Source organism: Bufo gargarizans, chromosome 1 (assembly GCF_014858855.1).
Source record: "Bufo gargarizans isolate SCDJY-AF-19 chromosome 1, ASM1485885v1, whole genome shotgun sequence".
Classification (NCBI taxonomy): domain Eukaryota; kingdom Metazoa; phylum Chordata; class Amphibia; order Anura; family Bufonidae; genus Bufo; species Bufo gargarizans.
In genome coordinates this window covers 744548830-744620918 of record NC_058080.1, presented here as the reverse complement: position 1 = coordinate 744620918, position 72089 = coordinate 744548830, and the positions used below count along the sequence as shown (strand labels likewise).

At 46.5% G+C, this 72089-nt stretch overlaps 2 long non-coding RNA genes across 2 annotated transcripts; both read left to right on the top strand.

Annotated features, from left to right (window-relative positions):
* The first annotated feature begins 5423 nt into the window (after positions 1-5423).
* On the top strand, positions 5424-14148 carry LOC122937879. The gene is made up of 3 exons (XR_006389939.1): positions 5424-5715; positions 13154-13185; positions 13937-14148. It is a non-coding gene; the product is annotated as an uncharacterized LOC122937879 (long non-coding RNA).
* Positions 14149-40202: 26054 nt separating this feature from the next.
* On the top strand, positions 40203-41959 carry LOC122937884. The gene is made up of 3 exons (XR_006389940.1): positions 40203-40263; positions 41223-41408; positions 41712-41959. It is a non-coding gene; the product is annotated as an uncharacterized LOC122937884 (long non-coding RNA).
* Positions 41960-72089: the final 30130 nt, after the last annotated feature.

Here is a 72089-nt window from a genome sequence, read left to right as displayed (position 1 = left end):
CTTCCGTGACACGTGGGGGAAAGTCATGGGGACCAGATTCGCGCCGAGTTTCGCCAATTTATATGTGGGAAGAGTCCACCATCTTCCCCAGTGGCGTGCTCCACACAGATCTAGTCCTCTGGCGGAGATTTATTGATGATATTGTTTTTATATGGAAAGGGGGTGAACCATCCCTACAGAATTTTTTAAAGGAAATCAATAAAAAATGAATTTTATCTACAATTTACGCCCACCTACAGTACTCAGGAAGTAAATTTCCTAGACTTAACCATTAAAATTCAGAATAATAAAATATTGACTCAGACGTACTCCAAGCCTACAGACAGTAACAGTTTTATCTCTTTGGATAGCTGCCACCTTCCGGTCTGGCTTACTAAAATTCCACGCAGCCGATACATTCGCTTGAGAAGGAACTGTACCCTGAGTGAGCAGTTTGAATATGAGGCAAACAACCTACATAAAACAATTTGAGGAAAAGGGGTATACTGTGACAACTTGAAGTCCTACAAATAGAGCGGAAATCACTTGTACAAAAATAAACATTGGGATATTTTAAAACATGACAAAGTTATTGGAGAAAAAATTGCCCAGGGTACCAAAATTTATTTTCAGGAAGTCAAAAAATCTGGGAAACATAATAGCTCCATCCATTAGAACTATAAATGGTGGAAACCGAAAGAAACTATCTCTGCCTGACGACAAAAACAGTTTTTTCCATGTAGAACATGTAAGGCCTGCCTAGCCTCAAGACAAAAAGAAACCATTAAGGAAATTACCACTGGAAACAACACATATAAAATAAAAAATCACCTCACATGTTATTCTAAGGGGGTCATCTATCATATAAAATGTCCCTGCGGAAAGATTATGTAGGGAGGACCAAACGTGTACTAAAAATCTGAATATGGGAACATCTAAAAAACATTAATAAGAAGTTTGATGGTCATCCATTGTCACGTCACTTTACTGAGAAACACAAGGGTAGATTTGAAGGTTCCTCCTTTGGAGGCATAGAACAAGTAAGGCAGGATCCTAGAGGAGGCGACTATATTAAAATGATGTCTCGTTAGGAGAGTGAATGGATATACAGGTCCTTCTCGAAAAATTAGCATATTGTGATAAAGCTCATTATTTTCTGTAATGTACTGATAAACATTAGACTTTCATATATTTTAGATTCATTACACACCAACTGAAGTAGTTCAAGCCTTTTATTGTTTTAATATTGATGATTTTGGCCACAGCTCATGAAAACCCCAATTTCCTATCTCTAAAAATTAGCATATCATGAAAAGGTTCTCTAATCGAGCTATTAACCTAATCATCTGAATCAACTAATTAACTCTAAACACCAGCAAAAGATTCCTGAGGCTTTTAAAAACTCCCAGCCGGGTTCATTACTCCAAACAGCAATCATGGGTAAGACTGCCGACCTGACTGCTGTCCAGAAGGCCATCATTGTCACACTCAGGCAAGAGGGTAAGACACAGAAAGAAATTTCTGAACGAATAGGCTGTTCCCAGAGTGCTGTATCAAGGCACCTCAGTGGGAAGTCTGTGGGAAGGAAAAAGTGTGGCAGAAAATGCTGCACAACGAGAAGAGGTGACCGGACCCTGAGTAAGATTGTGCAGAAGGACCGATTCCAGACCTTGGGGGACCTGCGGAAGCAGTGGACTGAGTCTGGAGTAGAAACATCCAGAGCCACCGTGTACAGGCGTGTGCAGGAAATGGGCTACAGGTGCCGCATTCCCCAGAAACAGCGGCAGAAGCGCCTGACCTGGGCTACAGAGAAGCAGCACTGGACTGTTGCTCAGTGGTCCAAAGTACTTTTTTCGGATGAAAGCAAATTTTGCATGTGATTCGGAAATGAAGGTGCCAGAGTCTGGAGGAAGACTGGGGAGAGGAAAATGCCAAAATGCCTGAAGTCCAGTGTCAAGTCCCCACAGTCAGTGATGGTCTGGGGTGCCATGTCAGCTGCTGGTGTTGGTCCACTGTGTTTTATCAAGGGCAGGGGCAATGCAGCCGCTATCAGGAGATTTTGGAGCACTTCATGCTTCCATCTGCTGAAAAGCTTTATGGAGATGAAGATTTCATTTTTCAGCACGACCTGGCACCTGCTCACAGCGCCAAAACCACTGGTAAATGGTTTACTGACCATGGTATTACTGGGCTCAATTGGCCTGCCAACTCTCCTGACCTGAACCCCATAGAGAATCTGTGGGATATTGGGAAGAGAAAGTTGAGAGACGCAAAACCCAACACTCTGGATGAGCTTAAGGCCGCTATCGAAGCATCCTGGGCCTCCATAACACCTCAGCAGTGCCACAGGCTGATCGCCTCCATGCCACGCCGCATTGAAGCATCCTGGGCCTCCATAACACCTCAGCAGTGCCACAGGCTGATTGCCTCCATGCCACGCCGCATTGAAGCCTCCTGGGCCTCCATAACACCTCAGCAGTGCCACAGGCTGATCGCCTCCATGCCACGCCGCAGTGAAGCCTCCTGGGCCTCCATAACACCTCAGCAGTGCCACAGGCTGATTGCCTCCATGCCACGCCGCATTGAAGCAGTCATTTCTGCAAAAGGATTCCCGACCAAGTATTGAGGGCAGAACTGAACATCATTATTTGAAGGTTGACTTTTATTGGTCGGATGAAATATGCTAATTTTTTTAGATAGGAAATTTGGGTTTTCATGAGCTGTATGCCAAAATCATCAATTTTAAAACAATAAAAGGCTCGAACTACTTCAGTTGTGTGTAATGAATCTAAAATATATGAAAGTCTAATGTTTATCAGCACATTACAGAAAATAATGAACTTTATCACAATATGCTAATTTTTTGAGAAGGACCTGTATAATCTAAATACCCTGGCTCCCATTGGCCTCAATCAGGAAATTGAATTATTCGCTTTTTTATAACTCGCACTCCCTGGTAACCCAAGCTGTCTCCATGGGAACCAACACGCTTAAAAACAGGATCTACATTCATCCCTGAGGAAGGAATACGCTTATTCTGAAACGCGTCGGAGCTATTGTGGACCCTAGAGGCTTCCATAGCTTCGGGTGTGACGTCACACAAAAGGTTTCCAGGACGATGAGTAAACATCGCTTCCTTGCACGCGCGCGCAAGCTACCGGCCGGAGCTACGCGCGTGCCACAAGGTGAGCAGAAGATAGGACTGGGAGAGACACCAACAGGAGAATTGGAACAAGAGACTATAGCACCACGCGTGCCTGGCAGTGCACATACCAGTAAGTGTCCGTGGCCTAGGCACACACTGTATCCGACTACACTGGATTCTTATCTGCCATAGACTATTGATACTGCAATATTTAGAGGAGTCAGGGTACATTTATTCAGTTATTATTGGGTATTCAAATAAATTTCACATATTGCGGTATTACCCCATTTCACAAAACCACTTAAGTCAGCGCGGGTTTTATCTTTCTTCTCTTATTATTAAGTCATAAAAATTACTTCTGTGGCCCTATTACCCAGCGTTTGGTGTCCCTAACAGCCTGTCCCTGCTCCGCACAGCAACCTCTCCCTACACTGGGAAAGGCTGAATGTAAAATGGCGGCCAGATCAGGTTTATTTATAAGGTAGGCGGTACGTCCATGTGCTGAAACGTCTCACTTGGCTGTCCTGGCCAGCGGACATCGTCATATGTTCGGCGAACCACGAAGGAGCAAAGTTCGCCGCAAAACAACCCCCGGGCGAACCACAAGGCCAAGAAAGATTCCCTGGATACAGATAAATGCAGAGTCAGACTACAGAAAGATAAGTTGCCGTCTACAGCAGAAGAGAAAGGAAAAGTTTCTATTTAACCCTGATAGAACAGCAGAGCTTGAAATAGACGGATGTAGCAGAGCCGAGAGCGTTTGCCTGACAGAATTTTATGCCAAAGCCGCTGGTAACCAAGATGAAGTTGGAAGATTGTTCCCTGATGAAAGTTTATGCAAAGTAAAGCTGTTTCTACTTCAATACAAGTCTGGACTCAATTTATTCTACAAATCCCTCAACTGTTCACCCTATTTGCACTTCTTCGGACGACTACGCCTGGGGTTCCAGGATATCCAGGTAGGAGCACCGTGACACGTGCACAGCCACACCTAAAGCAACACTATAAGCAACTCTTATACCACACTGGCATTCAAACCCCCGGGTCCCACCATCACCATCTACTTAGGGGGACTCCATCCCTCATTGCTGAAATGCATTTGGTGTCACGGCAAAAACGTATTCCATCTTAACAGGACCCCAGGCTCAATGTCCTTGTCCGCGGCACATGCAGACCCCACAGATATCTGAGGTAGAAGTAAACAGAGCACAGCAGCTGCTCCACATCTGATCTGACTTATGTAGCAGAGGTATACAGCGTGATGAGAGAGCCCCGATCACCCCATACTACACCCTCTAACCATACAGCACCCTCGCTGTCAGTCCCATGCAAATTTTCTAGCTCTTTCTAACAGTGGAGCCGCTGACATCAGAGATTAATCCTCAGCCCTGATCTGATCCCTGAGACGCCGAGTGATCGCCCTGAGAAGGACGGCCCGGCCTGCAGCAACCCTACAGCTCCCAGTACAACCAGCAACTTCTCCCTGCACCAGCCCTACAGCTCTCAGTCCAACCACCTACCTTTCCCAGCACCAGCCCTACAGCTCCCAGTACAACCAGCAACCTCTCCCAGCACCAGCCCTACAGCTCCCAGTACAACCAGAAACCTCTCCCTGCACCAGCCCTACAGCTCCCAGTACAACCACCAACCTCTCCCTGCACCAGCCCTACAGCTCCCAGTAAAACCAGCAACCTCTCCCTGCACCAGCCCTACAGCTCCCAGTACAACCACCAACCTCTCCCTGCACCAGCCCTACAGCTCCCAGTACAACCAGCAACCTCTCCCAGCACCAGCCCTACAGCTCCCAGTACAACCACCAACCTCTCCCAGCACCAGCTCTACAGCTTCCAGTACAACCAGAACAACCACCCCATTCCCAACCAACAGCAAGAACAACTGAGCTCATCCCGAGCTTATATAGCTGCAGGCCACGCCCACAATGTTCAGCCACCAATCAGAGCCCGGCTGAGCTGACAGTCCACAGTCAAGACCTCATGTGGAGTCAGTATATTATATACAGGTACAGGCCGAGGTCTCATGTGGATAGGGTTGCCACCCGTCCGGGATTCACCCGGACAGTCCGGGTTTGTAATCCTGTGCCCGGGTACAAGCCTTTCTTAGACCCGGGCACAGGATTATTCATTCAAACTGCAGTGTGGTCCGACCGAGACTCCGATCGCATATTTAAGCTGTCACTCCGGGTGATCAGCTGAGCGCAGCGCTCCCGAGCCTCCCCCCCTCCCTCCTCCCTCCTCCCTCCCTCCTCCCTCCTCCTCCATCCTCCTCCATCCTCCAGTGATGCCAGGCAGCGCTGTGTGTTCACTCACTGTTCAGGCTCCTCCTCTGCCTCCCAGTCCCTCCCTCCCTCTCTCTCTGATAAGGAACAGGAAGTGATGACATCAGAGAGAGAGGCAGAGGGAGCTCCGTGGGAGAAATCATTCTACTTCTCCTCTCCAGCCCAGCTCCAGCAGCCTGCCCATGTAGTGGCCAGCCAAGTGCCTACTGTGCCCTACATGCAGACAACCTGACCAAGACAGTCCTAACTCCTGAGTCCTGACACCTGTCCTAGTCTGTCACTCACTTCTAAAAAGGTATACATAGAAACTGTTACATACAATTACACAATTCAAATGTTTTATGTCCCCCCACTAAACTCTTTTTTTTGCCTTCTTATAATCCCTATACTGCGATATATGAATACATAATGTTATTAGTCATTTTGGTTTAGTAGATAATGAATAAAACAGACTTTTATAATATGTAAATTACCTGTCTACCAGCAGGTAGGGCGGTTACTTGCTGGTAGCAGCCGCATGCTCTTTTCATAATGACGCCCCCTCCTCATGTCGATTGACAGGGCCAGCGAACGCGATCGTTCTCTGGCTGGCCCTGTCTGGTATCAAGATCTCGCGCCTGCGCCGTAACGGTCTTCAGTTGGTGCAGGTGCACTGAGAGGAGGACACTCGATCGGCCGCTCCATCCTCAGTGCGCCTGCGCTGGGTGTAGATGTGACGTCATCGGCGCAGGCGCACTGAGGATGGAGCGGCCGAGCGAGTGTCCTCCTCTCAGTGCACCTGCACCAACTGAAGACCGTTACGGCGCAGGCGCGAGATCTTGATACCAGACAGGGCCAGCCAGAGAACGATCGCGTTCGCTGGCCCTGTCAATCGACATGAGGAGGGGGCGTCATTATGAAAAGAGCATGCGGCTGCTACCAGCAAGTAACCGCCCTACCTGCTGGTAGACAGGTAATTTACATATTATAAAAGTCTGTTTTATTCATTATCTACTAAACCAAAATGACTAATAACATTATGTATTCATATATCGCAGTATAGGGATTATAAGAAGCCAAAAAAAAGAGTTTAGTGGGGGGACAGAAGCCCTTTAAACAGGTTTCTGAATCTGTCAATCATCAGAAAAAACGTTATGTTATGTAGCTGACTGATATAGCGATGTGCTAATACTACATAACAGTGTGTTTTATAACTCCCTGCCGCCGCCGCCGTTCTCTTAAAATAAAGACTTATAATATGCTAATGAGCCTATAGGTGCTATGAGGGCGTTCCTGCAGCACCTAGAGGCTCAGTCTATTCACCCTTTGTCAGTGGCACGCCCATGTCCAGTTGATTGACGTCCAAGTTCTCCTCTTCGTCCCGTAAATCCCGCGCCTGCAGCGAATACTAAAAGGGACAGCGCAGGCATGGGATCAGGGGCGTAACGATTGCGGTGCGACAGCGACCAGGGGTGGAGACGGGACATGGTTGGAGGCGGGACATGGGCGTGGCTGGAGGCGGGGCCTGGAAGGGGGCCCTCCCTCCCTTCTGTTCGGGTTTGGCTTGAAGAAAAGGTGGCAACCCTACATGTGGAGTCAGTATATTATATACAGGTACAGGCCGAGGCCTCATGTGGAGTCAGTATATTATATACAGGTACAGGCTGAGGCCTCATGTGGAGTCAGTATATTATATACAGGTACAGGCCGAGGTCTCATGTGGAGTCAGTATATTATATACAGGTACAGGCCGAGGCCTCATGTGGAGTCAGTATATTATATACAGGCCGAGGCCTCATGTGGAGTCAGTATATTATATACAGGTACAGGCCGAGGTCTCATGTGGAGTCAGTATATTATATACAGGTACAGGCCGAGGTCTCATGTGGAGTCAGTATATTATATACAGGTACAGGCCGAGGTCTCATGTGGAGTCAGTATATTATATACAGGTACAGGCCGAGGCCTCATGTGGAGTCAGTATATTATATACAGGTACAGGCCGAGGTCTCATGTGGAGTCAGTATATTATATACAGGTACAGGCCGAGGCCTCATGTGGAGTCAGTATATTATATACAGGTACAGGCCGAGGCCTCATGTGGAGTCAGTATATTATATACAGGTACAGGCCGAGGCCTCATGTGGAGTCAGTATATTATATACAGGTACAGGCCGAGGTCTCATGTGGAGTCAGTATATTATATACAGGTACAGGCCGAGGCCTCATGTGGAGTCAGTATATTGTATACAGGTACAGGCCGAGGCCTCATGTGGAGTCAGTATATTATATACAGGTACAGGCCGAGGTCTCATGTGGAGTCAGTATATTATATACAGGTACAGGCCGAGGTCTCATGTGGAGTCAGTATATTATATACAGGTACAGGCCGAGGTCTCATGTGGAGTCAGTATATTATATACAGGTACAGGCCGAGGTCTCATGTGCAGTCAGTATATTATATACAGGTACAGGCCGAGGTCTCACGTGGAGTCAGTATATTATATACAGGTACAGGCCGAGGCCTCATGTGGAGTCAGTGTATTATATACAGGTACAGGCCGAGGTCTCATGTGGAGTCAGTATATTATATACAGGTACAGGCCGAGGTCTCATGTGGAGTCAGTATATTATATACAGGTACAGGCCGAGGTCTCATGTGGAGTCAGTATATTATATACAGGTACAGGCCGAGGTCTCATGTGGAGTCAGTATATTATATACAGGTACAGGCTGAGGTCTCATGTGGAGTCAGTATATTATATACAGGTACAGGCCGAGGTCTCATGTGGAGTCAGTATATTATATACAGGTACAGGCCGAGGTCTCATGTGGAGTCAGTATATTATATACAGGTACAGGCTGAGGTCTCATGTGGAGTCAGTATATTATATACAGGTACAGGCCGAGGTCTCATGTGGAGTCAGTATATTATATACAGGTACAGGCCGAGGTCTCATGTGGAGTCAGTATATTATATACAGGTACAGGCCGAGGTCTCATGTGGAGTCAGTATATTATATACAGGTACAGGCCGAGGTCTCATGTGGAGTCAGTATATTATATACAGGTACAGGCCGAGGCCTCATGTGGAGTCAGTATATTATATACAGGTACAGGCCGAGGCCTCATGTGGAGTCAGTATATTATATACAGGTACAGGCCGAGGTCTCATGTGGAGTCAGTATATTATATACAGGTACAGGCCGAGGCCTCATGTGGAGTCAGTATATTATATACAGGTACAGGCCGAGGCCTCATGTGGAGTCAGTATATTATATACAGGTACAGGCCGAGGTCTCATGTGGAGTCAGTATATTATATACAGGTACAGGCCGAGGCCTCATGTGCAGTCAGTATATTATATACAGGTACAGGCCGAGGTCTCATGTGGAGTCAGTATATTATATACAGGTACAGGCCGAGGCCTCATGTGGAGTCAGTATATTATATACAGGTACAGGCCGAGGTCTCATGTGGAGTCAGTATATTATATACAGGTACAGGCCGAGGTCTCATGTGGAGTCAGTATATTATATACAGGTACAGGCCGAGGTCTCATGTGGAGTCAGTATATTATATACAGGTACAGGCCGAGGCCTCATGTGCAGTCAGTATATTATATACAGGTACAGGCCGAGGTCTCATGTGGAGTCAGTATATTATATACAGGTACAGGCCGAGGTCTCATGTGGAGTCAGTATATTATATACAGGTACAGGCCGAGGTCTCATGTGGAGTCAGTATATTATATACAGGTACAGGCCGAGGCGTCATGTGGAGTCAGTATATTATATACAGGTACAGGCCGAGGTCTCATGTGGAGTCAGTATATTATATACAGGTACAGGCCGAGGCCTCATGTGGAGTCAGTATATTATATACAGGTACAGGCCGAGGTCTCATGTGGAGTCAGTATATTATATACAGGTACAGGCCGAGGTCTCATGTGGAGTCAGTATATTATATACAGGTACAGGCCGAGGTCTCATGTGGAGTCAGTATATTATATACAGGTACAGGCGGAGGTCTCATGTGGAGTCAGTATATTATATACAGGTACAGGCCGAGGTCTCATGTGGAGTCAGTATATTATATACAGGTACAGGCCGAGGCCTCATGTGCAGTCAGTATATTATATACAGGTACAGGCCGAGGTCTCATGTGGAGTCAGTATATTATATACAGGTACAGGCCGAGGTCTCATGTGGAGTCAGTATATTATATACAGGTACAGGCCGAGGCCTCATGTGGAGTCAGTATATTATATACAGGTACAGGCCGAGGCCTCATGTGGAGTCAGTATATTATATACAGGTACAGGCCGAGGTCTCATGTGGAGTCAGTATATTAGGTACAGGCCGAGGTCTCATGTGGAGTCAGTATATTATATACAGGTACAGGCCGAGGTCTCATGTGGAGTCAGTATATTATATACAGGTACAGGCCGAGGCCTCATGTGGAGTCAGTATATTATATACAGGTACAGGCCGAGGTCTCATGTGGAGTCAGTATATTATATACAGGTACAGGCCGAGGTCTCATGTGGAGTCAGTATATTATATACAGGTACAGGCCGAGGCCTCAGGTGGTGTCAGTATATTATATACAGGTAGGCCGAGGTCTCACGTGGAGTCAGTATATTATATACAGGTACAGGCCGAGGTCTCACGTGGAGTCAGTATATTATATACAGGTACAGGCCGAGGTCTCATGTGGAGTCAGTATATTATATACAGGTACAGGCCGAGGCCTCATGTGGAGTCAGTATATTATATACAGGTACAGGCCGAGGTCTCATGTGGAGTCAGTATATTATATACAGGTACAGGCCGAGGTCTCACGTGGAGTCAGTATATTATATACAGGTACAGGCCGAGGCCTCACGTGGAGTCAGTATATTATATACAGGTACAGGCCGAGGCCTCATGTGGAGTCAGTATATTATATACAGGTACAGGCCGAGGTCTCATGTGGAGTCAGTATATTATATACAGGTACAGGCCGAGGCCTCATGTGCAGTCAGTATATTATATACAGGTACAGGCCGAGGTCTCATGTGGAGTCAGTATATTATATACAGGTACAGGCCGAGGCCTCATGTGGAGTCAGTATATTATATACAGGTACAGGCCGAGGTCTCATGTGGAGTCAGTATATTATATACAGGTACAGGCCGAGGTCTCATGTGGAGTCAGTATATTATATACAGGTACAGGCCGAGGCCTCATGTGGAGTCAGTATATTATATACAGGTACAGGCCGAGGTCTCATGTGGAGTCAGTATATTATATACAGGTACAGGCCGAGGTCTCATGTGGAGTCAGTATATTATATACAGGTACAGGCCGAGGCCTCACGTGGTGTCAGTATATTATATACAGGTAGGCCGAGGTCTCACGTGGAGTCAGTATATTATATACAGGTACAGGCCGAGGTCTCACGTGGAGTCAGTATATTATATACAGGTACAGGCCGAGGTCTCATGTGGAGTCAGTATATTATATACAGGTACAGGCCGAGGCCTCATGTGGAGTCAGTATATTATATACAGGTACAGGCCGAGGTCTCATGTGGAGTCAGTATATTATATACAGGTACAGGCCGAGGTCTCACGTGGAGTCAGTATATTATATACAGGTACAGGCCGAGGCCTCACGTGGAGTCAGTATATTATATACAGGTACAGGCCGAGGCCTCATGTGGAGTCAGTATATTATATACAGGTACAGGCCGAGGCCTCATGTGGAGTCAGTATATTATATACAGGTACAGGCCGAGGCCTCATGTGGAGTCAGTATATTATATACAGGTACAGGCCGAGGTCTCATGTGGAGTCAGTATATTATATACAGGTACAGGCCGAGGCCTCATGTGGAGTCAGTATATTATATACAGGTACAGGCCGAGGCCTCACGTGGAGTCAGTATATTATATACAGGTACAGGCCGAGGTCTCATGTGGAGTCAGTATATTATATACAGGTACAGGCCGAGGTCTCATGTGGAGTCAGTATATTGTATACAGGTACAGGCCGAGGCCTCATGTGGAGTCAGTATATTATATACAGGTACAGGCCGAGGTCTCATGTGGAGTCAGTATATTATATACAGGTACAGGCCGAGGTCTCATGTGGAGTCAGTATATTATATACAGGTACAGGCCGAGGTCTCATGTGGAGTCAGTATATTATATACAGGTACAGGCCGAGGTCTCATGTGGAGTCAGTATATTATATACAGGTACAGGCCGAGGTCTCATGTGGAGTCAGTATATTATATACAGGTACAGGCCGAGGTCTCATGTGGAGTCAGTATATTATATACAGGTACAGGCCGAGGTCTCATGTGGAGTCAGTATATTATATACAGGTACAGGCCGAGGCCTCATGTGGAGTCAGTATATTATATACAGGTACAGGCCGAGGTCTCATGTGGAGTCAGTATATTATATACAGGTACAGGCCGAGGTCTCATGTGGAGTCAGTATATTATATACAGGTACAGGCCGAGGTCTCATGTGGAGTCAGTATATTATATACAGGTACAGGCTGAGGTCTCATGTGGAGTCAGTATATTATATACAGGTACAGGCCGAGGTCTCATGTGCAGTCAGTATATTATATACAGGTACAGGCCGAGGTCTCATGTGCAGTCAGTATATTATATACAGGTACAGGCCGAGGCCTCATGTGGAGTCAGTATATTATATACAGGTACAGGCCGAGGCCTCATGTGGAGTCAGTATATTATATACAGGTACAGGCCGAGGCCTCATGTGGAGTCAGTATATTATATACAGGTACAGGCCGAGGTCTCATGTGGAGTCAGTATATTATATACAGGTACAGGCCGAGGTCTCATGTGGAGTCAGTATATTATATACAGGTACAGGCCGAGGTCTCATGTGGAGTCAGTATATTATATACAGGTACAGGCCGAGGCCTCATGTGGAGTCAGTATATTATATACAGGTACAGGCCGAGGCCTCATGTGGAGTCAGTATATTATATACAGGTACAGGCCGAGGCCTCATGTGGAGTCAGTATATTATATACAGGTACAGGCCGAGGTCTCATGTGGAGTCAGTATATTATATACAGGTACAGGCCGAGGCCTCATGTGGAGTCAGTATATTATATACAGGTACAGGCCGAGGCCTCATGTGGAGTCAGTATATTATATACAGGTACAGGCCGAGGTCTCATGTGGAGTCAGTATATTATATACAGGTACAGGCCGAGGCCTCATGTGGAGTCAGTATATTGTACAGTGGTACAGGCCGAGGCCTCACATGAAGCCTGTATATTATATAGAGGCCGAGGCCTCACGTGGAGCCTGTATATTGTATAGAGGCCGAGGCCTCACGTGGAGCCTGTATATTGTATAGAGGCCGAGGCCTCACGTGGAGACTGTATATTGTATAGAGGCCGAGGCCTCACGTGGAGCCTGTATATTGTTTAGAGGCCGAGGCCCTTACGTGGAGCCTGTATATTGTATAGAGGCCGAGGCCTCACGTGGAGCCTGTATATCAGGCTTGGCCAATCTGCGACTCTCCAGCTGTTGTATAACTACAACTCCCACCATGCACTGCTGTAGACTAACAGCTGTAGGTATTCTGGGCATGCTGGGAGTTGTAGTTTTACAACAGCTGGAGAGCAGCAGGTTGGCCATCCCTGCTGAATATTGTATAGAGGCCGAGGCCTCACATTGATTTGTTCATTAATATCATGTTTTTTCCTTTACCTCCCACAGACAAAATGACTCATGAAGTCCGCCCCAGCCAGGTAGTATGAGCTATAGGATAGTCGTATATTATAGTGTTCTGGGGATATGCCTTGAGTAGATTCTAATTTAGTGTCTTCTATACATGCCCCTGGGGGAAGTTCGGGGTACCTAACCCCCAATATAGTGGTCCTTAATACCCATATTTTGACCCTTCTTGTTATATGGATAGGGTATATTACCAAAACCACACCCTTCTGTATGAATTGTGCCTTAAGAAGCTTTATCGCCGCAATATATACATGCCTGCTTACATTTATAGCGATTGTAATACCTCTCCTCATTCTAAATACTGCTTTGCCAGCACTCCTATGCCAGTTTCTGCATTGGCAAGCTTTCTGCGCGGCGATGCCGCCGACGCGGTGACGTCACTTGCATTGATGCGGTGACGTCACGCGCCTGACGGCCCGGCACAGTGACGCGGCAGTACATGCCGGCTCCATTGCTACTTAGACCGGGCACAGTAGCAGCACAACACTGCATCCAAGGGGCAACATGCCGCAAAGTAACTAAGGTAAATACGCCATGTGCCACTTGGCGCTTCTTTTCCCTATGACTGCTCTATATGTATGACTATATATATATATATATATATATGATGGCTTACATCCTTATGCGTTACACTTTGCAATAGGCTGAGGCTTCTGATCCTGCCCCTGCCTTACTACTAATGCTGACTCCTAGTGACTCGTTATCTCCATATTGCGCCAGTACAATCTGAACAATGTAACCAATACCCCTTATACCCTACAGGCTATGCCACTCCAAGCGACCTCTGAGAATCTCCGCTGACCTGTGCTACTCTGCTTCCTATGCTATCTCCATTTCGCTGGACTGTGCAATGCCTACTAATGTCCAACATGCTGACTGATGTCTGCTCTGCTGCCCTCTGGCTACCTCGTTGGCTTACACCTGTGACTCTGCTACAGATGGTGCTGTGGAATATGGCGATCAATCTGCCGTGTACGCTGAACACATCCTCGGCAGATCTACACTTTAGACATTAATCTTAGACATAATTGTTGAAGCCAATATTACAAACTACTTCTAGGATTATTTAATTGATTATGTACCAAATACCCTGATGTGATATATTTACTTTATCCCAGGCCGTGAACAAGGTCCCGTGTTAGGACCGAAACGTTGACCAGTTTTGCATTTATCTATTCCTGGATGTTGATAACGAAAAAATTAAAATATAATATTCTAAATCACAAATACGAGTGCCGTGGTCTACTTTTATGGTACCTGTATATTGTATAGAGGCCGAGGCCTCACATGAAGCCTGTATATTGTATAGAGGTAGAGGCTGAGGCCTCACATGGAGCCTGTATATTGTATAGAGGTAGAGGCTGAGGCCTCACATGGAGCCTGTATATTGTATAGAGGTAGAGGCTGAGGCCTCACATGAAGCCTGTATATTGTATAGAGGCCGAGGCCTCACATGAAGCCTGTATATTGTATAGAGGCCGAGGCCTCACATGAAGCCTGTATATTGTATAGAGGCTGAGGCCTCACATGGCGCCGGTATATTGTATAGAGGCTGAGGCCTCACATGGAGCCGGTATATTGTAAAGAGGCCGAGGCCTCACATAGAGCCGGTATATTGTATAGAGGTAGAGGCTGAGGCCTCACATGAAGCCTGTATATTGTATAGAGGCTGAGGCCTCACATGAAGCCTGTATATTGTATAGAGGTAGAGGCTGAGGCCTCACATGGAGCTGGTATATTGTATAGAGGCTGAGGCCTCACGTGGAGCCTGTATATTGCATAGAGGTAGAGGCCGAGACCTCACATGAAGCCTGTATATTGTATAGAGGCCGAGGCCTCACATGAAGCCTGTATATTGCATAGAGGTAGAGGCCTCAGGTTGAGCCTGTATATTGCATAGAGGTAGAGGCTGAGGCCTCACGTGGAGCCTGTATATTGTATAGAGGCCGAGGCCTCACATAGAGGTACAGGCTAAGGCCTCACATGGAGCCGGTATATTGTATAGAGGCTGAGGCCTCACGTGGAGCCTGTATATTGCATAGAGGTAGAGGCCGAGACCTCACATGAAGCCTGTATATTGTATAGAGGCCGAGGCCTCACATGAAGCCTGTATATTGCATAGAGGTAGAGGCCTCAGGTTGAGCCTGTATATTGCATAGAGGTAGAGGCTGAGGCCTCACGTGGAGCCTGTATATTGTATAGAGGCCGAGGCCTCACATAGAGCCTGTATATTGCATAGAGGTACAGGCTAAGGCCTCACATGGAGCCGGTATATTGTATAGAGGCCGAGGCCTCACGTGGAGCCTGTATATTGCATAGAGGTAGAGGCCGAGGCCTCACATGAAGCCTGTATATTGTATAGAGGCCGAGGCCTCACATGAAGCCTGTATATTGTATAGAGGCCGAGGCCTCACATGAAGCCTGTATATTGTATAGAGGCCGAGGCCTCACATAGAGCCTGTATATTGCATAGAGGTACAGGCTAAGGCCTCACATGGAGCCGGTATATTGTATAGAGGCCGAGGCCTCACGTGGAGCCTGTATATTGCATAGAGGTAGAGGCTGAGGCCTCACATGGAGCCTGTATATTGTATAGAGGCCGAGGCCTCACATGAAGCCTGTATATTGCATAGAGGTAGAGGCTGAGGCCTCACATGGAGCCTGTATATTGTATAGAGGCCGAGGCCTCACATGAAGCCTGTATATTGTATAGAGGCCGAGGCCTCACATGAAGCCTGTATATTGCATAGAGGTAGAGGCCTCAGGTGGAGCCTGTATATTGCATAGAGGTAGAGGCTGAGGCCTCACGTGGAGCCGGTATATTGTATAGAGGCCGAGGCCTCACATAGAGCCTGTATATTGCATAGAGGTAGAGGCCGAGGCCTCACATAGAGCCTGTATATTGCATAGAGGTAGAGGCTGAGGCCTCACATGGAGCCGGTATATTGTATAGAGGCCGAGGCCTCACGTGGAGCCTGTATAGTGGTAGAGGCCGAGGCCTCACGTGGAGCCTGTATAGTGGTAGAGGCCGAGGCCTCACGTGGAGCCCTTGTAGTAGAAGCCATAGCTGAGCACTGTATCCGGCCCCTGGGGCTCAGCGGCTCCTGTAGATACAGTCACTGACCCCCATCCCTCAGTCTGTACACTGAGAAGCATCTGATTACAGGGAGTGATAGTCTGCAGGCAGCTGTGCAGGGAGAGGTTGCAGGTGCAGAGCATTAACCCTTCAGTTGCAGTGTTAACCCTTCCCCCATCCCCCAGTCAGCCTGTACCCTGAGAAGTGTTTGATGTCAGGGAGTAATAGTCTGCAGCTGTACACAGAGGCTGCAAGTGCAGAGTTAACCCTCAGATTGCTGGACATCATGCAGACACCACAGATATCTGAGGTATAAGTAAACAGAGCAGAGCACAGCAGCTGCTCCACATCTGATCTGACACATGTAGTAGAGGTATACAGCGTGATGTGAGCCACCATCACTCCATACAGCACCCTCGCTGTCAGTCCCATGTAAATTTTCTATCTCTTTCTAACAGTGGAGCCGCTGACATCAGAGATTAATCCTCAGCCCTGATCTGATCCCTGAGACGCCGAGTGATCGCCCTCAGAAGGACGGCCCGGCCTGCAGCAGCACTACAGCTCCCAGTACAACCAGCAACCTCTCCCTGCAGCAGCCCTACAGCTCCCAGTACAACCAGCAACCTCTCCCTGCACCAGCTCTACAGCTCCCAGTACAACCAGCAACCTCTCCCTGCAGCAGCCCTACAGCTCCCAGTACAACCAGCAACCTCTCCCTGCACCAGCCCTACAGCTCCCAGTACAACCAGCACAACAACCCCATTCCCAACCAGCAGCAAGAACAACTGAGCTCATCCCCAGCTTATATAGCTGCAGGCCACGCCCACAATGGTCAGCCACCAATCAGAGCCCGGCTGAGCTGACAGTCCCCAGCTGATTGGAGGGGAGCCGTGTCCATCTGCATGTGATGTCAGCACAGCTCCTGCCTCAGGGGAAGTACACAGGACGACATAAGAGGATATTACACCACCTGCAGTCCTATGTAAGGGTACAGCTACATGGTGACGTGTACATGTCTGACTATTGTAGAGCTGTGATTGGCTGTAAAAAGCAGCAGAGTCGCAGGTGACTCACAGGTTACTTACATTAACCCCTTCAGGACTCAGCCTTATTTCACACAAATCTGACCAGTGTTGATAACTTTAAAACATTTGACTTAGGCCTCATGTACACGGCCGTGTTCTGCAGTCGAGAGCGGACCGTGGTTGCTATGACGCCGTGCGCTTCCTGCTGCCGCCACAGTACAGTGATACACTGGTATAGATCATACCAGTGTATTACTGTATTGCGGCGGCAGCAGGGAGCGCACAGCGTCATAGCAACCGGTGACGCCGTGCGCTCATACTGTCAGGAGGAATCCCGGCCGGGTTTCCACGGTCCGCTCTCGGCCACAGAACACGGCAGTGTACATGAGGCCTTATCCAGGCCATTCTGAGATTTATTTTCCGGCACATAGTGTACTTCATGACACTGGTAAAATGAAGAGAAAAAAAAAATCATGTTTTAGTGTCTCCATATTCTGAGAGCCATAGTTTTTTCAGTTTTTGGGCGATTATCTTAGATCGGGTCTCCTTTTTTGCGGGATGAGGTGACAGATTGGCACTATTTTGGGGTGCATATGACTTTTTGATCGCTTGCTATTACACTTTTTGTGATGTAAGGTGACCAAAAATGGTTTATTTAGCACAGTTTTTATTTTTTACAGTGTTCATCTGAGGAGTTAGGTCATGTAATATGTTTATAGAGCCGGTTGATATGGACGCGGCGAAACCTAATGTGTATACTTTTTTTTCCCCCCTATTTTTTCCCAATTTTTTTTTACTTTATTTGGAGAAAATGACGTTTTTGTTTATTTTTACTTGACATAAAAAAAAAATTTGGGGGGGGTTAATTTTTTTCACTTTTTTTTTTGTCCCACTTTGGCAATTGAACTTTTGGGGGTCTAATCCTTTACAATGCATTCCAATACTTCTGTGTCCTGAAGAGGTTAAAGCCTACAGAGCTAAAGTCACACACTACATGAGACTCGTGACTCGGGAGGAGCCAATCGACTTCGGATGAAACATTCGCACAAGACTTCGTTAGAAAACTGCACTACTGTTATACACCTTTTACCGGACTCGGGTTCAGATCCAAGGTAGCACTTGGAACCCAAACAGAGTTCGGTAAAAGGATTTCAACAGTAGGAATTAATTTCTGAAGTTATTACCCGAAGCAGATTTGCTCATCCCTCCTCGTGACACGAAATCCAGCTTGTGTTGACATTTTGCGGCCATCGTGTTGCAGGATGTAGCGTGTTTTCATAGCAACACCATTGACAATCAATACTTGAAATGTCGCTGTGGAGATGTCACCTGCAGTCCTATGTAACACCACAGATAACAGTGATAACTCTCCTAATACAGATAATGTAATAGATGTCACCTGCAGTCCTATGTAACACTACAGATAACAGTGATAACTCTCCTAATACAGATAATATCATAGATGTCACCTGCAGTCCTATGTAACACTACAGATAACAGTGATAACTCTCTTAATACAGATAATGTAATAGATGTCATCTGCAGTCCTATGTAACACTACAGATAACAGTGATAACTCTCCTAATACAGATAATATAATAGATGTCACCTGCAGTCCTATGTAACACTACAGATAACAGTGATAACTCTCTTAATACAGATAATGTAATAGATGTCATCTGACTGCACCAGTAGAATAGTGAGTGCAGCTCCGGAGTATAATACAGGATTAGTGATGAGCGAATTTTTTTAAAATTCCATTCGGTCGGTTTGCCGAATTTTTGGACAAAATTTGGTTTGATCCGCATATATTTGCGGCGAATTGTGTTAAAAAACGTATATTTCCGGGCTGCAGAGAGCCTGTATAGCGGTGTAGAACACTGTGCCTGTATAGCGGTGTAGAGCACTGTGCCTGTATAGCGGTGTAGAACACCGTGCCTGTATAGCGGTGTAGAACACCGTGCCTGTATAGCGGTGTAGAACACCGTCCCTGTATAGCGGTGTAGAACACTGTGCCTGTATAGCGGTGTAGAACGCTGTGCCTGTATAGCGGTGTAGAACACTGTGCCTGTATAGCGGTGTAGAACACTGTGCCTGTATAGCGGTGTAGAACACTGTGCCTGTATAGCGGGTGTAGAACACTGTGCCTGTATAGCGGTGTAGAACACTGTGCCTGTATAGCGGTGTAGAACACTGTGCCTGTATAGCGGTGTAGAACACTGTGCCTGTATAGCGGTGTAGAGCACTGTGCCTGTATAGCGGTGTAGACACTGTGCCTGTATAGGGGTGTAGAACACTGTGCCTGTATAGCGGTGTAGAGCACTGTGCCTGTATAGCGGTGTAGAACACTGTGCCTGTATAGCGGTGTAGAGCACTGTGCCTGTATAGCGGTGTAGAAGCACTGTGCCTGTATAGCGGTGTAGAACACTGTGCCTGTATAGGGGTGTAGAGACACTGTGCCTGTATAGCGGTGTAGAGACACTGTGCCTGTATAGCGGTGTAGAACACTGTGCCTGTATAGCGGTGTAGAGCACTGTGCCTGTATAGCGGTGTAGAACACTGTGCCTGTATAGGGGTGTAGAGCACTGTGCCTGTATAGCGGTGTAGAGCACTGTGCCTGTATAGCGGTGTAGAACACTGTGCCTGTATAGCGGTGTAGAGCACTGTGCCTGTATAGCGGTGTAGAGCACTGTGCCTGTATAGCGGTGTAGAGCACTGTGCCTGTATAGCGGTGTAGAACACTGTGCCTGTATAGCGGTGTAGGACACTGTGCCTGTATAGCGGTGTAGAACACTGTGCCTGTATAGCGGTGTAGAGCACTGTGCCTGTATAGGGGTGTAGAGCACTGTGCCTGTATAGCGGTGTAGAGCACTGTGCCTGTATAGCGGTGTAGAGCACTGTGCCTGTATAGCGGTGTAGAGCACTGTGCCTGTATAGCGGTGTAGAGCACTGTGCCTGTATAGCGGTGTAGAACACTGTGCCTGTATAGCGGTGTAGGACACTGTGCCTGTATAGCGGTGTAGAACACTGTGCCTGTATAGCGGTGTAGAACACTGTGCCTGTATAGCGGTGTAGAACACTGTGCCTGTATAGCGGTGTAGAGCACTGTGCCTGTATAGCGGTGTAGAACACTGTGCCCGTATAGGGGTGTAGAGCACTGTGCCCGTATAGCGGTGTAGAACACTGTGCCTGTATAGCGGTGTAGAACACTGTGCCTGTATAGCGGTGTAGAACACTGTGCCTGTATAGCGGTGTAGAACACTGTGCCTGTATAGCGGTGTAGAACACTGTGCCTGTATAGCGGTGTAGAACACTGTGCCTGTATAGCGGTGTAGAACACTGTGCCTGTATAGCGGTGTAGAACACTGTGCCTGTATAGTGGTGTAGAACACTGTGCCTGTATAGTGGTGTAGAACACTGTGCCTGTATAGCGGTGTAGAACACTGTGTCTTGCAGTAACACACATAGGGAGTCTGCTGTGGTAGTGAAACAATACTGTGAGTCCGTATGACATGCAGATGACAGGCGTCGCTCTTACAATCACTGCACACTGCACTTATTTGGGCAGTGACGGGGCCAAAACTGACCAAATACCTCGGGTGTGAACTCAGCCTCACAGGTCGATGTTAGCGCCAAGAAGAAACGCACTCCTCTTACACCGTCGTCAGCTGATTCCACATAGATGTCTACAGAACCTGTTCTATTAACCCCTTATACAAGTAGAGCCCCCGACAGAGTGGAGAGGGGGTCAGCAGTAAGGTTGTGTTGACGTCACTGATTATTTTGCCCTTCCTCAGATCCGTCAGAACAATGACCCCCAAAAAACGGGTCCTGTCTGTGGAGCGTCCGCCTTCACTCGGTCAGCATTTGGTCAGTAATCCATCAGTATTGGTAATGCCAAAAAAAACAGGAGTGGATCCGAAACAGAGATGACGCGTGAATGGAATATGTCCATGTCTTCTGTGTTTTGCACCCACTCCTGCTTTTGGCTACCAAATCACAAGCCGGTTCTGATGGGACCTTACAGGCCTTACAGCTGCTGAGCGCTGATCAGATACATCCATTTTTCTGATCGGTCTGCTCAGTTTACTGTGCAGTTTTATTTTTTTTCGTGTTGTTAGTTTTATCTATATATGAAATATAGAGAAAAGAGTAGAAAAAATTAATAAAAAATTTCTGGATGCACGCACAAACCTAAACTCACTTTACCTAACTAAGATTTAAAACAAGCCCCGTCACATGTGAAAACACTACATACACACCCCATACTAAATAAAGTTCTACACATTTCACAAAAAACACCCCAATAAAATAAAAATGGCCCGTCCGTCCCAACGGGTTTACTCAGCTGAAGAGGCATGCGCCTATCTCGCCTCTGATACGGAGTCTGCCAGTGAGGGAGAAGAGGATGCAAATGTCCTCTACTCTCATCATCATCATCATCCGCTAATGAGGGACCCGCTAGAAGGCGCCCCAGGGTAGCAGCGGAGGCAGCCCCCCAGAGTGACCCAATATGGACCCCACCCCCTGACGATTATCAGCCCCAAATTCCGGATTTTGTGGGCAACTCCAGAATACAAATAGACCGTGCGGGCTTCACAGAACAAGATTTTTTCAAAATAATCTTCTCTGAAGATTTTGTACATTTTATGGTGGCCCAAACCAATTTGTACGCCCAACAATTTATAGCTCAGAACCCTACCTCGCCATATGCTAGAGCCCTAGGTTGGACCCCAGTAAGTGCAGCAGAGATGATGACGTTTTGGAACTCGTGCTGCATATGGGCGTTGTAAAGAAGGCAAACCTCAGACAATATTGGAGTTCGGACATTTTCTACCAGACTCCACAGTAACACCATGACCCGGAAGCGTTTCGAGTCAATCCGGAAATTCCTACACTACAACGACAATACACAGCGCCCACCCCAAAATGACCCGACATTGGACGGTCTGTTCAAGGTTAGGCCCTTGACCACTTTAACACCAAGTTTGCTGAGGTGTACACTAGTGTTGAGCGCGAATATTCAATTAGTGAATATCGCCACTTCGAGAAATCGCTAATATTTAGAATATAGTTTTATATAATCGCATTCATGAATATTCTAATTGTGAATTTATTGCGAATTTATCGCGAATATCACCTAGCAACTAATAGGAAAGTTGCCTATAGCAGTAGTGTTGATCGTGAATTTTCGTATCGCGAATCTTATTGCAAATTTTCGCAATCAAGAAAATAATGACAAGATCACGAATTCTCGAATTCGCAAATATACAACAAATATTCACCCAAATATTCGCGAAATATCGCAAATTCAAATATTGTCCCTGCTACTCATCACTGGTGTACACCCTGATAAAAATGTATGTGTAGATGAGTCCCTGTTACTTTTAAAAGGGAGGGTAAGATTCCGCCAGTACCTGCCTAGCAAACGGGCAAGGTATGGCATAAAAATGTACAAACTTTGTGAGAGTAGCTCCCGGTACACCCACAAGTTCCGCGTTTATGAAGGGAAAGATTCCCGCATAGAACCCCCAGAATCCCCCCCCATCCAAGGAGTTAGTGGAAAGATTGTGTGGGACTTGCTGCACCCACTGCTGGATAAGGGTTACCACCTCTATGTAGATAACTATTATAGCAGCATACCCCTATTCAGGTCTCTAACTGCCAGGGGTACTGTGGTTTGTGGCACAGTGTGCAGAAATCAGACAGGCCTCCCTAGATCCCTGGTAGGACATCACTGAGAATGGGTGAAAACAGGGCTCTCCTCCATGAGAACATGCTGGCCGTTAAGTAGAAGGACAAGAGGGATGTCCTTGTACTGACCACCATTCACACTAACACCAGCTCCCCTGCTCATGTGCGAGGTACCTCTACCACTGTCCCCAAACCAGTTTGCATCCTGGACTACAATAAGCACATGGGAGGGGTTGATCTTTCAGATCAAGTTCTGAAGCCCTACAGTGCCACACGAAAAATGAAAGTGTGGTACAAAAAGCTCGGCAAACACATTGTACAGGTGGCAATGTACAATGCGTACGTGCTATTTCATTCTGCAGGCCACACAGGAACTTTCCTCTAGTTCCAAGAGGTGGTTATCAAGGCCCGAATTTTTCAAAGCCAGGCCGACGAGGGTCCCAGTACTTCAGGAAGTCATGGTGCCCATGTTGTACCAGGGCAACATTTTCCAGGTCCCTTTTCACCAACCACTACATATTCATTTCTATGAAACACCTGTTATGTCAAAAGTGCCCTTTCCACCACTTAAAATGTTCATACGGAGGTGCTCTTTCCGAAATGTGCTCACTTCTTGGGGTTTTTCCTTTTTGGGGACCTCAGGAAAAAAAATTCATGCGACATGGCACCATAAAATCCATGCCTGCCAATTCAGGCCTGCAAATAATATTTGCCTCAAGAGGCCTGCTGTGCGCCAAAACAGCAGGCTAAAAGCACATATGGGGTGTACGCAAAATGGGGAACATGTACTGGGGTGCATTTTCTCCTTTAACCCCTTGTGAAAGTGAAAAATTGGGGTCTGCTAGTAATTTTTCATCTTTATAAATGTGTTTTGAAATGTTTCTCTCAAGTAATTCTGCCTTCTGTGAGACACCTGTTTGCTAAAAAGTACCCTTTCCACCACTTAAAATGTTCGTACGGGGGTGCTCTTTCCGAAATGTGGTCACTTCTTGGGGGTTTTCATTTCTGGGAACCTCAGTGTTACGACACTCACCGCCAGGTAGATGACGCCGCTGGTTAGTGAATAAGCCCCTTTCTCCAGGAATGCAGTTTTTAATCCAGCCGATCATCAAACCCCCGAATGGAGCATAAGAACGTGGCAACTCCCGATCAGCAATTCAGTCGAACTCCTTCCACAGCTAGCAATATATGAAAGCGCTGTCCCAATAATAAATCCCTCCATAAACGAGACCAAGCTCCGTCTTGAAAGTCAAACAGGGAATGTTTTATTGAGGGCTACCCGCCCATTTTTATGCAGGTCCCCATCTGGTGGACACGCCCCTAGGGGCCCAGAATGGAGACTGGGACACAGGACAGACATGTAGCACTACAGAGACAATACATCCCCACAATGCATTATGGTTTTCTCCTCTCTGCCCTGGCGACACCCGAGGAATAATCCAATTATCTCCCAAGACAGAGGGAAATCACCAATACACATGTGGGGACAACAGAACAGACATCACCATTTACACACAATGTCACAACCCTTTTCAATACACAGACATTTAGCGTCCCACAATGGCACGAATTAGACCAGGAGGTCAAGTTGGTTCAAGTCCTTTGTGAACAATGAGGCCATTTGGGTTACTAGCAGCACACTCTTCTCCTGGGTGGCCGTCCGTTCAGTAGTCCTGTGGGGAAACACACGAACAGGGGCATATGGACAGGAAATCCAGCGAAATAAGGGCAAACAGACGAACCAGCAATATAGGTCTATACAGATGGATCTGTCACACTCAGGAATTTATTTAATGCGACATGGCACCTAAAATCCATGTCTGCTGATTCAGGTCAGCAAAATCCATATTTAGCTGTTTGTATCTAGAGCCCTGCCATGCGCCCATACATCATTTTTTGAGCACATATGGGCTGTTGGCGTATTCGGGGGGGAAATGGGGAACAAAATGTGGTGTGCATTTTGTCCGGTTACCCCTTGTGAAAGTGAGAAATGTGGGTGTAAAGCAACTTTTTCTGGTAAAAATGTCATTTTTTATTTTCACAGCCAAGCGTATCCTAATTCTGTGAAACGCCCGATGGGTCTGAGTGCTTAGTACACATCTTGAAATATTCCTTGAGGGGTGTAGTTTACGGAATGGGGTCACCACTCTAGGGCCACCTCCGGGTGTCTTCATATGCGACATAGCCCCCAAGTACCATTCCAGCTAAATCCGTTCTTGGATTCTCTATTGTGGTTCCACACGTTCCTGAACTCTGTATACCCTGAGCTACAATTTACGATGCACTACCATACTAACAAGATTAGTTTTCTTGACACCATGGTCACCAAACAATCCAATGGTTTACTGACAGATTTATACCGTAAACCCACAGATAGGAACAATTTGTTACATTTTTCCAGTTTCCATTCCTCCAATACAAAGAAGTCACTTCCACACTCCCAGTTTGAACGTGTACGCTGTATAGTCAAAACTGACCCTCTACGTCAAATTAGATTGTTGGAAATGAAAGAACGTTTCCTGGAGTGCGGATACTCACCACGTCTCCTTCATAATTCAGACAAACCAAAAACACATACACGTAAAGAGACCACAGAGACCACAAAAAGAATACCTTTTGTCCACACGTTCCACCCTAGTGTTAAAAAAATGGTCAACAGCATAAGAAACCACTGGTCCATCCTAAAGAGGTTATATCCACAGGTTGAGGAATCGAACAATCCCTTACTATCCTGTACACGTCGCCGTAGAAACTTGAGGGACCTATTGGTGAAAGCTGACTTAGGCCCATCTACATCCATACCGAGACAGACTTTCTTACACAGACAGAAGCTAGGCACATTCCCTTGTGTTCACTGCCTACAATGTTCCAATGTTTTAAAAGGGGCATACTTCCACCACCCATCTGGTAAAAGCTTCCCTGTCTGAGGATACTTTACATGTGACTCCTCCTATGTGGTATACCTTGTCAAATGTCCCTGTGGGAAGGTGTACATAGGCAAGACAACCCAGAAGATTGGGGATAGAGTGTGTCAGCACAAGTCCACCATACGACGTCAGTACTTACTACTCCCAGTTCCGGCACATTTCGAATCCGCTGGCCATAATCTTGCAGAGCTAAAATATCAGGTTTTTGAACATGTTAAACCACTTAGGAGAGGAGGTGACAGAGCGAGGCTACTCAAGACGGGGGAAGCTTACTGGAGCCATACACTAGATACCCTTGAGCCAAAAGGACTCAACATGGAATATGACATTCAACAATGTAAATCTAACAATGTCAATCACACAATGTGAATTAAGCAATGTATTGAACACTGTGTCCTCCTTTTGCTTCATGCTCAGTAGATGTTGATTTGTAATCAATGCACGATTTGTGTGATTTAACACGACATTTCCCCATTACCTCTCTTCTTACCCCCTTCCTCTCACCCTCTTTCTGAGGGATCTCTGCACTCCATGATCCTTTGTATGGCTATACTGACGTATCTCGATTGTGTATTGCTGTAGCACGCCCGTTGTATTTTATATACACACAAATTCCATAGGTCTTATCTTTTTGATATAGCTCTATTGTGTATTTCCGTAGTACGCCATCTATATTTTATACACACACACATACAGTATGCCATATGTCTTATTCAATTGATAGCCTAAATTCACACTAACATTTATATATATTTTCTCCTCTTTAGGCCGAACGGTCTGTGGTAACCCGGCCTGGCATCCATAGATCATACGAGTGTATTACTGTAGTACAGCGGCGGCATGAAGCGCACGGCGTCATAGCAACCAATGACGCCGTGCGCTCCTGCTCTCAGCTGGATGCCAGGCCGGGTTACCACGGACCGTTCACGTGCATTCGGCCTTACAGATAGCCTAGTTGATATAGCCTGGTGCCGAATATAGTATCCTTTATATCATAGGAGGTATGTACAATATAGATATAGAACTAGAGTTGAGCGAACACCTGGATGTTCGGGTTCGAGAAGTTCAGCCGAACTTCCCGGAAATGTTCGGGTTCGGAATCCGAACCCGAGCCGAACTTCATCCCGAACCCGAACCCCATTGAAGTCAATGGGGACCCGAACTTTTTGGCACTAAAAAGGCTGTAAAACAGCCCAGGAAAGGGCTAGAGGGCTGCAAAAGGCAGCAACATGTAGGTAAATCCCCTGCAAACAAATGTGGATAGGGAAATGAATAAAAATAAAAATAAAATAAAAATTAACCCATATCAATTGGAGAGAGGTCCCATAGCAGAGAATCAGGCTTCATGTCACCCACCACTGGAACAGGCCACTGTCAGATATTTAGACCCTGGCACCCAGACAGAGGAGAGAGGTCCCATAGCAGAGAATAAGGCTTCATGTCATAGCAGAGAATCAATGAATAGAATGGAGAACCGCACTCAATTCAAATGTCCCTGGTGCCAATCAAGGGCTGCGAACAGCCAGTATATATGTAGCGAAAATTGAGGCACTCAGGTTTAGGTTATTGCAATCAAAACTTTTTTTATTTTTTCAAGTTTTTGCAGTAGTTTCATCCAAAAAGCCCGATTAGATCCTTTGTACAAACAGTATATTTAAGACCAGACGTTTCGGTCATTTCAGACCTTCATCAGTGGTCACATTTTTTATCTGAAACAATATATAGTACAAAACATGAGCTGGTTTTCATACAGGGCTTTTTTGATGAAACTACTGCAAAAACTTGAAAAAATAAAAAAAAGTTTTGATTGCAATAACCTAAACCTGAGTGCCTCAATTTTCGCTACATATATACTGGCTGTTCGCAGCCCTTGATTGGCACCAGGGACATTTGAATTGAGTGTGGTTCTCCATTCTATTCATTATTTCGACTACTGAGAGAACCCTGCACCTTCATCCAAGTATGACTAACGTATTTTCATGCGACACAAGTACAGCAGAAAGCATAGTGTCCGGGGTACATTTACCCAACGATTTTTTACAGATACCAAGTTACGAGATCAAACTTCGTGAATATGAACGTGACCGCAGACGTCTTATTGGATGGGAACTACACTGCAGTACACTGACGGAATATTATAAGAATAATCGCATACCACGAGGCTTGAGGTCGCATTTGAGACCCACACTCTTTGCCGAGAAGAAAAACTTCTGTGAACGATTCGAAAACATTCTTAACAAGTGTTCCTTTGATCTTATCCTCCTAACAATCGAGGAACTACAGACCTCGATTGGTGACCTGTCCAAGAGAATCGAAACCACTGAAGTCCAACTCTCATCCACTACTCCAGAAGAAGAATTGACAAAGGCCAAAGAAAGGATCGAGACGCAACTACATGAACACAAGAGAAACACCGAACATAATAAACGCCAGAAATTTCTACGCGACGCTGAGGATTAAAGGGCAGATACAGTCTATCGGTGGAAAAACAACAACCAACAACAATCAGGCTACAGAGGATACCGCAAACACCTACTACTCCGGTTCATCAAATTCGGATAGCGACAGATCCGGAAATTACGGTTATCAGCCTCATTTTTTAGGCCAGTACCAACGGAGAGGCAGAGGAAGAAGCGGAAGACTAGGAGGGGTGGCAGAAAATCAAGGAGATCGAGTACAGACACGCTCCCAGGTAAGGAGAACCTAGTTATTAATATCTCATCCACCACCCTATCACCTGCAGAGACTATTGTACTACAAAAGGGCTTATCCTTTTGCCCCACACCTAAACTTAACACCTTCACTCTAGGACAGGAGTTACAAAGGTTTTACCGGACATTGAGATTAAAAACTCATTTTCAGGAACTCCAAACACAAGAGCCACGCACACCCACGATGCCAGGATTATTATCCATAGAACATTTAAGCCTAAGGAACAAGAGCTCCTTCATGCCACCCAAAAACAAACATCCAGTCGAGACATACATCTCCTTGTCTCAGAATCTGATAAAAGACATACTCACGACACAAACACACTAATAACTTATCCTCGGAAGAAAAATTAGCGCTTGAATCACTGCAAAACAGCAAAGACATTATCATTAAACCAGCGGACAAGGGAGGGGCATTAGTTGTAATGGACAAGACTGATTATGAGACAATTATCTGACACAGATACATACGAAGTACTGCCTCGAGATCCCACAATACAGATTAAAGGTCTAATCTCCAGCACCATCAATAGGTATACAGAATCTGGAACCATTGAACCAAAGACGGCCATTTTCCTCACCAAACAAGATCCCATTGTTCCAGTATTCTATATATTGCCAAAGATTCATAAAAGCCTCATCAACCCCCCAGGTCGCCCCATAGTAGCCTCCACCGATTCTATCCTTTCCCCCACCTTGCCATCTATATGGAAAAGATACTTACACCACTAATCAAAACATCCAAGTCTTTCATATTAGATACCACCGACTTCCTCACAAAACTAAGGGGCACAACTATCACACCAGGAAGTATCCTCTTAACTCTAGATGTCAATAGCCTCTACACGTCTATAACACATGATAAGGGGCTCCAAGCCACAGCAAGGCTGTTACAAAACCAGTCCATCTTGGACAACACACAACAGGAATTCTGCCTCAATATCCTAGAGATTATACTTACTAAAAATTTCTTCCTGTTTGGAGACACATTTTTGGGCCAGAAACGGGGTACCGCGATGGGGTCTAACGTGGCCCCGCCCTATGCGAACGCATTCATGATAGCGTTCGAGGAAGACCATGTACAGTCATGTGAAAAAATTAGGACACCCTTTGAAAGCATGTGGTTTTTTGTAACATTTTTAATAAAAGGTTATTTCATCTCCGTTTCAACAATACAGAGAGATTAAAGTAATCCGACTAAACAAAGAAAACTGAAGAAAAGTCTTTTCAAGATCTTCTGTAAATGTCATTCTACAAAAATGCCTATTCTAACTAAGGAAAAAGATAGGACACCCTTGCCCCTAATAGCGAGTGTTACCTCCTTTGGCTGAAATAACTGCAGTGAGACGGTTCTTGTAGCCATCTACCAGTCTTCGACATCGGTCTGAGGAAATTTTACCCCACTCCTCAATGCAGAACTTTTTCAGCTGTGAGATGTTTGAGGGGTTTCTTGCACGTACAGCCCTTTTCAAGTCACCCCACAGCATCTCAATGGGATTCAAATCTGGACTTTGACTTGGCCATTCCAGGACTCTCCATTTCTTCTTTTTCAGCCAATCTTTGGTTGATTTACTAGTATGTTTTGGGTCATTGTCATGTTGCATGGTCCAGTTCCGCTTCAGCTTTAATTTTCTAACTGATGGTCTCACATGTTCTTCAAGCACCTTCTGATACACAGTAGAATTCATCGTGGATTCTATGATGGTGAGCTGACCAGGTCCTGCTGCAGCAAAGCAGCCCCAAACCATGACACTTCCACCTCCATGCTTCACAGTTGGTATGAGGTTCTTTTCTTGGAATGCTGTGTTTGGTTTACGCCAAACATGTCCTCTGCTGTTGTGTCCAAATAATTCAATTTTGGACTCATCTGTCCAAAGAACATTATTCCAGAAGTCCTGGTCTTTGTCAACTTTATCTCTGGCAAATTTCAGTCTGGCCTCGATGTTTCTCTTGGAAAGCAAAGGTTTCCTCCTTGCACACCTCCCATGCAAGTTAAACTTGTACAGTCTCTTTCTGATTGTAGAGGCATGTACTTCTACATCAACAGTAGCCAGAGCCTGCTGTAGTTCTCGAGATGACACTTTAGGGTTTTTGGAGACCTCTTTTAGCATCTTGCGGTCTGCTCTTGGGGTGAACTTGCTGGGGCGACCAGTCCTGGGCATGTTGGCAGTTGTTTTGAAAGCCCTCCACTTGTAGACTATCTTCCGGACAGTGGAATGGCTGATTTCAAAATCTTTTGAGATCTTTTTAAATCCCTTCCCAGACTCATAGGCTGCTACAATCTTTTTTCTGAAGTCCTCTGACAGCTCTTTTGCTCTCACCATGGTGCTCACTCTCACTTCAACAGTCAGGAGCACACCAAACTAAATGTCTGAGGTTTAAATAGGGCAAGCCTCATTCAACATGCAGAGTAACGATTTACTAATTATGTGCACCTGGTGTGATATACCTGTGTGAGATCTGAGCCAATTTAAGAGGGAATACATGTGAGGGTGTCCTATCTTTTTCCTCAGTTAGAATAGGCATTTTTGTAGAATGACATTTACAGAAGATCTTGAAAAGACTTTTCTTCAGTTTTCTTTGTTTAGTTGGATTACTTTAATCTCTCTGTATTGTTGAAACGGAGATGAAATAACCTTTTATTAAAAATGTTACAAAAAACCACATGCTTTCAAAGGGTGTCCTAATTTTTTCACATGACTGTATACACGAACCCCTTGTTTCAACAATATGCCGACATTTGGTACCGTTTCATAGACGACATCTTTTGTCTTTGGAGAGGACCCATGTCCACTATACAACAGATGGTAACGGATCTGAACCAGATCTATGACGAGTTAGGCTTGGCAAGCGCCCGACTTCTCGGGAGGGTGCTTAGGGACTGGGGGTCCCCCTCCCCTTCCCCTTCCTAGCCGTGGATCATATGTGGCACCTTGTCAGCTCCGTTTAGGTGCTTGAGGGGTTAATTGAGTTAGGATGGGACGTCATTATGGGATGATTAGGATATGTCTCCCCCCCGCAGCCTCAAACCCCTGGGGGCGTTGTTCAGTCGCGCAGGGGGATGTCTAGGTCCTCGTCCTCATCCACCGACAGCAGGCGGCGTTACCGCCGCCCTGCTCGTAGACGCCAGTCCCGTCACCGTTCAAGGATTTCTGGCAGCAGCAGGCGTTCCAGATCCTCTAGGTGGCGCTCACCGTCGTCTTCGGACGGATCGACGGGCGCATCTGGGGAGTCTGGTCGGCCGTCCGGTTCTAAAAGAAAGAGGCAGGTGCCTAGTCATACCTCCAGGGCTCCCAGCCTGGCCCCAGTGACGGAACCCCGGACTGTGATCCCGGTACCCGGTCCTTCTTCGGTGCTGGCGACTGATGCACCCGGTGAGTACCAGTATACTGGGGCGTGAAGGGGGGGGGTTAGTGGGGATGTGGAATCGATGCTTAAGGCATTGCTTGCGAAGATGTCCCCTTCTCCTGCCCCTTCGTCTTCCTTGTCGCGTGCCCCAGTTTTGGCGGGGGTTCATAAAGATTCTTTCTTTTGTGGTGTTAGCCCCCTGGGTTGTCATTTAGATGATGCTGCGAGGGAGAAAATATGGTCCAACCAATATATTGATTGATTTGGTCTCTTATATCGGTGGATCAGCATACGGTTGACAAGGAGAGGCGCTTCCCTGACACGCCGTTTGATCGCAAGCCCAGGGTCGCTAAATCCATTAATAACTGGTTGCAAGCCTTTTCGGTGTTGGGATGTATTATGGGCCAGCGGCACCCTGACCGCTGTTCGGAATTATTTGTCTACCAAGATACTATTTACAGTGCTTACAGAGCCCATGGCGGTAGCGCTTGGTGGCGATATGATGAAGAATTCCGGCGGCGGTTGGCGTTGCATCCGGAAGTGGGTTGGGGTGTCAAGGCGACTGATGTCTGGCTTCGCCTCATGGTGTCCCAGCGGCAGCCCCCCTTTCGTAGTGCGGCCACTGGTTCCGGAGCAATCTCTGGTCATGGGCCAGTGGCCGTCCGCCGCCCAGGGGCGTGCTGGCTTTTCAACGAAGGCCATTGCAAATACGCTGGCCTGTGCAAGTACAGGCATGAGTGCTCAGCATGTGGTGGCAGCCACGCCGCTAACCGGTGCTCCCGCCCGACTTCCAGGCCTTTCAAGCCCCCCGGTTAGCGTAACAGAGATGTCCCCATGGTTAGACATTTACCCCAATAAGGCGTCCGCCTCGCAGCTTCGCTTTGGTTTCACGTTTGGTTTCTTTATTCCTTTTGTTTTGAGTAGGTTTCCTGTTTTTTCCGATAATTTGCGTTCTGCTAGGGAGCTCCCGGAGGTTGTTCGTGAGAAGTTGGGTAAGGAGGTGTCTTTGGGCAGAGTCAAGGGGCCGTTTCAATCTATTCCGTTTCCTAACCTTAGAGTGTCTCCTTTGGGTATTGTTCCCAAGAAGGAACCTGGTAAGTTCCGCCTCATACACCACTTATCCCACCCCAGGGGTTCGTCGGTGAATGACGCTATTTTGCCTGAGGAGGCCTCGGTATCCTATGTGTCCTTTGACCGCGCTGTTTCTCTGGTTAGGACGGCGGGTCAAGGCGCCCTTTTGGCAAAATCCGACATTGAATCGGCCTTTCGGCTCTTGCCTGTTCCCCCGGATTGTCATCATCTTCTGGGTTGTTCTTTAGATGGTCTGTTTTATTATGACACGTGCCTTCCCATGGGGTGTTCCATTTCCTGTCACTATTTTGAAATGTTTGGTTGTTTTTTGGAATGGGTGGTCAGGCATGAGACATTATCCTCATCGGTCATACACTATTTGGATGACTTTTTGTTTGTTTCCCCGGGGGCGGGGGATGGTTGTCTTTTGCTCCTCAACGCGTTTTTATCCTGTATGTCCAGGTTTGGTGTTCCCGTATCGGCAGAGAAAACGGAGGGTCCTGTCACGTGTTTGTCTTTTTTGGGTATTGAAATTGATTCTGTCGAGATGGTTTTTCGTTTGCCCGGTGATAAGTTGCAGAAGTTGTTGTATTTGATAGAAGGTTTTCTGGCAGTGCGTAAGGTTACCCTACAGCAGCTTCAGTCCTTGCTTGGTTTGCTTTGTTTTGCATGCCGGGTCATGCCCATGGGTCGTGTTTTTTCCAGGCGTTTGTCGTTGGCGACCCAGGGGGCTAAGTCTCCACATCACCGCATTCGCTTGACCAGGTCTCTGAAAGCCGACTTGCGGGTATGGCAGGATTAGATGCCTAACTCGGTTTTGTCCCTTTTTTCAGACGCTTCTGGTTCCTGCGGTTTTGGTACCGTTTTTGGCAAGGAATGGTGCTCTGCCCCCTGGCCGGAGTTGTAGCGCTCCCAGGGCCTTTGTAAGAATTTGACGCTGCTGGAATTGTTTCCTATTGTGGTGGCTGTGGAGATCTGGGGTCGCGAGCTTTCAAATCACCATGTCTGCTTTTGGTCTGATAATCTGGGTGTGGTCCATTGTATCAACCGCCTGTCGTCCTCTTCTCTCCCGGTGATTGCGCTGTTGCGACATTTGGTTTTGCGTTGTCTTGAGCATAATATCTATTTCAGGGCGCGGCATGTTCCAGGCGTTGATAACGGTATTGCTGATGCTCTTTCCCGTTTTCGTTGGCAGGTTTTTCGGGAGCTGCTTCCGGAGGCGGAGCGCATCGGGAAGGAGTGTCCGTAGCACCTTTGGCGTTTGGTGGTCACCAAATAATGTCCCTGGTGGGGGCTTCGGTGTCTCCTGCGACTTGGCGAGGTCACGGTAAGGCGTGGGCCGACTGGTTATCAGGGGTGGGAGCGAGGGACGTTGCCACGCAGGATTCCCTCCGGCTGGAGGTGACTGTTGAGTGGTTGCTCAAACTTAGATCTATGGGTGTGTCCGCGCCTGTCGCGCAGCGCTGGTTGTCTGGGGTGGCCTTTTACTTTTGCCTTTGCGGTTGGCCTGATGTCTCTAAATATTTTATCATCAGGCAGGCCATGAAGGGTTGGAGGAAGGAATATGTTTCTAGGGATTGCCGGCGGCCTCTCACATTTAGCCTGTTATGCAAGCTGGTCGAGGTTTGTTCCGGGGTGTGTATGTCGGTTTTTGAGGCGCAGCTTTTCTCGGCCTGTTTTAGCTTGGCCTTTTTTGCAGCTCTCCGGGTGGGGGAATTGCTCCCTCCTTCCAGCAAGAAGCCAGGTGGCTTGTCATTTCAGGATGTAGTCTGTGGGAACGGGGCTGTCAGGGTCCGGGTTCGTAGATCTAAGACGGACCAGTTTGGCAGGGGGGCGTGGATCCCCCTCCACCAAGTGCCTGGTGTGGCTTGTCCGGTTCGTTTAGTCTCTGTGTACGGTGGGTCTCGCGTTGGTGGTTCTAATTTCTTCACGCACCAGGACACCTCCCCCTTGACGAAATTTTAGTTTGTGGCTGTTTTTTGCTCTTGCTTGTTACGGTTGGGTGTTGAGCCGAGGGATTTCGGCACCCACTCGTTTCGCATTGGGGCTGCTACTGAGGCTGCTAGAGCTGGTTTGCCGGAGTCGGAGGTTATGCGCATTGGGAGGTGGCAGTCCGCCTGTTACGCCAGGTACATCAGGCCGGATCTCTTGATTTAGAATATAGTTAGTTTTAAAAAAAAAAAAAAAAAAGGAGGAGGGATTTATATGTGTGTGAATTCTTTTGTTCCCAGGTTGTTATGCAAGTGTTGGCTCCAGTTGGTGCAGCGCGGGTTCGCAGCGTTATCCTGTATTGCGTTGGTACTGTTTTTTCTTCTAGGTGTGGTGCGCCCGGCGGTGTGGTTGGTTGGCCACTCTTACATTTTCTGGGCGGCTCAAAGGGCGGAGTGCAGGCCTGGCGGTCGGATGCTTGGATTCCGTGAGGTGGATGTATCCTGGAGGGGTATCCGCGGTCTTAGGTGGTCGCAGATTCTTACTGAGGTGGTAGATATCGGTTTCCACTCCAGGGGCCCTGTGATCCTGGTCATCCATGCCGGTGGCAATGACCTATGCCTATCTCGCCTGGCTGAGCTCATGGCTCTCATGCGCTCTGACATTGAGAGGTTCTCGTCCTTCTTCGCCGAGATGGTGCTGGTGTGGTCCGAGATCATTCCTCGTGTAGTTTGGCACGGTGCCAGGGATGCCGAGGCTGCCGAGAAGTGTAGGAGGACCGTCAATTCTCGCATGTCTCGTTTTGTGCGCTCCCGCGGGGGTATTGTGGTGAGGCATCGCCAACTAGAGGGTGATAACAGGTCCCTTATGAGGCCCGATGGTGTTCACTTAACAGAGATCGGTTTGGACATCTTTATTTCTGGATTGCAGGACGGTATCGAGCAGGCCATGTTTTTGCTGGGTGGTGGTCGGAGCCCCGTTTAAGGCTGCGGGTCTCCTCCGTGGCGGTAATTGATACAGCGGAATGTTGGAGATGGCTGATGGCGTACTTGCCCGCCGGGAGTCCGGCGGTTGGCATACCGCTCCAAGATGTTCTTTGGTTTTGCCGTATAAAATAAATAAGCTGTGGCCGATCACCACCCAGCTAAAAGGTTACCTGTTGTCCCGCGTGTTTGTTATATGGGTCAGTTTTTAAGTAAGGGGGGAGCTACAGGTAGGCAGAGGTGCCGGCCCGGTTCTTGGCTCCCCTTTGCCCTATCCTTACATACCAGCAGTCTTACTTCACACACCAGCACGGAGGAGATAAGTTTCCTTGATACACTGGTCAAAATTGACTCCATAGGCGAACTGTCCATAGACCTATATAACAAACCAACTGACCGCATTAGCCTGCTCCATTATAAAAGTTGCCACCCCAGGGCCACAAAGCAATCCCTACCCCGATCACAGTACACACGCGTTGACCGAATTGTAAGCAATGATAGGATAAGAGACACACAATTCAAGGCTATGATGGAAAAATTCCGCAATAGGGGTTACCCAGAGGCCATCTTAAGAAATACTCTACAAGATTTCACTGGGATACAAGAGCCACGACATAAGACCAACAATGAAAATAGGATTGCATGTGTGACCACTTATCATCCCCTAATGCCGAAAATCCAACGGGCCCTTAAACAACACTGGCCACTCCTAGCCAAAGATTATCCCTCCATAAAAGAATTTGATTAAACGCCTCTGACATGCTACAAAAGGTCCCCTAACATTAGGGAAAAACTAATAACAGCTGACATAGGTAGTTTCTCAAAACTACCTAAACAAACCTTTCTAAGGAGCAGGCGATTAGGCACATACCCATGTCTCCACTGTGCCCAGTGCTCCAGTGTCATAAAAGGCGAGTATGCCACACATCCACGTACTGGACAGAGGATTCCGATTCGTGGATTCTACACCTGTGACTCAACTTTTGTTGTTTATCTTATAAAATGCCCATGCGGACAAGCACAAGTCGACGATCAGACTTGGGCACACTTTTCTACCTATACCACATCACTTTGCGGACAAAAAACATCAAATTTCACAATTGCGTTTCCAAATCTTGGACCAAATTGACCCATCGAGGAGAGGAGGCAACCGGATACTCCTCCTAAGACAACGGGAGGCATTTTGGATCCATAAACTAGGGACACTTGCTCCAAATGGACTAAACCGCGAATGTGACTTCTTTATTAATGTGTAAAATGAATTTGGGAACGTGATCCTAATATTCCTCTGTTTTTTCCTCCTACAGACCCGCTGAGAAACAAATATTACATCTGATGTGGGTGAGATTATCTCTTCCCCTATTGTTCCATTAACTTTGCCTTTTATTCTCTCTTCCCTGAATGGTCAACCTTTCATCCCCTCTCCAGGTCCCCCTTCCTCTATCCATCCCTCCTTTATTCAACTCCCTGTAATTATCTAGGGCTATGTATCAGAGAACGGATTGTACACCACTGACATTTTATTGATAAAAACCATTGAAACAGGCCCCACTTTGTTACGCGTCATTATATACCGCACAACGCACGGTTGGTGCACCCCACATGTAGATGCGATTTATATGTGTACATATATATATACATAGGAATGCCAGATATATACTAAATTTGTACCCGACGTATATCATGCAATACCTTGAAGTACCGTGTGACATTGCGATCTATACACTAGACTCATTTAACCATTAGCTCTCAAATGTATACCGCGTGGGACATCGCTTGTTGTATTTGTGGCCACACAGCCATTGGAGGGATGTCGTCCAAATGCCATCACATATCTATGCCTGTACCTGCGCAGGATACGGCGATAGACGGTGCCAATAACCCAATACTTACATTATAGCATGCTATGCATCTGTCCATGATTTCTAGGTATCCCACCATGTTATTCTATACGGGTGTCCTTGACAACGTCTATCTGACCATACCCTGCGCAGTAATATCTCCATGTATCTTTTTCTCTTACCATGTATTCTGCATGATCTAAATTTTCTCCATCCAAAGATGTCTGTATAATGTTCCATTATGTGTCAATTCAGCTAAGTACCCAGCCACAAATTGGATTATTATAAACATGTACATAATAATTGTCCCCCTTTTTTAATACAAAAAAATGAATTTTCAGTTGTTTTCATACCAGCTCATGTTTTGTACTATATATTGTTTCAGTTAAAAAATGTGACCACTGATGAAGGTCTGAAATGATCGAAACGTCTGGTCTTAAATATACTGTTTGTACAAAGGATCTAATCGGGCTTTTTGGATGAAACTACTGCAAAAACTTGAAAAAATAAAAAAAAAGTTTTGATTGCAATAACCTTAACCTGAGTGCCTCAATTTTCGCTACATAGCAGAGAATCAGGCTTCATGTCACCCACCACTGGAACAGGCCATTGTCATATATTTTTAGGCCCCGACACCCAGACAGAGGAGAGAGGTCCTATAACAGAGAATCAGGCTTCATGTCACCCACCACTGGAACAGGCCACTGTCAGATATTTTTAGGCCTCGGCACCCAGACAGAGGAGAGGTTCATTCAACTTTGGGTTGCCTCGCAATATAATGGTAAAATGAAAATAAAAATAGGATTGAATGAGGAAGTGCCCTGGAGTCCAATAATATATGGTTATGGGGAGGTAGTTAATGTCTAATCTGGACAAGGGACGGACAGGTCCTGTGGGATCCATGCCTGGTTCATTTTTATGAACGTCAGCTTGTCCACATTGGCTGTAGACAGGCGGCTGCGTTTGTCTGTAATGACGCCCCCTGCCGTGCTGAATACACGTTCAGACAAAACGCTGGCCGCCGGGCAGGCCAGCACCTCCAAGGCATAAAAGGCTAGCTCTGGCCACGTGGACAATTTAGAGACCCAGAAGTTGAATGGGGCCGAACCATCAGTCAGTACGTGGAGGGGTGTGCACACGTACTGTTCCACCATGTTAGTGAAATGTTGCCTCCTGCTAACACGTTGCGTATCAGGTGGTGGTGCAGTTAGCTGTGGCGTGTTGACAAAACTTTTCCACATCTCTGCCATGCTAACCCTGCCCTCAGAGGAGCTGGCCGTGACACAGCTGCGTTGGTGACCTCTTGCTCCTCCTCTGCCTTGGGCTTCCACTTGTTCCCCTGTGACATTTGGGAATACTCTCAGTAGCGCGTCTACCAACGTGCGCTTGTACTCGCGCATCTTCCTATCACGCTCCAGTGCAGGAAGTAAGGTGGGCACATTGTCTTTGTAGCGTGGCAACCCAGTAGTCCGCACACGTTAAAATGTGGGCAACTCTGCTGTCGTTACGCAGGCACTGCAGCATGTAGTCGCTCATGTGTGCCAGGCTGCCCAGGGGTAAGGACAAGCTGTCCTCTGTGGGAGGCGTATCGTCATTGTCCTGCCTTTCCCCCCAGCCACGCACCAGTGATGGGCCCGAGCTGCGTTGGGTGCCACCCCGCTGTGACCATGCTTCATCCTCATCCTCCTCCACCTCATACTCTTCTTCGTCCTCCAGTAGTGGGCCCTGGCTGGCCACATTTGTACCTGGCCTCTGCTGTTGCAAAAAACCTCCCTCTGAGTCACTTCGAAGAGACTGGCCTTAAAGTGCTAAAAATTACCCCTCCTCCTCCATCATCGCCCTAACGCTGGGTTCAGACCTGAGCGTTTCTGAGACACGCGTTTTTTGCAATAGTAAACGTGCGTTTGACGTGCGTTAAACGTGCGTTTGACGTGCGTTTGACGCGCGTTTGTGTGATTGACTGCAGTGTTGTCCAATGAGCAAATATCCCTGTCTATATGAAGTTTGGCCAATCCTAGGGCATTGTAGGTGTGAAATTCCATGTGTGTTGGTAGAGTGTGTGGTTTGTAGTCATCATGGAATGCTATAGACGGCGACGTGTTGCGGCACTTGTTGCAGCTATCCACCTGGAACGCTTGAGGAGAAGGCGGGACAGCAGGCGACGTTTCTGGGTCCATCCTGTGATTGCCAATAGACAGGAGAGGGGCCAGTTCTGGGCACTGTATGCGAACCTCCGTGCCCATGAGGACAAGTTTTTTGACTACACCAGGATGTCCATCCACAAGTTAGTACGTATACGTGGTTGCAATGTTTTTTCAATGGTTAAGCTAAGTGTTTTGTGCTTTTTGTATTGTTAACCATGAACATTTTATTGTTTCCCAGCTTTGACGAGCTCCTGGTGCTGTTGTCCCCTCATTTGCAGCGTCAGGACACCTTCATGCGGGACTGCATCCCACCAGTGGAAAGACTGGTCATTACTTTGCGGTATATAGCCTATTATTGTGGCCATTTAAACCATTTGCAGTGTGTTGTGCCAGGATCTGAGTTTCGCCGTGTTTCTCTTGTTGTTTGTGGCGTATGAGTGTTTGTGCGGGGGGTATGTGATGTGTATGTTGTCAACGTGTGGCATAGATATCCCATACATGCATCATGTATCCACATTTGGCCATGTTTTACCTCTCACTTTCCAAAAATAGTCCAAACATTTGCTTCAAATTTTTTATCTTTGGTGAATGTATTAACATCATACATTTCAAACTAAAATGTGTTAACTCTGTTTACCAAACAAGGGAGCAATTTTTTTTAAATAACATAAAAATATTAGAAACCTTTTCCTATATATGTGACCTTTTTGGCTCCAAAACCCTTGAGCCTGAGAATTTCCCTCTTATAATTTTCAAAGGGTTTCATATTGCGGCCCTGAAAACTCCGCCTCGGGATCCCGCCGTGTCTCTCTGGCTCCGCGAGACTGATTGGCGGGTGGCATTTCAGTGGTGGTGATGGTGGACGTGCTTGGGCCCGTGCTTGTAGAGGGATATGGGTATGATGTGTGTTGTGTCTGCCATGTGTCAAGAGGGTGTTGTATGTTACTTTGTGTGTATGTGTGTGCTGGGTATGTGTGAGGGTGTTGGGGATGTAGTGGGCCATATTGGGGCCCATATTGGGGGAAATATTGTGGCCCATATTGTGCTGGCTGCTGTGGGGCCTGCTGTGGGGCACTGATAGACGTTGAGATCTCATAATGGATGCAATATTTATCAATGGTCTTAGACAACTCATCCCTTAGTTGTGTGACCAGATTTCTGGGCACATGTAGCATTTTCTCCTCTAGACTGAGGAGAAAATGGGCATCACTTGTAAGTTTTGGCACAGGATGTGCCAGGGCATCCAGGCAGCCTATTAGCCTGTCCTCATGCCTCTCTGTTCTTCTCCTCTTATGTCAGGGCTGCTGACTTGGACAGTCTGCATGGGGCTCACGAAACTCGGAGTGGGTGGGGGGCCTGGAGGACTCATTGGCCCCATAGATGGTCCGGCCTCACTGTCCATGGTTGTGCCCTCGTCCTCTTCCTGTCATCTTGCGCCTGGCTGGGTTCCCAGCTACTATCGGTGCTGTGAAGTGGAAAATATAGGTAAGGATGTTCCCCATATGAAATTTAATGTATGTCATGTCATACCACATCCTCTCCTCAATGTGTATGCCCTTGACTCACCTCCGCATTTCCGTGCACGGTATCAAAAATGACATGTGTTGGGCATGCACGTAACTGGAGCGTGCGCCTGGGGACGATCCGCTCCTCTGCTCCCTTTCTTTGCGCCTATGGCGGAAAAAGGCATCTTTCAGGCTTTTCCATTTGCCTTTGATAGTGTTGACTATGAAAAAAGAAATAAAAAACATCCATTAATGTCTCTTTATTTTCTTACATTTGTTTCAGGTATTTAGCTACCGGACAGTCATTGGCCAGTCTACACTTCGCCTTTCTCATTGGGAAGTCCACAGCCAGTATGATCATCCGTGAAACCTGCGTGGCAATTTGGGACGTCCTTCATCCTGCTGTGATGGGCCAACCACAGAAAGAGGACTGGCTGCAAATTGCGGATCATTTTTTAGAATCCTGCAATTTCCCAAACTGTGTCGGCGCAATAGACGGCAAACACATCCGCGTTAAGAAGCCCATCAGGAGCGGGAGTCAATTTTTTAATTATAAGAAATATTTTTCGTCTGTTCTTTTTGCAGTGTGTGATGCAAACTATTGCTTCAGGTACATTGACGTGGGGTCCTACGGCAGCAGCTCAGACTCAGCTGTTTTGGGGCATTCTGCCTTTGGGCAAATGCTCAATAATAATGAGCTGGACCTCCCGGGGAACACCACACTGCCTGGGGCCACTTATCCGGCTATGCCCTTTGTTTTTGTGGGGGACGAGGCCTTTGCGCTGGGGGAGCATCTGATGAGGCCGTACTCCAGCCGGGGACTCTCCATTGCCAGGCGGGTATTTAATAACCGGCTGACAAGGGCACGCAGGGTGGTGGAGTGCGCCTTCGGCATTTTAGCTAACAAATGGCGCTTTCTCCATTCTCCGATTCATTTAAAACTGGAGACCGCCATCTCGGCCGTGAAGGCAGCGTGTGCTCTGCATAATTTTGTCCGTGTCCGGGATGGCTTTAATTTTGAAGATTCCCTCAGCCATTCCTTGGAGAGTCCTAATCCGAGCGGTGTGCGTGGGACCAGACACGGTTTGGCTGTCCGGGACCACTTCACCGCATATTGTTTGTCACCACATGGGGCGTTACCCTGGCAATTGGAAGCCATCTAAGTTATGTTAATTTATATTTTTCTTCTGAAAAGAGTGTTTCAATATTATTTTATTTTCAAATTTGGTTGTTTATTACTATGGCTAAATTACAAAATTTTTAACGATCTTTTGTGCATTTCGTTTTTTTTCACCAATATAGTGCCCCTTGTGGATGCCCCTATAGTGGCCATCAATAGTCGCCCATTAACAATGGTTAAAAATGTGGGCGAAATCATGTGTCCCATTTAAGTGCCCAATACTCGGCCAGTAGAATATAAGCCAAGGTGGGTGAAATAATGGATGCCATCAAGGTGCCCAATACCGGCACGTTAGAAACAGAAGCACCTAATATGCCAGCCCACCCATAGCCCACAAACAGTCTAATTTGAAAAAGTACACAATATCAATAACAACTTAGGATTCAAATCCCTCTACCCAAAATTAGGCCTACATTTCAAAATGCCACTACATTTGCGGATTGAGAAAGAGCGCAGTCTGGCACAAGACAGTGGAACCACTGCAAATTGAACATACTGGGCCATTGCATTGTACCAGAATGTGGGGGAGGGTGAACCAGGACAGTACTAAAAACTAAAGGGGTGAGGGGACACTATACAACATGTAATGTGCACATCATTCTTTGTAAACTAAGGCCACTGAGTGCCCATATACAAGAACAGGGATGGTGATGCTGCGTCCCTCTAGCTGTTGCTAAAATACCACTCCATGCATGCCTGCACAGGCTCCAGCAAGGAAAATACAGGCCAGCATTTGTGGAGGTGGCGTTTGACAACAGCTGGAGGGCTGCAGGTAGAGCTGGCCAGGGCTATTACATATAGTTGGGACACCACTGCACACAAGGAGTTTACTTTTCACATTACAACACACATGGACATACCTTTTCCCTGTTTCACTGTCTTGGTGAAACTTCTCCAATCTGGCCAGATGCTTTTGGCAATATCCTCCCAGGCCTGCTGCCTGCTCCTCCTGTTTTTGTACTTGGTATCCTGCGCATCATACAGGCAGCGTTTGGCTTGCACCAGCCTGATCAGGGTCTCGGTGTCACACACAGACTCCTCCATGCTGGATTCTCTCCAAAACTGTGCTTTGCAACTGGTGTTGGGCCTTTTACAGCATGTTGCAAAATCCAAAACGCGCGTTCGAACGAGCGTTTTCTGTGTCAAAAACGCGCAAAATACAAGCGTTGCGCGTTCCCATTGAAGTCTATGGGCCAAAACGCGCGACAAACGCCTCAAAAAAAGCTCAAGAACTTGTTTATGCGTCGGGCGTTTTTCAGCGCGTTCGAACGCGCTGTAAAACGCGAAAATGTGAACCAGTCCCATAGGGAAGCATTGGTTTGCATCGGTTATGTGTTTTACAGCATGTTCGAACGCGCTGTAAAACACGCAAGTGGTTTTTGGTTTCTTATAGTGAACATACCGCACAGCTCCAAGATTAGATTTGTAAGGTTTCTCAAACATATAATTTTCATGTTTAATGGGGAGTACTTTTTACAGCTGGCAGGAGTCTCTATGGGGGAGACATTTTCACCTTCCATAGCTAATATTTTCATGGCTTGGTGGGAAAGACCGTTTTTATTTACGGAAGCTAACCCTTTTTTAGATAATATCCAGTGGTATGGACGCTACATAGACGACCTGTTGATTATATGGGTCGGCGATGTGGCGGACATTCCAGCTTTAGGTGAATACTTCAATGAGGTAATAGATACAATCAAATTTAGCATCCGTCATGATCCGAAATCTATAGTATTTATGGACCTGCATTTATATGGTGATGCCGCCAATTCAGTAATTTCAACATCAACCCATAGAAAAGAGACGGCTGGCAATACTACCCTTTTAGCGACTTCATGTCACCCACCTCATGTGACAAGGAACATACCAAGGGGCGAAATGTTGCGAGCAAGACGCAACTGTTTGGATAGTACTGCATTTATAAAGGAAGCAGTTAATATCGGTAGCAGATTGCTTGCGAAATTATGCTACACGGTCTATAGAGGACGCCAAAAAATGGTTTCTCTCTTTAGACAGAAAGAAATTAATATTTCCCCAAAAGGCAGTTTCGGATAGGAAAAAGGGAAGCCAACAACTTTTGTGACAGGCTACAGTAAGGAATACACAGAGATTTATGATATCATACAGCGACATCTCCCTGTATTAAACTTTGACCAGGAGTGGAAAGGGATAGTCAATGAGGGGGTTGAAAGTGCGGCCCGCAGAGCCACAACCATAGCACAAAAAATCTGGCCCAGCCTTTTCCAGGAATGATCAGCAACTACTTTCACTGACAAACCGGGATAGGAGCCAGTAGGGTATTGATGAAAGGTTTCTCTTTTGTCCCCACTACACGATTCGATTCATTCTTTTGGATCAAGGATTTGAATCTCTCCATTCGAAAATTGAAATGGAAAAGGTTTTTCAGAACACATGACAATGAGACGTGTCAGGAACTGGGTGCATCTCTCTCAGACCTTGGGGATGTTCATACACTTAGTTCCCTTTTAGAAGAGAACTTGAGAACTTCTGGCCAGGGACCCTTTACCTTCCTCAGATTGGGTAGCAAAAAAATGCCACCGCCACAAGATACTCAGGTACTTGATGTTTTTTTATAAATTAGTCACTGAACAGTTGGAAGCCATTCCTCCTACTAATTTTCATACTACAAAAAATCCTAATAATGCAGAATGGGTGGCTTTAAAAGCACTTACTGAAGATGCAACAATTGTCTGCAAATCTTCAAATAAAGGGGGTAATGTGGTCCTTATGGATCACTCTATGTGTTATGATCTTCTAAATAACAGGACCTGTTATGGGATACTACCTAGTAATCCCACGGGGCCCTTTGCCATGTGTCTGGAAACTATATTATTGCAGGCCTTTGAAGATAAGGTCATATCCGCAGATAAACTGAGATTCATGATTCCCAACAACCCACAAGTTCCAACGTTTTATGCCTTACTCAAAATACACAAGGGGTATCCTCCCTTAAGAGGTCGTCCTATTGTCTCGGGTGTCGGTTCCATCACACAGAATAGCAGTATTTATATTGATAGAATACTTAATCCCTTTGTTGTTTCTTTACCATCATACATACGTGACACCACAGATTTATAAAAAAATAAAAATCGAGAATATTGAGGCTGATGACAATATTTTATTAGCATTGATTGACGTTGAAGCCCTCTATACTAGCATTCCACACAATATTTTCTTAAAACAAGGGGTGTTCAATATAGAACTCAGAACCAATATGTACTGGAAATTCTTGAATTTATATTATTACACAACTACTTTATGTTCGCCGGGCGTTTCTTCCACCAGCTCAGGGGGACCGCAATGTTATGCGAAACTCCTCCTGGGCTGGTGGGAAGACACTATTGTTTTTAATGAACCGTGTGAACGATGGACTTCCCATATCCTCTTTTGGGGGCGATACATCGACGATATTTTAATCTTGTGGAATGCGTCTGCTGAATTGCTTAAGGCATTTGATATTAAGTTGCTGAATAATGACATTGGCTTGAGATCAATAATCGATGTATCGCCTTCCTTGTCATTCCAATCACTTAGAAAAATGGAGAATTATGTACCGAGACTTATCGGAAACCGACATCCACCAACAGCCTCTTAAGGTGGGATAGCCATCATCCCCTGAGTTTGAAAAAAGGCATACCGAAGGGACAATACCTTCGTATACGAAGGAATTGTTCTTCTCTGCAAACCTTTAAGACACAAGCAGGGGACCTTCTGACTTGTTTTTCCCAACGTGGTTATCCATCAGAAACTCTTAGGGATGCTTTCCAACATTCATTGGACAGAGATAGACACATCCTGTTGCACCACATCCCTAGTGTAAAACATGAGGATGACAACTTACGTATTATCGGTACATTTGATGAGCAAAACTTTCAGGTACAGGGCATTTTGAAACGATATTGAGGGATTTTACGATCGGACCCGGATATTATAGAAACATAGAAACATAGAATGTGTCGGCAGATAAGAACCATTTGGCCCATCTAGTCTGCCCAATATATCTGAATCCTATGAATAGCCCCGGCCCTATCTTATATGAAGGATGGCCTTATGCCTATCCCATGCATGCTTAAACTCCTTCACTGTATTTGCAGCTACCACTTCTGCAGGAAGGCTATTCCATGCATCCACTACCCTCTCAGTAAAGTAATACTTCCTTATATTACTTTTAAACCTTTGCCCCTCTAATTTAAAACTGTGTCCTCTTGTGGTAGTTTTTCTTCTTTTAAATATGCTCTCCTCCTTTACCGAGTTGATTCCCTTTATGTATTTAAAAGTTTCTATCATATCCCCTCGGTCTCTTCTTTCTTCCAAGCTATACATATTAAGGTCTTTTAACCTTTCCTGGTAAGTTTTATCCTGCAATCCATGGACTAGTTTAGTAGCTCTTCTCTGAACTCTCTCTAGAGTATCAGTATCCTTCTGGAGATATGGCCTCCAGTACTGAGCACAATACTCCAAGTGAGGTCTCACCTAGTGATCTGTACAGCGGCATAAGCACTTCACTCTTTCTACTGCTTATACCTCTCCCTATACATCCAAGCATTCTGCTTGCATTTCGTGCTGCTTTATTACATTGTCTTCCCACCTTTAAGTCTTCTGAAATAATTACTCCTAAATCCCTTTCCTCAGATACTGAGGTCAGGACTGTGTCGAATATTCTATATTCTGCCCTTGGGTTTTTACGCCCCAGGTGCATTATCTTGCACTTATCCATCATTAAATTTCAGTTGCCAGAGTTCTGACCATTCTTCTAGTTTTCCTAAGTCCTTTTCCATTTGGCGTTTCCCTCCAGGAACATCAACCCTGTTACATATCTTTGTGTCATCAGCAAAAAGACAAACCTTACCATCGAGGCCTTTTGCAATATCACTTATGAAGATATTAAACAAAATTGGTCCCAGTACAGATCCCTGTGGAATCCCACTGGTAACATGACCTTGTTTTGAATGTTCTCCATTGACTACAACCCTCTGTTGCCTGTCACTCAGCCACTGCCTAATCCACTCAACAATATGGGAGTCCATGCTCAATGACTGCAGTTTATTGATAAGTCTTCTATGTGGGACAGTGTCAAAAGCCTTACTAAAATCTAGATATTGGATATTGGAGATCTTATCCCTCCACGACCCCTGATTACATACAGGAGAGGGAGATCTATTGGTGACCATCTTATGCACAGTCACTATGTGAGACCACACCCAAGCAGTACCTGGCTGGACCGCAAATCCCTTGGTACCTTTAAATGTGGTAATGGATGCATTTGCTGTACTTTTATCCACAAATCATCTACTTTTCGCAGTGTCTCTACCAATAAAATCTACCAAATTAGGGACTTTGCAAATTGTAAGACACAGGGTGTGGTTTATCTCTGCACATGTACCTGTCCCCTCAACTATGATGGGAAGACCAAAAGGGAACTACAACGAAGAGTGGGCGACCATTTGAGTGAATCATAAATGGGATAAACCCATTGCTCCACACGTTACTGAATCCCATCAGGGAGACCCTAGAGCTATTGTTTTTCAAGTCATTAAGGTTGTACTTAAATCCGCTTGTGGCGGTGACTGGGACAAACAAATTCTACGTAAGGAGGCTCAATGGATCCACCGTCTCAAGACGGCGTCTCCCTCTGGCCTAAATGAACAGATATCTTTTTCCTGCTTTCTCTGAGAGCACACCCTTGCGTAACTACTTAAGTGTTTAATTTATCCAGCATCTTATATTTATCTGCCTTATTCATCAGACCAAAATTGGTCCTGTGTGTTTTGTGTTATCTACGAGTATTCGTGGGTTTATGGCTATTATATCCTTGACCCCCGTTTATATTATCCTCTTTCTACATACATACCCTCCGTCTTATGCCCTGGCTACTATCCCAGTTTGTCCATTCATATTTTTAATAATCTAATTAATATATGTTATATGGATATTGATCCCATACTACATGCCTCTCAGCCCCTCATGATGTAGTTTATGCTTTATTCAATGTTGCACATTGATCCTGGGTATTAATCCCTCTGTGCTGTTGTCCTGTGAATTTGGAGCGCTGCTTGCGTTCCATATACCGGAAGTACATCAGCGGTGGAACGCATTTTGCATTCCAAATACAGGAAGTGATGTATCGTCACTTCCGGTCTTTGATTCTTGAGCGGCGGCACCTGGAGAGTGGCGTCTGTATAAAGGTATGGTTTGTTTGGACATTCTTTGCACCTCTTTTCATCTAACCGGCCAGCATCTGGGACATCACCACCAGATTACTACTTGTCCCCTGAGGAACCTTCTCTACCTGTTGGGGAAACGCGTCGGGACGACTTTTAGCATTATTAATGTTGTTTTTAGGGGCATCCAGGGCAAATTAGGGTGAGCCGTCAATTGAGTGGGGTGGCCCTTTTCGGGGCGGGCCCTCCTTCTTTGCTGACTACACAGGTGATAATCACTATTAATTGCTGACTCTGGGCTGATTGCATATTCTCATGGACTAGCTCGGTAAGTTCCCGCAGTCGCTCCCTGAGTTCCAAGACGTAATTAAGGATGAGGAGGCCTTCCGGATCCTCTCCCTCTTCCCACTGGGCCCTCACTAAGTCTAAGGGTCCCCTAACCCTTCGCCCATACAACAGATCAAATGGTGAAAACCCTGTGGACTCTTGAGGTACCTCCCTGTTGGCGAACAGTAGGTGGGGAAGATATTTCTCCCAATCCTTCCTACTCTCCACGAAGGCCCGAAGTAGCTGCTTTAGGGTCCCGTTAAATCTCTCACACAGCCCGTTCATTTGGGGGTGGTAGGGTGCGCTCTGGAGGGTTTTAATACCACAGAGGCGCCAGAGATGCTGGGTCAGCTCAGTGGTGAACTGATTTCCTTGATCAGACAATATTTCCTGGGGAAATCCTACCCTAGTGAACACCCGCAGTAAGGCATCAGGTACCGTGTCAGCCTGGATATTGGATAGGGGAATGGCTTCCGGGTAGCGGGTGGCGTAATCCACCACTGTAAGAATATACTTCTTCCCAGTGGCACTGGGGCGGGCCAGTGGGCCAATAATGTCTACTGCTATCCGGCTAAAGGGTTCCCTAATTATCGGCATGGGGTGCAGAGAGACTTTTGGATGATCCCCGCCTTCCCTACCCTCTAGCAGGTCTCACAGGTCCGGCAGTATTCTCGTACCTCTGCATGTAACCTAGGCCAGAAGAAAGCACGAGACAACTGACTCCGGGTCTTAGCTATCCCTAAATGTCTGGCCAAGGGGATATCGTGAGCCAGCCTCAATAGCTCCTGTCTGTACTTCTGGGGTACGACTAGCTGTTTGTAGGGGCCCTAGCGCTTCCCGTTGCCCACCTCTTTAGTGTAACGATAAAGAAGCCTTCCCTCCCACTCTATTCTGTCTTCCCCTAACCCCCCTGGATCCTTGCCTGCCCTGTCCCGATAGCACGCTAAAGTAGGGTCTCTCCGGGTTTCTTGCCCAACGTCAGAAGGAGAATCCCAGGACATGGGGTTGTCAAGTCGGAGTAACGTGGGAGGATTTGGTCTTACCTGGGTCCCCATAGGAGTGGAGTTGCCTTGTAGGTGGCTTTATCGGGTGGTCACGGCCATGGTGGTCTCTGGTGCAAATAAAGAAGTCAAATGCCCCAAGTCGGTCCCCAAAAGTACTTCCTCAGGTAACTCACGGAGTATCCCTACTCGCACTTGTCGCTTCCCTGAGCCCCAATCCAGGTGAACTCTGGCGGTGGATAAATGCAGCACCTTGCCCCCTGCTACCCTGACTGCCACAGTCTGGCCAGTTCGGGCCGACTGAGGAACCATGTGAGGCTTAATAAGGGTAATCGTAGCCCCGGAATCACGAAGTCCCTGGGCCGGCTACCCATTATCCCATACCGCCTGACGATGGTGCTGCCGATTATCTTCAGCTGCGACCTGGATGGGATCTGCCTCGAACAGCTTACTAAACTCTTCCTGAACATCTAGAGGGTTGGCCTTGTTCTGGAGGCAATAAGTCGCCGACCTGGATGACTGGGCAGTCTCTTGGTACCTCGGGGATCGGTTAGGGCAATAAAGCTGCAGATGACCCGTCTAATTCCACGTATAGCACTTAGGCCCAGTAGAAGGTTTTGATCGGGCTAAGGGTCTAGAGGCAGCCCACTGAGATACTGGAGTTGGGCTCGAGGTCGGTACACTGGGCCGCGGTAGTGGATAGCGCTGGCCTCCAATGGATCTCCGAGAGTCCAGATATTCATCGGCCAAAGTCGCCGTTTGCTGTACCGTCTGTGGCCGCTTATCTCGCACCCAATCCCGTACTATCGGAGGGGTGTGGTCAAAGAACTGCTCTAAGAGAACTAGCTGGGTGATGTCATCTATGGTATGAGCATGGCTTCCCTGGAACCAGCCCTTGAGGTTCCGCTGCAGACAATGTGCCTAATCCACGTAGGTTAGGTTGCCTTGTTTCCAGGAATCTCGAAACTTAATCCGGCTGGCTTCAGGGGTAATGGCAAATTGGGCTAGCAGGGCTTCTTTTACCCGGTCATAATCCATGGCGTCCTCATCCTCCATGGCCCGATACGCATCCGCAGCTTTACCAGTTAGGTTACTCTCCAGTAAGGCTACCCGATCTTGGGATGGCACTTTATGTATCTGGCACAGTCTCTCAAAGTCCTGGAGGAACTCTTCTATTTCCTCCTCTCCTTCCTTAAATAATTTGAATGCGTGAAAGGGCAACTTATGGACAGGTGCTGTATCTCTAGGTGTTGTCTCTGATCGCCGTATTTCCGCCATTCTCCACTCATGTTTTCGCTCCAATTCTCTGTCTTGTCGCTCTAGTTCTCTCTCTTGCCACTTATCCTGCAGCTGGATGTCTTTGATGGCATTCTCTATGGCACCATATAATGCCAACCGCTCTCTAACTTGTTGCTGAAACAAGTCTTCCACGGACCAAGGTCCTGCATCACCATCCCTCTGATCCATCTCAGCTAACTCACTGATCAAGATGGCCTTGTTCTTTGTCCCAGCGATCTCTCCTCGGCTCTCAATGTGTCTCTCCTGCAGGCTGCTTAGCTGGTCATTTCTAGTTGTGATTTGGAGTGTCCAAGTAACTGAAGAGCCAATCGCACCGCTGCCACCAATGTAACGAGCCCCTGCTCTCTCTATTCTGCTCTCACGGCACTCCCTGATGTGACCACAATATCTGCTGGTTCCGCCGTTGATCATCCGGTTTCAAACGACCGCTCGTGTCGTTTTAATTCTCACAGAACTAACATCAGTCAGGCTGTATGTGAGTTCAAACTGACAAAATTCTTTATTGAATGCCCCACATATATTTATATTGACAGTTGGAACACCTCTTTCAATTGGTAAATTGTAAAAACCCCTCTGATTGGCTATGCAAATGAGGTAAGCAGGGATTAGTTCAAGAGCTTGGCTGGGAGGCAGATGGGTGTGGCCATTGTCACAGAGATTCAAACTATTACACAGGGCTCAGGGGTTTAGGTTCCGGCGTTTGTATTTTCCCACCTTCAGGGTCTATACATACTGACAGGAGTCAGGGCTAGTTCTAGGGGTTTCCTAGGAGGTGACATTTCCCCCTCTCCCTAGCTTTGAGGCTTAGTTCTTTGTCTTTTATCTTCTGTTGTCATTCTGGTGCCCCTCCCCTCCCTATGATTCGTGACACCAAGATGTTGTTGAGTTATGTCTCATTTTTGCTCAAAACAACCCACAACCTAAAGGACAAAAGCCTCCACTTTTATGAATTGCACCTGCAGATGGTCCTTGGTGTACATTACAGATAGACTACATAGGTCCTCTACCTACAGGTAAACATGGACTCAGGTATGCATTAGTAGTGGAGGATGTATTTTCAAAATGGGTAGAGATCTTACCTGTCAGGAAAGATGATGCTCTGTCTACAGCGAGGGCATTGGTGAATCATGTGTTTTGTACTTTGGGGATCCCAACAAAGATTACATCTGACAGAGGAAGTCCTTTTACAGGTAAAATCATGCAAACAGTTTGTGCTATTCTAGGCGTAAAACAACAGTTCCATGTATCGTATCACCCACAATCGGCAGGCATTGTGGAAAGAATGCACATAACAATTAAGACAAGGATTGCAAAACTGTTATTAGACAAAGGGAACACATGGGTTGATGCAGTACCCTTTGTACTGATGAGTATAAGAGGAACTGTTTCCTCTACGACACAATATACTCCATTTAAATTGATGACAGGAAGAACAATGCCATTAATTTTCCCAAACAAACCATTCTTGTCTACTCCTCAAAAAGATGCAGTAGCAAGGTCCAGGTGGTTACAGTTATTACAGGAGAATTTAAGTACAATTCTTCCATATGCTGCATCCAAAATGCAACGCATGATACCACCACACTCTTCTAAATTTGTGAAAGGTGCTTTTGTAATGATTAACTTCAGTAAGAGTGGACCTTGGGAAAGTAATTGTGAAGGTCCATTTGAAATAATTGAAAACGATGGGACACGTAATGATTTTGGTTAAAAAAAAACATTGAATGCTTTAAAGAATATTTGGAGACAACAAAAATTGCGGGTACATGTGGATCAATGTAAATTGTATGTACCAAAATAATGATACTGCTTGTCTCCATAAGGAATGAAACTCTTCATGAGACACGCATCTACAACAAACAAAGATGTCTTCAGAAAATCTGTTTCATGATGGGAATGTCATTGTTGATGATGATGATGTTCACAACTGCTACGTTCGCAGAATTCCTTCATGATAAGAAGAGAGACCATGATACAGAGACTTCAATCCTTGCATGAAGAAGAAGAGGATTTAGTCTTGAGGATTTTCTGGAAGAACAAATTCAGGATAATTCCAGAGACATTTCCATGGGTTGTGGCGCTAACTGTTGTAATGAATTACATGCAACAGCGGGACCCAAACCAAAGTTCACTCAATTACAAGGAACATTCACACATAACAATACGACAGGTACATGGGAGTGTACATTGATAGATGTGTTATACTGGAGTATCGTGATAAAAGGAAATGAGTCTGCTACATGGTCTGGAGACCTCGCTAATAGGGATGAGCGAACTCGAACTGTATAGTTCGGGTTCGTACCGAATTTTGGGGTGTCCGTGACACGGACCCGAACCCGGACATTTTCGTAAAAGTCCGGGTTCGGGTTCGGTGTTCGTCGCTTTCTTCGCGCTTTTGTGACGCTTTCTTGGCGCTTTTTGAAAGGCTGCAAAGCAGCCAATCAACAAGCGTCATACTACTTGCCCCAAGAGGCCATCACAGCCATGCCTACTATTGGCATGGCTGTGATTGGCCAGAGCACCATGTGACCCAGCCTCTATTTAAGCTGGAGTCACATAGCGCCGCCCGTCACTCTGCTCTGATTAGCGTAGGGAGAGGTTGCGGCTGCGACAGTAGGGCGAGATTAGGCAGATTAACTCCTCCAAAGGACTTGATTAACTGATCGATCTGCAGCTGTGGATCATTGAGCTGCTGATCCTCAATTGCTCACTGTTTTTAGGCTGCACAGACCGTTTGTCAGTCTCATTTTTCTGGGGTGATCGGCGGCCATTTTGTGTCTTGTGGTGCGCCAGCACAAGCTGCGACCAAGTGCATTTAACCCTCAATGGTGTGGTTGTTTTTTGGCTAAAGCCTACATCAGGGTGAAGCTGTCACACCAAGTGCATTTAACCAGCAATAGTCTGTTCATTTTTTGGCCATATACAAAATCAGGGGCAAGCTGCGCCTGTCACCAAGTGCATTTAACCCTCAATGGTGTGGTTGTTTTTTGGCTAAAGCCTACATCAGGGTGAAGCTGTCACACCAAGTGCATTTAACCAGCAATAGTCTGTTCATTTTTTGGCCATATACAAAATCAGGGGCAAGCTGCGCCTGTCACCAAGTGCATTTAACCCTCAATGGTGTGGTTGTTTTTTGGCTAAAGCCTACATCAGGGTGAAGCTGTCACACCAAGTGCATTTAACCAGCAATAGTCTGTTCATTTTTTGGCCATATACAAAATCAGGGGCAAGCTGCGCCTGTCACCAAGTGCATTTAACCCTCAATGGTGTGGTTGTTTTTTGGCTAAAGCCTACATCAGGGTGAAGCTGTCACACCAAGTGCATTTAACCAGCAATAGTCTGTTCATTTTTTGGCCATATCCCAGTCTAATTCTGTCACTAAATCCATACCGGTCACCCAGCGCCTAAATACTAGGCCTCAAATTTATATCCAGCTAAATCTGTCCCTAGTGCTGTAGCTGGGCGAGTTATTTAGTGTCCGTTCAAGCACATTTCTTGTTCTGGGTTGAAATACAATTCCCAATTTAGCAATTTCATAATTTAGTGGTTCCTGCTATATCAGAGCTATTTGAAATCTATCCCAAAAAGGGTATATAATATTGAAGGTGCACATAGGGTCATTCAGAATAACTTCACACACACCCGCTACTGTGTATTTCCAAGTCTAATTCTGTCACTAAACCCATACCTGTCACCCAGCGCCTAAATACTAGGCCTCAAATTTAAATCCCTCTAAATCTCTCGTTACCCACCGCTGTACTGTTGTTGCTGGGCAAGATATTTAGTGTCCGTCAAAGCACATTTTTTGTTCTGGGTTGAAGTACAATTCCCAATTTAGCAATTTCATAATTTAGTGGTTTCTGCTATATCAGAGCTATTTGAAATCTATCCCTAAAAGGGTATATAATATTGAAGGTGCACATAGGGTCATTCAGAATAACTTCACACACACGCTTCTGTGCATTTCCAAGTCTAATTCTGTCACTAAATCCATACCGGTGACCCAGCGCCTAAATACTAGGCCTCAAATTTAAATCCCTCTAAATCTCTCGTTACCCACCGCTGTACTGTTGTTGCTGGGCAAGATATTTAGTGTCCGTCAAAGCACATTTTTTGTTCTGGGTTGAAGTACAATTCCCAATTTAGCAATTTCATAATTTAGTGGTTTCTGCTATATCAGAGCTATTTGAAATCTATCCCTAAAAGGGTATATAATATTGAAGGTGCACATAGGGTCATTCAGAATAACTTCACACACACGCTTCTGTGCATTTCCAAGTCTAATTCTGTCACTAAATCCATACTGGTGACCCAGCGCCTAAATACTAGGCCTCAAATTTAAATCCCTCTAAATCTCTCGTTACCCACCGCTGTACTGTTGTTGCTGGGCAAGATATTTAGTGTCCGTCAAAGCACATTTTTTGTTCTGGGTTGAAGTACAATTCCCAATTTAGCAATTTCATAATTTAGTGGTTTCTGCTATATCAGAGCTATTTGAAATCTATCCCTAAAAGGGTATATAATATTGAAGGTGCACATAGGGTCATTCAGAATAACTTCACACACACCGCTTCTGTGCATTTCCAAGTCTAATTCTGTCACTAAATCCATACCGGTGACCCAGCGCCTAAATACTAGGCCTCAAATTTAAATCCCTCTAAATCTCTCGTTACCCACCGCTGTACTGTTGTTGCTGGGCAAGATATTTAGTGTCCGTCAAAGCACATTTTTTGTTCTGGGTTGAAGTACAATTCCCAATTTAGCAATTTCATAATTTAGTGGTTTCTGCTATATCAGAGCTATTTGAAATCTATCCCTAAAAGGGTATATAATATTGAAGGTGCACATAGGGTCATTCAGAATAACTTCACACACACGCTTCTGTGCATTTCCAAGTCTAATTCTGTCACTAAATCCATACCGGTGACCCAGCGCCTAAATACTAGGCCTCAAATTTAAATCCCTCTAAATCTCTCGTTACCCACCGCTGTACTGTTGTTGCTGGGCAAGATATTTAGTGTCCGTCAAAGCACATTTTTTGTTCTGGGTTGAAGTACAATTCCCAATTTAGCAATTTCATAATTTAGTGGTTTCTGCTATATCAGAGCTATTTGAAATCTATCCCTAAAAGGGTATATAATATTGAAGGTGCACATAGGGTCATTCAGAATAACTTCACACACACGCTTCTGTGCATTTCCAAGTCTAATTCTGTCACTAAATCCATACCGGTGACCCAGCGCCTAAATACTAGGCCTCAAATTTAAATCCCTCTAAATCTCTCGTTACCCACCGCTGTACTGTTGTTGCTGGGCAAGATATTTAGTGTCCGTCAAAGCACATTTTTTGTTCTGGGTTGAAGTACAATTCCCAATTTAGCAATTTCATAATTTAGTGGTTCCTGCTATATCAGAGCTATTTGAAATCTATCCCAAAAAGGGTACCGTATTTTTCGCCGTATAAGACGCACTTTTTCTTCCCCCAAAATGGGGGAGAAATGCCCCTGCGTCTTATACGGCGAATGCAGTCAGTTTTACATCGCTGGCAGCGATGTAAAGAGAGCGAGGACTCGGGGAGGGACTGGGAGGAGGAGCTGGGGCCGGCAATAGCGGCGGGGCGGTGCAGTCACTGTACTAATAAAATATGTCATATTCAATGAATGGTTATTAAATATGCCCCTTTATGCTTAATAGTACCTTAAATCCTTAGCGCTTCAGCAGTATGCAGGCTGGGCGGGCGGCAGCGTAACTCCCTGATGTCACGTGCCTGCGCCGCCTACTTTATGAATGAAGCAGGCGGCGCAGGCAAGTGACGTCAGTGAGTGACGCGCCGCGCCGGCTGCCCGGCCTGCCGGCATTGTACTGAAGCGCTTCGGATTTAAGGTACTTTTAGGAATAAAGAGGCATATTTAAAAACTATTAATTGAATAAGACATATGATATTAGTATACAGGAGCGGCGGGGGATCTGTGGATGGCACAGTTATGGGCTGGGAGGGTCTGTGGATGACACATGTATAACAGTGCCATCCACAGATCCCCCCCTGTAACAGTGCCAGCCACAGATCCCCCTGTAACAGTGAAAGCCACAGATCCCCCCATAACAGTGTCTGTCATCCACAGTTCCCCCCTAACAGTGTCTGTCATCCACAGTTCCCCCCTAACAGTGTCCGTCATCCACAGTTCCCCCCATAACAGTGTCCGTCATCCACAGTTCCCCCCATAACAGTGTCCGTCATCCACAGATCCCCCCATAAGTGTCCGTCATCCACAGATCCCCCCATAACAGTGTCAGTCATCCACAGATCCCCCCATAACAGTGTCCGTCATCTACAGATCCCCCCATAACAGTGTCCGTCATCCACAGATCCCCCCATAACAGTGTCCGTCATCCACAGATCCCCAGTAATAGTGCCATCCACAGACCACCTAGTTCCAAACCCACAGCACACCTTTTGGTTAAAAATATTTTTTTTCTTATTTTCCTCCCCAAAAACCTAGGTGCGTCTTATACGCCGGTGCGTCTTATACGGCGAAAAATACGGTATATAATATTGAAGGTGCACATTGGGTCATTCAGAATAACTTCACACACACCCGCTACTGTGTATTTCCAAGTCTAATTCTGTCACTAAACCCATACCTGTCACCCAGCGCCTAAATACTAGGCCTCAAATTTAAATCCCTCTAAATCTCTCGTTACCGCTGTACTGTTGTAGCTGGGAAAGTTATTTAGTGCCCGTCAAAGCACATTTTTTGTTCTGGGTTGAAGTACAATTCCCAATTTAGCAATTTCATAATTTAGTGGTTCCTGCTATATCAGAGCTATTTGAAATCTATCCCAAAAAGGGTATATAATATTCAAGGTGCACATTGGGTCATTCAGAATAACTTCACACACACGCTTCTGTGCATTTCCAAGTCTAATTCTGTCACTAAATCCATACCGGTCACCCAGCGCCTAAATACTAGGCCTCAAATTTATATCCCGCTGAATTTGAATACAATACATTGGGCCAAATAATATATTTGTTGTTGTGGTGAACCATAACAATGAGAAAAACATCTAGTAAGGGACGCGGACGTGGACATGGTCGTGGTGGTGTTAGTGGACCCTCTGGTGCTGGGAGAGGACGTGGCCGTTCTGCCACATCCACACGTCCTAGTGTACCAACTACCTCAGGTCCCAGTAGCCGCCAGAATTTACAGCGATATATGGTGGGGCCCAATGCCGTTCTAAGGATGGTAAGGCCTGAGCAGGTACAGGCATTAGTCAATTGGGTGGCCGACAGTGGATCCAGCACGTTCACATTATCTCCCACCCAGTCTTCTGCAGAAAGCGCACAGATGGCGCCTGAAAACCAACCCCATCAGTCTGTCACATCACCCCCATGCATACCAGGGAAACTGTCTCAGCCTCAAGTTATGCAGCAGTCTCTTATGCTGTTTGAAGACTCCGCTGGCAGGGTTTCCCAAGGGCATCCACCTAGCCCTTCCCCAGCGGTGAAAGACATAGAATGCACTGACGCACAACCACTTATGTTTCCTGATGATGAGGACATGGGAATACCACCTCAGCATGTCTCTGATGATGACGAAACACAGGTGCCAACTGCTGCGTCTTTCTGCAGTGTGCAGACTGAACAGGAGGTCAGGGATCAAGACTGGGTGGAAGACGATGCAGGGGACGATGAGGTCCTAGACCCCACATGGAATGAAGGTCGTGCCACTGACTTTCACAGTTCGGAGGAAGAGGCAGTGGTGAGACCGAGCCAACAGCGTAGCAAAAGAGGGAGCAGTGGGCAAAAGCAGAACACCCGCCGCCAAGAGACTCCGCCTGCTACTGACCGCCGCCATCTGGGACCGAGCACCCCAAAGGCAGCTTCAAGGAGTTCCCTGGCATGGCACTTCTTCAAACAATGTGCTGACGACAAGACCCGAGTGGTTTGCACGCTGTGCCATCAGAGCCTGAAGCGAGGCATTAACGTTCTGAACCTGAGCACAACCTGCATGACCAGGCACCTGCATGCAAAGCATGAACTGCAGTGGAGTAAACACCTTAAAACCAAGGAAGTCACTCAGGCTCCCCCTGCTACCTCTTCTGCTGCTGCCGCCTCGGCCTATTCTGCTGCTGCCGCCTCGGCCTCTTCCTCCGCCTCTGGAGGAACGTTGGCACCTGCCGCCCAGCAAACAGGGGATGTACCACCAACACCACCACCACCACCTCCGTCACCAAGCGTCTCAACCATGTCACACGCCAGCGTTCAGCTCTCCATCTCACAAACATTTGATAGAAAGCGTAAATTCCCACCTAGCCACCCTCGATCCCTGGCCCTGAATGCCAGCATTTCTAAACTACTGGCCTATGAAATGCTGTCATTTAGGCTGGTGGACACAGACAGCTTCAAACAGCTCATGTCGCTTGCTGTCCCACAGTATGTTGTTCCCAGCCGGCACTACTTCTCCAAGAGAGCCGTGCCTTCCCTGCACAACCAAGTATCCGATAAAATCAAGTGTGCACTGCGCAACGCCATCTGTAGCAAGGTCCACCTAACCACAGATACGTGGACCAGTAAGCACGGCCAGGGACGCTATATCTCCCTAACTGCACACTGGGTAAATGTAGTGGCAGCTGGGCCCCAGGCGGAGAGCTGTTTGGCGCACGTCCTGCCGCCGCCAAGGATCGCAGGGCAACATTCTTTGCCTCCTGTTGCCACCTCCTCCTTCTCGGCTTCCTCCTCCTCTTCTTCCACCTGCTCATCCAGTCAGCCACACACCTTCACCACCAACTTCAGCACAGCCCGGGGTAAACGTCAGCAGGCCATTCTGAAACTCATATGTTTGGGGGACAGGCCCCACACCGCACAGGAGTTGTGGCGGGGTATTGAACAACAGACCGACGAGTGGTTGCTGCCGGTGAGCCTCAAGCCCGGCCTGGTGGTGTGTGATAATGGGCGAAATCTCGTTGCAGCTCTGGGACTAGCCAATTTGACGCACATCCCTTGCTTGGCGCATGTGCTGAATTTGGTGGTGCAGAAGTTCATTCACAACTACCCCGACATGTCAGAGCTGCTGCATAAAGTGCGGGCCGTCTGTTCGCGCTTCCGGCGTTCACATCCTGCCGCTGCTCGCCTGTCTGCGCTACAGCGTAACTTCGGCCTTCCCGCTCACCGCCTCATATGCGACGTGCCCACCAGGTGGAACTCCACCTTGCACATGCTGGACAGACTGTGCGAGCAGCAGCAGGCCATAGTGGAGTTTCAGCTGCAGCACGCACGGGTCAGTCGCACTACAGAACAGCACCACTTCACCACCAATGACTGGGCCTCCATGCGAGACCTGTGTGCCCTGTTGCGCTGTTTCGAGTACTCCACCAACATGGCCAGTGGCGATGACGCCGTTATCAGCGTTACAATACCACTTCTATGTCTCCTTGAGAAAACACTTAGGGCGATGATGGAAGAGGAGGTGGCCCAGGAGGAGGAGGAGGAGGATGAGGAAGAGGGGTCATTTTTAGCACTTTCAGGCCAGTCTCTTCGAAGTGACTCAGAGGGAGGTTTTTTGCAACAGCAGAGGCCAGGTACAAATGTGGCCAGCCAGGGCCCACTACTGGAGGACGAGGAGGACGAGGATGAGGAGGAGGTGGAGGAGGATGAGGATGAAGCATGGTCACAGCGGGGTGGCACCCAACGCAGCTCGGGTCCATCACTGGTGCGTGGCTGGGGGGAAAGGCAGGACGATGACGATACGCCTCCCACAGAGGACAGCTTGTCCTTACCCCTGGGCAGCCTGGCACACATGAGCGACTACATGCTGCAGTGCCTGCGCAACGACAGCAGAGTTGCCCACATTTTAACCTGTGCGGACTACTGGGTTGCCACCCTGCTGGATCCACGCTACAAAGACAATGTGCCCACCTTACTTCCTGCACTGGAGCGTGATAGGAAGATGCGCGAGTACAAGCGCACGTTGGTAGACGCGCTACTGAGAGCATTCCCAAATGTCACAGGGGAACAAGTGGAAGCCCAAGGCCAAGGCAGAGGAGGAGCAAGAGGTCGCCAAGGCAGCTGTGTCACGGCCAGCTCCTCTGAGGGCAGGGTTAGCATGGCAGAGATGTGGAAAACTTTTGTCAACACGCCACAGCTAACTGCACCACCACCTGATACGCAACGTGTTAGCAGGAGGCAACATTTCACTAACATGGTGGAACAGTACGTGTGCACACCCCTCCACGTACTGACTGATGGTTCGGCCCCATTCAACTTCTGGGTCTCTAAATTGTCCACGTGGCCAGAGCTAGCCTTTTATGCCTTGGAGGTGCTGGCCTGCCCGGCAGCCAGCGTTTTGTCTGAACGTGTATTCAGCACGGCAGGGGGCGTCATTACAGACAAACGCAGCCGCCTGTCTACAGCCAATGTGGACAAGCTGACGTTCATAAAAATGAACCAGGCATGGATCCCACAGGACCTGTCCGTCCCTTGTCCAGATTAGACATTAACTACCTCCCCATAACCATATATTGTTGGACTCCAGGGCACTTCCTCATTCAATCCTATTTTTATTTTCATTTTACCATTATATTGCGATGCTACCCAAAGTTGAATGAACCTCTCCTCTGCCTGTGTGCTAGGCCTAAATATATGCCAATGGACTGTTGCAGTGGTGGCTGACATGAAGCCTGATTCTCTGCTATGACATGCAGACTAATTCTCTGCTGACATGAAGCCAGATTGTCTGTTACGGGACCTCTCTCCTCTGCCTGGGTGCTGGGCCTAAATTTATGACAATGGACTGTTGCAGTGGTGGCTGACGTGAAGCCTGATTCTCTGCTATGACATGCAGACTGATTCTCTGCTGACATGAAGCCAGATCGTCTGTTACGGGACCTCTCTGCTCTGCCTGTGTGCTAGGCCTAAATATATGACAATGGACTGTTACAGTGGTGGGTGACGTGAAGCCTCATTCTCTGCTATGACATGCAGACTGATTCTCTGCTGTCATGAAGCCAGATTGTCTGTTACGGGACCTCTCTGCTCTGCCTGTGTGCTAGGCCTAAATATATGCCAATGGACTGTTGCAGTGGTGGGTGACGTGAAGCCTCATTCTCTGCTATGACATGCAGACTAATTCTCTGCTGACATGAAGACAGATTCTCTGTTACGGGACCTCTCTCCTCTGCCTGTGTGCTAGGCCTAAATATATGCCAATGGACTGTTGCAGTGGTGGCTGACGTGAAGCCTCATTCTCTGCTATGACATGCAGACTGATTCTCTGCTGACATGAAGCCAGATTCTCTGTTACGGGACCTCTCTCCTCTGCCTGTGTGTGTGCTGGGCCTAAATATATGCCAATGGACTGTTGCAGTGGTGGCTGACGTGAAGCCTCATTCTCTGCTATGACATGCAGACTGATTCTCTGCTGACATGAAGCCAGATTCTCTGTTACGGGACCTCTCTCCTCTGCCTGTGTGTGTGCTGGGCCTAAATATATGCCAATGGACTGTTGCAGTGGTGGCTGACGTGAAGCCTCATTCTCTGCTATGACATGCAGACTAATTCTCTGCTGACATGAAGACAGATTCTCTGTTACGGGACCTCCCTCCTCTGCCTGGGTGCTGGGCCTAAATATATGCCAATGGACTGTTGCAGTGGTGGCTGACGTGAAGCCTCATTCTCTGCTATGACATGCAGACTGATTCTCTGCTGACATGAAGATAGATTCTCTGTTACGGGACCTCTCTCCTCTGCCTGTGTGCTAGGCCTAAATATATGCCAATGGACTGTTGCAGTGGTGGGTGACGTGAAGCCTCATTCTCTGCTATGACATGCAGACTGATTCTCTGCTGTCATGAAGCCAGATTGTCTGTTACGGGACCTCTCTGCTCTGCCTGTGTGCTAGGCCTAAATATATGCCAATGGACTGTTGCAGTGGTGGGTGACGTGAAGCCTCATTCTCTGCTATGACATGCAGACTAATTCTCTGCTGACATGAAGACAGATTCTCTGTTACGGGACCTCTCTCCTCTGCCTGTGTGTGTGCTGGGCCTAAATATATGCCAATGGACTGTTGCAGTGGTGGCTGACGTGAAGCCTGATTCTCTGCTATGACATGCAGACTGATTCTCTGCTGACATGAAGCCAGATTCTCTGTTACGGGACCTCTCTCCTCTGCCTGTGTGCTAGGCCTAAATATATGCCAATGGACTGTTGCAGTGGTGGCTGACGTGAAGCCTCATTCTCTGCTATGACATGCAGACTAATTCTCTGCTGACATGAAGACAGATTCTCTGTTACGGGACCTCTCTCCTCTGCCTGGGTGCCGGGGCCTAAATATCTGAGAATGGACTGTTCCAGTGGTGGGTGACGGGAAGCCAGATTCTCTGCTATGGAACCTCTCTCCAATTGATTTTGGTTAATTTTTATTTATTTAATTTTTATTTTAATTAATTTCCCTATCCACATTTGTTTGCAGGGGATTTACCTACATGTTGCTGCCTTTTGCAGCCCTCTAGCCCTTTCCTGGGCTGTTTTACAGCCGTTTTAGTGCCGAAAAGTTCGGGTCCCCATTGACTTCAATGGGGTTCGGGTTCGGGACGAAGTTCGGATTGGGTTCGGATCCCGAACCCGAACATTTCCGGGATGTTCGGCCGAACTTCTCGAACCCGAACATCCAGGTGTTCGCTCAACTCTACTCGCTAATGATATGATATAATTAGGAAGAGTGAGGGGGGGGGGATTAAAAAACAGAGAGGAAATTTGGTTTCAAACCCAGAATTAAGTAAATATAATGGATCCATCAATTCTTCCCATAACAGGAAAGATTGATGAAGATTGGGTGGAAAATTGGAGATTCCAAGTAATTAGGGAACCTGTTGAAGTTAATATAACCATTAATTTCATAGGCACAAATGTTATTAATCCTGAAGTTCACTCCAACATTGGTGAATATTCAGGAAGGAACAGATCCATTATATTTAAAATGCAACACAATATTAGAGAATCTATCTAAATCAATGGTAACTTGGACAAAAGGAGAGGAATTTTTAGGTAGTTTCTCTAATGGTCCAACTGATGTGATTCAGAGGGGTCAATCTTGGAATGTGAAATGGTTTGATAAAAAGTTTATATTTGATCAAGACCATCCATCTCCCAAAGATTGAGGAACTTATCAGTGTTGCATATTAACTATAAACAACCATAAACAATGTGAAACTGTAAATGTCACTGTGTGGTCGCCTACAGAAAGTATTTGCAACAAGGTTAAATTCCAACCATCTAGTCCTTTCAAGATTAATCACTTCCAGTCCAAGCCTCTTTTGAGAAATGGTAAATATGTCACCATACCGTATTTTTCGCCGTATAAGACGCACTTTTCCCCCCCAAAAGTGGGGGGAAAATAGCACTGCGTCTTATACGGCAAATGTAGCTTATTTTGCCCAGTTTTCAATGATACACCCGCCGCGATGCCGTGCGGCGGGTGTATCAGCTGTGAGGGAGGAGGGGCTGGGGGCGGCATCTGCATTTATAATGACAGCGGGGCCCGTGCAGTGACTGTATTCTACTACACGGGCCCCGCTCACTGTATAATCATATCCCTAAGGCCTCGTTCACACTTCAGTGTTTGGTCAGTGATTTCCATCAGCGATTTGTGAGCCAAAACCAGGTGCAGCTCTAAACATACAACAGGAGCAGATCTTTCCCTTCTACCTAATGTATATGGAGGCTCCACTTCTGGTTTTGGCTCACAAATCACTGATGGAAATCACTGACCAAACACTGAAGTGTGAACTAGGCCTAATAGTTAATCGTTGTATGCATGTAAAAGCATAATGAGCGTTAATGAGCGCTGTCTATTACTTACAATTAGAAGCGCTCGCCGTTCGGAGGAGGGAGGAGGCAGGAGGCAGGCCGGGAGGACGTGCGCTGGCAACGTGAGTCATACGTCACGCGCCTGCGCCGCCCACTTTATGAATGAAGCAGGCGGCGTGGGCGCATGACGTATGACTCACACTGCCAGCGCCCGTCCTCCCGGCCTGCCTCCTGCCTCCTCTCTGCTCCGAACGGCGAGCGCTTCTAATTGTAAGTAATACACAGCGCTCATTAACGCTCATTATGCTTTTACATGCATACAACAATTAACTATTAGGGATATGATTATACAGTAAGCGGGGCCCGTGTAGTAGAATACAGTCACTGCACGGGCCCCGCTGTCATTATTAAAGCAGATGCGACCCCCACCCCCGTTATAAAAGCAGATGCTATATATGATGCTATATATGTGTCATCCACAGATCCCCCCCATAACTGTCATACACAGATCCTCATCCTAGTGCCATCCAGAGAGGATCCCCCATAAGTGTCACCCACAGATACCCCATAACAGTGCGTCATCCACAGATCCCCCATAACAGTTCGTCACTCACAGATCCCCCATAACAGTGCGTCATCCACAGATCCTCCATAACAGTGCGTCACCCACAGACCACAATTAGTTCAAAAACCACCAAAAGCACACCTTTTGGTTCAAAATATTATTTTTCTTATTTTCCTCCCCAAAAACCTAGGTGCGTCTTATGGGCCGGTGCGTCTTATAGGGCGAAAAATACGGTAATTTGGACATTTAATATACCCGACAGGAAAATATCCTCAAAGTCTCCTCAATGTGGAAAACATATTGCTAACATGGACGAAGGTTAAGAACGATGGTTCAAGAAGAGTATTTCAAAGCAAACCAGAACTAAAAGAGGAATAGTAGAGGGTATTTTAGGAGAAATAGGTACCTTGGGAAGCTTGGTCAATACAATGAATATAAATTCATTAGGCCTCTTTCACACGAGCGAGTATTTCGCGCGAGTGCAATGCGTGACGTGAACGCATTGCACCCGCACTGAATCCCGACCCATTGATTTCATGGATCACTTCTGTGTTGCGTGAAAATCGCAGCATGTTCTATATTCTGCGTTTTTCACGCAACACAGGCCCCATAGAAGTGAATGGGTCTGCGTGAAACACGCAGTGCATGCGGATGTAATGCATTGCGTTGCGTTTCAATTTAAAAGGAAGTAACTTAGCAACTGGGACTTCACATGACCCAGGAGGTTGGCTTTTTGCAAGGATCTGCTGAGCGTTTTTCAAGTCTGGAGAAGATCCAAACATTTCTCCCAGCCCCTGCAGTTCTATTTGTCTACCATGCCTAAAATCCGCAGACCTCTTGATGTGGAGAGAATGATTGTCCTAGTGCAGGAGAGGCCCTGCATTTGGGACAAACGCTCCGCGGAGTACCACGACCGGTACAAAAAGAAAGCTGCCTGGCAGGAGGTTACGCAGTTTTCTTATATTTTCACATTTTAGTAGAAGAGGTGAAAAACCGATGGCGGAGCTGCAGAGATCAGTTCCGCAAGGAAATGGTGCATAGCCGCAGTGGGTCTGGCCTCCCAAAGAAGCGGCCATATATGTTTATGGAGCAGCTTATGTTCCTGCGTGCCATAATGGATTTGCGTCCATAAGTAATAATCTATGAATGATGTTATAGTAATGTGAATAATATGATGTAACGTATATATAAGCTAACTATATTTGAGCCTTCAATGCAATTTGGATGTGGGCTTGGTGTGTAAGAAATATTAGTAATAATATCCCACCATCTGTCATGTGTATACAGCTATATATTCTGCGTGCAGATTGTATCCAAAAGTGCTAAATGTTTTTTTCATATAATAGTGTGGATTCTTTCAAATTGTGTCAAATATAGCTGGCCTTAGTTGCCAAAAGCAACCAGTATCATTCTTTTTTATTTTTTGGGGGATAAATGAACTGAGAAATGCCAGAGAAACACATGACACCCATTTGATAACTGTTCACTAATGTTTTTCCACCTTTTTTAATAGAACGGAGGACGTGGAGGAGCCTTTGGAGCAGCACTCCACTCCCTGTGAGGTGGAAGGGCCATCCTCACCACCTCCTACAGATGTTGAAGAAGGGCGAGCATCCAGTGCGTCCCAAGCGACTGGCATTGGCAGGCCACACACGCCGAAAGAGACCAGCCCGGCCTGTGGACACCTCAGTAAACATGCAGGTGCTTGAGTACCTCAATCGTGCACGCCATGAGGACACTTTTGACCTCTCCGCAAGGAGTCTGGCCACCCACTTTCGAAATCTGCCTCCAGAACGATACTTTCTTAATCAGTATTGTTCTGGAGGCAGCCACTCCTCCTAATGATCATTTGGATCTTTTTAGGGCCTGTGAGTACTGGCGGATATATGGCAACACCAGTGGGCCTGTGCCAAGGCCACCTCCGCCCCAATACCCTCCTCAAGGGCAACACTATGGCCCCCCACCTCAGCATTATGGGCCTACATACAGTGAAGAGGCCTCTTACCGGCAACCGGGCCCCTCATCTTCTCAGAGTATGCCACCGCCACCGCCACAGCCAGGTCCCTCCTCACATGGCAATTACCACGGCCCACAGAATGAGGCAGGCGCATCCTCGCCCCCACACGTTTTGTTTAGTTATAATTTCTTATTGTGTATTTTATTTTGTTATGTTGGCCAGGACAGGAGGTCCTATCGGCGAAACGGATAATCTTTATTAAACACGTTTATTTTGGTTATTTACTTGTCTGCTTTTTCTTAATGAACACTTTATTATTTAACGTTATTGGTAACAGACTCATTCCACATCTCCCTCGGGATACTTTTTATTATCGTACATTACACACACAATGTACACTATGGATGTATTGGAATGTGTTTTACAGTATTTAAATAACTTTACCCTTTATTTCAAGTACACAAGGCCAAATACGTTCTTTATTCAACATCTTCAGAATACATGTCCGTCATTAAAATATCATGTACTACAATGTACACACTTTTATTTAAACATTACATTAATATGTAGTAAAGAAGCCACAATACTCTTACTAGACAAAAAAAAAGTCTCCTGGGACATCGCAGAGAATATCAGATAGCAGTGAGCAGGGATGGGCAAAGTGCGGCTCTCCAGCTGTTGCAGAACTCCAACTCCCAGCCTGCCAAGACTAACTACAGCTATCAGCCTGCAGCAGGGAATGGTTGGAGTTGTATTTTTGCCACAGCTGGAGAGACGCACTTTTTCCAACACTGGACTAGAGACACGTGAGTGCATCTACAGGTGTTTTGGTGTTTATTTTCTGGTGGTTGTGGGGCGGATCACACCTCTACACAGATGGTGCTTGGGGTCTGTGAAGAGGCCCACTTTCCTTTCGCCTCTCAGGGTGTACTTAGCTCTGCATATTTACCTTATCGCCAGTCCAATGCTGGTTGTTTGGGTATCCTGTGCTCCCCGCTCATCTCAAGCTAAGTTCTCCAGATTTTTCTAGTTGTGTGTTTTGCCTCGGTCTCAGGGAGATGATGGGCCCTCCACGGTGAAAGGTAAGGGCTATTTCACCCCCTGCTCTCTACATTTGGCCTTGGGACAGTATGAGCAGGGTATAGGTTCCAGCGTATGAGTTTGCACACCATGAGGACTTGCTCATACTGTCACCTGTCATTGCGAGGCTCCCGCCTGGATCGGAGGTCACCTTTCACTCTTCACTAGCTTGGAGGCATAGTGTGTGTACTTGGTCATGTTTGTTTATTTGTTGTTCCCCTTATCCACAATTACCGTTATTGATTATTTCGCAGATATTACACATCACATTGCTCGGTTCCTATTAATGAGGTACTAGTCCATATTTCACAGACATTTATAATAAACATATTGTGGAAAAATATCAATAGAATATCAGCTATTGGTATATTTCGCACATTCAGATAAATCTCCCCTGGATGTCTGCCAAATATGTAAGCTCACAACCCATGTCAAGGGTCCTCATTGTCTTGTGAGTCCCTAACTTCAAAAATATGAACAAACTAACAAAAAAAAAATCCATCCAGGATGTATCCACTCTATATAGTCGTCATGAGGGAAATTCTAAATAAATTTAGGTATCACTTCGGGAAGATTACCAGGAAGTAAAAGGAAAAGCAGCAGCTGGAGAAGAAAAAATAATCTGCAAATAATTCCCTCACCCTCAGTCCTGCTGAACCAGCCCTTTCGAGTTGAGAGGGCTCACCATGGTCTGGTGCTGTAAAGGCTTGGGTAGCTTAACCCTGAGTAGCCTCATATATACGAATGTAATTATGGAGGAATCCACACGCTTTGATGACTGTGTTGACATTTTCCGGGGCCAGCTGGATGGCAGAAAGAAAGGTAAGCCATTTGCTGGCTAAGATCCCAAAGGCAAACTCCACATATCTTCGGCCACGACGTAGGTGATAATTGAAGGTTTGCCTTTTTTCGTCCAATCCTCGCCTGGGAAAAGGACGCATGAGGTTTGGAGAGAGTGCAAACCCCTCATCACCAACTACGACAAAAAGTGCAGGTGGTCCAGAGGATCCAGGAAGAGGAGCTGGCTGGGGAATGTCCAGTTGGTTGGACTGAAGCCACCGACTCATTCTGGAAGCCCGAAAGATGCGAGCATCTGCCGAACTTCCATAGGCCCCAATATCTACCATTATAAACTTTAGTTTGTGTAGACCAAGGCCATCAAAATTACAGTGAAAAACTGGTTATAATTATAGAATCGGGACCCTGAGTTCGGTGGCTTCTTAACCCGTATGTGCTTCCCGTTAAGGGCACCAATACAGTTGGGAAATTGTGCCCTCTCCAGGAAGCCCTGGGCAATATTAAGCCACTGCTGCCTTGTTGGTTGTGGCAGCATGGCAGCTTGCAGCCCCAACCAAATAGTGGCACAAGTTTCCCTTACTATGCCAGCTATAGTTGAGGTCCCCATGTGAAACTCGAAGTGGAGCGACGAAAAATAATTCCCTGTAGCCAAAAATCTGTAGGGAAACAGAAAAAATAACATTTAAGTATGAAAACACTGTAACCATGCTCTCTTTTAGGGCTCAGGCACACAAACTTGTGCTGGCCCTTATGTGCATTGGGGCCCTAAATGCATGGCAGCATCCGTGCGCATGCCGCAGACAGATCCAGACCCATTCAACTTGAAGGGGTATGTGATCGGTGCATGCACTAGTTTTTGCCGGGGCTGAGGCACATACTGAAAGCATCATCTATAAATCCACAATAATTTACTTTTAGGTCTTTATAACTACACAATATTTTAACTACCGGAGAGTTATTATGAGCCGTTCCTCTGCAGAAACTCAACGCCGCATGTTGGTGTCCATGAAGGTCAACCCAGGCCTCAACTTCGCCTAAAGCCAATCAAAAGGTGGAAATGGACATTCGGCAGTAAACAAAACATTTGGCAGGTTGCGCACGAAGGTCGGAATACAGGCTGGCAAACTCACCTTCAGCCCTCTGCGCGATAATCGGATGAACCCACATTCTCTTCCTCTGCGGTTCCTCCTCAATACTTTCTCTCCGCTCCCCAAAGCAACGGGATACCAGCAAGTGCAAAAGAACATGGTCAGTATATGATAAGGAGAAAGCAGCAACGCTCGTGTGAAAGGGGCCTTACAATCCGATTTAAAAACCATCGGTTATCTGGGAAAGAAAGGAATTAAAGTCCAGAAAATACTAAACCAGCTTTTGGAAAAATGATTGTTAATTCTGTGGTTGTTTTAGGATCTTCTGTTTCGCATCTTCAAGATGTTACTTTAGGTTTGATCAGAAGTGAACAAGAGTCAGAAGCAGCCAGGCCATGCATAGAATAGTGATGAGTGGCAGGGGCAATATTCGAATTCGCGATATTTTGCGAATATTTGGTAGAATATTCGTCATATATTCAAGAATTCGCTAATTCGAGATCGCAAAAAAATCGGTAATGTAATATTCGTGTAATGCGCTGAAATACAGGCGTGGGTCACTATAGCTACATTTTTCATATGGCTAGAAGTTTCCTGAGACTGGAGAAAATGGTCGGCACGGCAGAACATTACAATAGCTTTACATGCAGATAGAGGGCTCCAATATATTCTCGATTGCGAAATCGGCACCAATGATGTAAATATTTTGCCGCAATTCGTGCAACTTCACATTTTAACAGTGATTGGTGCATTAAGTATTGTTGTGAACTTGTGACATCACAGCACTATGTCTGTAGCTGTATGTATGGACAGCAGAACCTATCAGCTACACTATATCACTATCTAACCTACACTGACTATCTGTAATATATATATATATATATATATACACTAACTAACTATGACACAGGAAAGCACAGAGCACAGCAATGTCACTGCTCTCTCTCTCAGACCTGCAAAATACTGCATACAATGGCTGCTAGGGAGGTTCTTATATAGTAAGGGGTAGGCAGCTTTCCTATTGGTTGCTAGGGATGTTGCTAAGCTCAGACAAAGACATTGCAGCCTTCTCATTGGCCCACAAGCAAGAAGGGAGGTTACTGTTGAATATTCAAAATTACAAATATATATCACTACATTCTAAATATTAGCGAATTCTCAAAGTGCCGATATTCAGGAATAATATTCACTATTCAAACACTAGTATAGAAATCCAAATACAATATTCTAAGAATTTAAAAATGATGGCTCAGGCATGACAAAGTGGAATTACTCCACTTGGTATACTGGAAAATGTACCTATGGAATATAATTATAGTATGAGACACATAGATTTATGGGTAAATAAGTGGTTAGGATGTAATGAGTGGTTAGAATG